At 30.9% G+C, this 72089-nt stretch overlaps 4 protein-coding genes and 2 pseudogenes across 4 annotated transcripts; 2 read left to right on the forward strand and 4 right to left on the reverse strand.

Annotated features, from left to right (window-relative positions):
• Nucleotides 1-8642: 8642 nt before the first annotated feature.
• Nucleotides 8643-9927, reverse strand: LOC132935208 (GATA zinc finger domain-containing protein 14-like). Its single transcript, XM_061001683.1, has one exon. The coding sequence runs from the start codon at nt 9912-9914 to the stop codon at nt 8643-8645; it is 1272 nt and encodes a 423-aa protein (XP_060857666.1). The 5' UTR covers nt 9915-9927.
• Nucleotides 9928-12581: 2654 nt separating this feature from the next.
• LOC132932815 (uncharacterized) lies at nt 12582-14007 on the reverse strand (annotated as a pseudogene).
• Nucleotides 14008-14125: 118 nt separating this feature from the next.
• On the forward strand, nt 14126-15097 carry LOC132937392 (uncharacterized). Its single transcript, XM_061004211.1, has 3 exons — nt 14126-14235; nt 14356-14708; nt 14856-15097. The coding sequence occupies exons 1-3, from the start codon at nt 14210-14212 to the stop codon at nt 14993-14995; spliced, it is 519 nt and encodes a 172-aa protein (XP_060860194.1). The 5' UTR covers nt 14126-14209; the 3' UTR covers nt 14996-15097.
• Nucleotides 15098-27638: 12541 nt separating this feature from the next.
• On the reverse strand, nt 27639-30243 carry LOC132932816 (uncharacterized; annotated as a pseudogene).
• A 9830-nt stretch (nt 30244-40073) lies between these two features.
• On the forward strand, nt 40074-48686 carry LOC132932817 (uncharacterized). Its single transcript, XM_060999173.1, has 5 exons — nt 40074-41430; nt 46565-46704; nt 47331-47923; nt 48008-48269; nt 48645-48686. The coding sequence occupies exons 1-5, from the start codon at nt 40452-40454 to the stop codon at nt 48684-48686; spliced, it is 2016 nt and encodes a 671-aa protein (XP_060855156.1). The 5' UTR covers nt 40074-40451.
• A 10703-nt stretch (nt 48687-59389) lies between these two features.
• LOC132932818 (uncharacterized) lies at nt 59390-59938 on the reverse strand. Its single transcript, XM_060999174.1, has one exon. It carries the CDS (start codon nt 59936-59938, stop codon nt 59390-59392), a length of 549 nt encoding a protein of 182 aa, XP_060855157.1.
• Nucleotides 59939-72089: the final 12151 nt, after the last annotated feature.

Consider the following 72089-nt stretch of genomic DNA (forward strand, 5'->3'; position numbering starts at 1 on the left):
GAATAAAATTTACATAATATTTAGATTTTATATACTGCGTTGGATTCAAAATTATATTGTTTCCGTATGCCCTACAATCTGTCGTTAGGGTAATCAACCCTTGATTTTTTATCTTTTGTATATACGGTTCCGTATTCCCTCGACATGCAATAGTCAATGTTTCGCCTCTAGTCGTGTATATCCACGTATTTGCGTACCTCAACTTATAAAAAATATCTTTCGTTAAAATTAATACTCCTGTTTCACATGTTTCTGGTAATATATCTGGGTTTTTAAATAATGATATTTCGCATGGGTTTCTAATATTTGAATGAACAACAGGTGAAAACTCCGGACATATCGTAAAAATTTCTGTCTCAGTGCAATGCAATAGTTGTGTTTCAGTGAAAGTTGTATATTGTTCACGATTTTTCGTAATTCCTACATATTGGAATTCTGGTTTAAGAATAATACTATGATTTTTATCCAATACTCCGTTTATCATTGTTTTTACAGGTTGTGGTATTGGTAATATTCTATATAACGTTAGTTCTAACTCCGTTACCAGTGGTATTTTAATTACAAAAACTATTTGATTCTCACTATAGAATACTGCCATTTTAGTGATTTTACTCAATTCGTATATTTCGTTTGGGTTAGTGCCCATAGGTAAATTCAAATTAATTGGTAATTTTAATTTAATTTGCGTTAAATGATTTGCTAACTCGCGTGGTGTCATTAAGCTAGGATGCAATACTCCCGTCCTTGCTGCTGAAATTACCGAATTTATCGTTGTTGTCTCATACGAATATTGCGCAATTAATGCTGTGAATATACTGTGTATTCTATTAGACAAAACTAACGTTTCAAGTGTATTTGTTTTATTCACTAGTTCTCCGATTTTTGTCGAAAGAGTTCCCTGTTTATCTACCAATTCCTCATATAATTTATTCATTTCCCCTGACGTTGAACTTATACCTTTCACTGCGGACTTAACTACCGTGGTCTGATCTTTAAGTACATGTAACATACGTTCGTTAGTTTTTTCTATTTTATTTATTTCCTCTATTGACTCCCTTGCACAATCATCATCGCATACTCCGAATAATGTTTTCATTGCTGACCCTACGAAATTAATCAACCCCCGTCTTTTCCTATTTATATTCGTGGTTGTTTCTCCTACATGTTCTGTATACCTATTGATTCGTACATTTTTTCCCGTTGGACCGAAATTTCTTGGAACATAATCTTAAAAATATTATCAAGTCTTGAGCATATTTCGTATGCCGACATATTAGCCTTACAAATATTAGACATTATATTTATTTCTGCGTACAGTTTATCGTGCCTACTATCGTAATTTTGTAATGGCAAATAAGTGATTAATTGCCATGTAGCACCTGTTAAACGCACCATCCCATAGTTCTCGTAATACATCATTGTTTGATTTCTAAATTCGTCCACTGTATACGGAAGCTGTCCTTGACTCATTGTTATTAAAATAAACCTAAAATTACATAATACACATTAGTTTCTAACTTATGTAAATTTGCCCTTTAACATATAAATCCCATGTCTTCCCCTCTTGGCTCTGGTTTCTCCAAATATGATATTCTGCTGTCACATTGCATAAAGAATTTCATCCATTTACCTCCATTTGGCCATGTGTACGACCTTTCTTTTTTCTCATTGAAGCAATTAAGTGCCGTACTTGCCATACGTTTGAAAATTACTAGTTGTTCTATTGACTCGCTCCCTGTTAGATCCGGAGGTTGCTCGTTCTCGTAGAATATCGTTGCAACACCCACCGGTCTCTCGCTGTCAATTCACAATAAATATCATTCCTACATATAATTACAACACACCTTTTACTCTTTTTTTTTTTTTTTTATTGTCATTTATAATCATACATTTTTTTTTCTTAATTTTTTATTAAAACCTTAATTAATATATTTTTTTTTTTTTTTTAAATGTCTCAATTTATCCATCACTGTCCGTAAAACTATCTAATTCTGACATATTACTATTTACATAAACATTTCCTCTACTTTCTAATTCTAATTCTGCAGCTGTCTGACACCCTTCCCATAATTCTAAATCTATGTTTTCATTATTCTCGTAAAATTCATCTTGAACTCGTTGTGCTAGGTTTATTAACATCCTTAATTGATCGCCTGTCTCTTCTCTTGTTATGATTGGTGGTACTAGTTGTTGGAATATTATAGTGGCCACGCCCACCGGTTTAGCGTCACTTTGAACCCGCAGCGGTCGATCTATCGCCCGGTGGTATTGGAAAGGCAAATCCGAGACAAACTGGTTGTTTGGTATGCAGAACTGTCCTATTACCCATCTACAAAAATTCGCCATTTTCGACTGCCTTTGGTTTGTAATCTCGAGACCATCCAGTCTACCGTACTGTCCATTTATCAAAGCATCGAATGAATGTCGTTCCCTGTAGATGAACGGTTCTACCCCCATATATCTAAACAACTCTCTCTCTTTTATGTATTGTCCTTCTTTTTTCAATACCACCACCAATAATCGACCCCCCGCTCGTTCAACTAACGCTAGTTCGTACACCGGTTCTGACCATTCCCTACCACTTAGTACTATGCCTTGTATTGTTCCGTCTGTGTCATTTGTTAGTATTGTTCGTATTTGTTCGTTCCTATAATTTTATTAATTTTATTAATTTCATATTCCGTAACTATTGATATCTTATTTAATTTCATTAACTATTCTTATTAATTAACTTAACTACTTCCATTTAATTATACGTTATTTTATTTTCAAAACTCTGTTGTTTCTATATTCGTGTTATCATTTATTTGGCGTTCTGTTAATATATAATTATTTTTATTTATATATTTATATCCTACTGTCATTAATGTTATTGTTATAATCAAAATTATCGTTATTATTATTATCATTGTATAATTTATGTCATTTCTTTTTCCCTGTTCTGTTTTAATAATATTGATTACTGTACTAGATTCTATTTTATTTTCGACTTTCCCGATTACTGTTACATTTTGTTTGTGTCCCTTCATCATTTTAGTGTACACATTTCTGAAAAAATTTTTTCGATAATATTCATCAATTGATGTTGTTGAATTTCCCCTATCGTTAACCATTTGTTTTAAAATTTTATAAACATCGATTTTTGGTGTCGTTGTTTTTTTTTAACGTTTCGTTTGTAGATACTATTAATTTTTTATTCGCTTCCTCATTTGATTTGTTAATTTCGTGTATATATGTTGTTTCGTATTTCTTATCTTTCCCGCCTATTAAATTAATCGCACAAAATTTTTGTAAATAATATGTTCTAGGTGCATTCAACACCTTATCCAATCTAACATAATTATCAGATAATTCGCATTTTATCTGAATAGTTTCGACATAATTGTTTTCGTAGTCCAAATTTGGAATATAAAATTCATCATCTACTTCTCCCGTGATATTAATTAAATCCAATTGTCCTCTGAATTTTAATTCTATTACCTTTCCTATTAGATTTTCACTATCCGCCTCTCGTCCATTGAACGTTATTGCGATCAAAACCCTATAATAGTATTTTTTTTATTTTATTATCAATTTATATTAATTATTTCCATTGTTAGCTGCGCCATGCTTTATTAGTATATTATTAATCTAATAGTAACTTTATCACCCTGTATACTCTATTCTACAGTTTTTTTTTTTTTTTTTTTTTTATTTTATCTATACTAGAATTAAATCGTTATTGCTATATATATTATTACGTATTTTTATTTATTTATTATTATTTTCTTTTTCTTTCTAAAGACTCGTGAGAGCTATTTCCTCCCTATTCTGAACGTCGCGTCGTGCTGTAGTAGTCAATGTTTGTACTAAATATCTGTACCTCTCTTTTCTTACTAATTTATAATATTTCAATATGTTCATTATTATTAACATCTTTATTATTACTATCATTCCTAATAACACACATACCATATATACATAATCTATTTCATTTTTTTCTTGATTACATGAAATTGTTTCATTATTTTTATTCGTATTATTGATTTCCTTATTAAAATTTAATGACTCCTTGTTTATTTCCGACTTCCGTTCACTTTCTGTCGTATAAAAATCAAAACTTGAATGTTCGTTTGTTTGTACTGGTTGCGTAGCACTATCTGCTACGTTATCTGAATATGTTTTTTCAACTTCCTCTAACCCCGTAATGTTTTCCATTGATGTGCTCATTGTTATTTTTTCGTGATTTTCGGTCATTTCTGTAGTACTAACGATGTGACTGTCTTCATCTATAGTCGCGTTTCTTGTAACTATTTTTCTTAATGTTTGGTCAGTCCTCTTCGTTGTTATCTCGTTGTTATTATTAATTATTGATTTATTATTATCTTCATTCTCTATTTCCATTTTTCGATTTATTACTATATAGTAATCTATTTTTCCTACTTTAATTTTTTCGTCTGTGCCATTCCCAGTTTTCACATGTATGGTACATGATTTCTCCAAAAGATACGTATATTCTCCCTTATAACCAACATTGTCAGCTTCTTGATATGGTGTATTACATATATACTGTAATGATTCTATATTACATCCTACATTCTGGAATTGTGGTACAACTATCCTATCATTTTGGTGATTTGATACTTCCACCATTCCTTTCTTAACTCCGATTCTGTTATTAAAATCAATTTTTATTTCTGATATTCCTTCGTACTCTGGTATATTGTCATTGAAACTATTTGATACTCCTTGAATTGTGGTACATAACCAACACAACCTATAATATATATATATTTATACTATTTATCATTTTACTACGCTACGACGTTCACATCCCACGTCGACTTTTATTATCCGTATTTTGCTATATTACTCGATTATTACTATATTTAATTATTTATACATTATATCTATATACTTTTTAATCCTTTTATTTTCTATCATTTTATTATTTATTTATTTATTATATTATATAACTAATTATTCGTAGTATATTCAATCATTTTGTTCGTTATTTTTATCATCGCTCTCGTAATACTTTTTTACGTCATTTTTATGTATTGTTACTTTTTTTCGATTTCGCGATATAACTACGTTCTCTGAATCTAATACTTCCAAGATTTCGTATGGTCCCTTCCAATATGGACTTAACTTATTCCTTTGAGTATGATCTTTGAGTAGTACTAAATTTCCTATCTCTAACGTTTCCGTTTTTACTTTTTTATCGTAATATTTTTTACTTTTTTCTTTATTTTTAACTAATCTCTCCCTGGCTATGTGATGTGCTTCTTGTAATTTTTGCTTTAAATCATATACGTAATCGTCATAATTATACCTAGGTTCTGGATTTGATTTCAACCTAACTGGAATATTAATTTCCCTACCATACAACAACGCATACGGTTGGTATTTCGTGGATGTATGCTCCGTTGAATTATATACGAACATTGCGTACGGTAGCAACTCATCCCAATTGTTTAAACTTTTGCTCACATAGTGTCTTAAATACTCTGCTAGTGATCTGTGACTACGTTCAAGTGCACCGTTAGAAAGTGGGTGGTAACTTGAAGTCTTAATCTTATTAATTTTTAACAACCTACATACCTCCGTAAAAGTTTTACTAAGAAATTCGGTACCTTGGTCCGTTAAAACTGTTTCTGGAATACCATGTATACAAACAAAATTTGTCACAAATGCTTTAGCTACTACGTTCGCTGTATGACACTGTAAAGGTGTACCTAAACTAAACTTTGTCAAATCACATTGCATTGTCAATATATAATTATTGCCTAACCCTGTTGTAATTAACGGTCCTACAATGTCCAAAAATATTTTTTCAAATGGTTTTGTACTCGTTGTGGTAATAACCATTGGATATTGAATATGCTTGTTAGTGTTTTTATTTGTTTGACAAGCTGTACAGTTTTTTATATACCCCTTCACCTCGTTTTTCAAATTTGGCCAGTTAAATTGTTTTTTTATCTTCTTTACTGTTCTATTAACGCCACCATGCCCCCCTAGTTTCGAATCGTGGAATTGTTTAAAAATAATTAATTTTTCTTCCTCACTGAATTCGAACTTGGTGCAAATTATTATTTCTATATTTGTATTACGAAAAATGTATCTTATCATTGACCTAATTTTAGCCCAATCTAGTCCGTCTTGTCGTCCTAATTGATTCATTGCTAATTTATTTAACGAATGTTTTTCACAAAAATGTTTAAGATTCAATAATGCTATGTGTATGTTTTCATACGTCGTTAATTGTTTCTGTTTTGTCTTTGTTATTAAAAATATTATATATCTATCCCCATTTTTAAATTTTACTACGTCACCCAAATCTTTATTAGATTTCAACTTTTTGTCACGCCCGAATCGTGTTTTTAATTCATAATTAATACCTGATCTGAAATTATAATATTTTTCTATTTCCGATACTATATTATATTCTGACGGAGAGTCTATTAACTCGCCGTGTACTTCCTTAACATTCTTATTACTAATTATTGTCGTTTCTAATTTTTCTAGAAAATTCGTATAACTTTCGTCTTTGATTTCGCTAATATTATACATTCGCGATAATGCATCAACATTAGTGTTTAATTTTCCCATTTTATAAATTATTTCATAATTATATTGTTCAAGCTCGATACGCCATCTTGCCAATCTAGATAACGGATCTTTCAAATTAAATAACCAAGATAACGGTCTATGGTCTGTTAGTATTGTAAATTTTCTACCATACAAGTACGGTCGGAATGTTTTTACGCCGAATATAATCGCTAAACATTCCAATTCTGTCGCTGAATAATTACATTCTGCTTTATTTAATGTTCTCGAACTATAAGCTATTGGTAAGTCTGATCCTACTGTACCTTGAGATAAAATTGCTCCTAATGCTTTACCACTAGCATCTGTCGTAAGTATAAATTGTTTTGTAAAATCAGGATATTGCAAAATTGGTTCCGAACATAGTATTTCTTTTAATTTGTCAAAAGCTTTCTGACAACCTTCATCCCAATTAAATTTTACGTCTTTCCTCAATAGTTTTACCATCGGATTAGCTATAGCACTATAATTTTCTATGAATTTACGATAATATCCACTAAGACCTAAAAAACTTTTTATTTGCTTAACATTCTTAGGCACTGGAAAATGCATAACAGCTTCAACTTTCTTTTTATCTGGTTTTATACCCTCATCTGTAATTACATGACCTAGAAATAAACATTCCCGCTGTAAAAAACTACATTTATCTGGTTCTATTTTTAGATTATGAATACGTAATCGTTCAAATACGTTAATTAATTTATCATTATGATCTTGCAAGTTTTTCGCATATACTATTATGTCATCCAAATAAACTAGACATTTAATTCCTATTAACCCTGACAACACATTCGTCATCATTTTTTGAAATGTTGCCGGAGCTGAGCTTAAACCCATAACTAACCGTTTAAATTGATAATGACCTTGTCCCGTGGAAAAAGCTGTAAGCTCCTTCGAATCTTTTGATAATGGGACTTGAAAATAACCTGACTTTAAATCTAATAGACTAAACAGTTGGCATTGCCCCAACTGGTCTAATATTTCCGTAATATTTGGTAATGGGTGAAATTCATTTAAAGTTACGTCATTAAGTGCTCTAAAATCTATAACTATTCTGAACTTTTGTTTTCCCGAGGCATCCTCCTTCTTCTTAACTAATATTAAAGGTGCATTAAAAGGACTCATTGATCTCTCTATAATTTCGTCTTTCATCATTTGACCTATTTGTCGTTCTATTTCGTCATGTTGTGAAAACGGTAAACGGTACGGTTTTTTATAAATTGGTTTTAAATCCTTAGGTACCTTTATGACGTGCTCTGCCGCCGTTGTACACGTAAGATTATCCCCTTCTATATGAAAAATATCTGCGTAATTTTCACAAATTCTTATTATCGACTTTCGTTCGTCAATATTCAAATGTTCCGTCCTAATCAACGTTTTTATTTTGCTCGCGCGGTCAATGTCAATTTTGTTGTCATATACCGCGTTATCGATGTGTGCTACTATGTCATCCTCGTATGATATTTTACGAACTTGACCTACACTGATACTTTGTGTTACTTCTGATATATTTAACACACTTATCGTTATTTTTCCGTTTCTAACCGTATTATAAATATTCGCGCAATATACATCTGGTGACAATTCTTGTTTATTAATCAATATATTTTTACTATTCATTGCCTTATTTGTGATATCTATCTCAACTACTGTTTCCGAACGTGGTTCTAAAATAAAACATACATTATTTTCGTTTTCTACTTTATTTTCATTAATTGTTATCGTATTGTTAGCAATATCTATAACCGCATGATTATCCATTAAAAACTTGTGTCCTAATATTCCTTCACCTTCTATTGGAAATGTTTTGTTAACTACATAAAATTCTGTTTCGAATGCTTTTTTATTTATAATTAAATATATTTTCGCTTTACCTATTGTTGAGACTATTTTTTCATTAATACCCTTTAAATAAATCTTGTCTTTTTCGTTAATTTCTGTATCCCCTTTTAGTGCATTAATTTTAATGATATTTAATTCAGCCCCCGTGTCTACTAATAATTTAATTTGTTCTTTATTAAAACTAGGTGATTTTAAAGTGATATGATTTTCTATTAATTTAGTTGTGATGTGAAAACATCGTTTTGTGGCGATTCCATTATCTCTTGGACAAGCCTGACGCCCACTGGAACTTGCCCTTTGGAATTTTTTGAATTATTTTTCTCGTTTTTCTGTTTTGTAAAACAATTCGAAATTTCATGTCCTATTTTATTACAATAACTACAATGCAAATTCTGAACACCCGTATTGTTTCTACTACTATTACCACCTCCAGAATTACGCGCACCATTATCACGACTGTTGTTATGTGTATTTGCTCGGTCGTTTCCGCCTGGTCGACCGTTCGTTTGCCAGCACTCTCTTGCGATATGGTTTGTTTTCCCACACGTGTAACATCCAGTGTTACTTCTATTCTGATTACCAAAATTATTCCGCTGATTATTATTTTCGTTATAATTTTGTCTATAATTGTTACTATATCCGCCGCGATTATTGGAATTACTGTATCCTGTACGATTACTGTATCCGTTACGATTATTACTATTAAAATTACTGTATCCTCCGCGATTAACATTTTTATTGAATTTATTATATCCGTCATTATAACCATTTCGATTATTAAAATTATTATTTCTACCGTTTTGATTCATATGACCATTATTACCGCGGTAAAATGTATTAATTTTACCATTATTATTCTGTTGTTTTGTATTCCCATTTACACCCTGATTTTCGTTTTTACTAAAACTTTGACTTTCCGCATTATTCTGTAAATTTTCTATACTCATCCTAGAATTATATTCGATTTCTTCGTCAAGAGCCATTTGTATACACTCCTCTAAAGACTTAGGACTTCTTGCTTTCAGTACTATATATAAGTGATTTGGTAAACCCGTCATAAATATAATCATAGCCTGTTTTTTCGTTTGGCTTTTCACTACAGTTTCCTCAGCTTTGTTCAACCCTACGGTACTAGCTGCACATAATTTGTAATATAATTCTTCGATTCTATTCGCGAATTTCGCTACACTTTCACCTTCTGCCATACGTGCCGTATTTAAACCTATTGATAAAGCCCTTTCCGAAATTTTATGCTCAAATGCCCCTTGTAAAATTGATTTTATTGCTTCCCAAGAATCTAACGTACGATACTTGGTTACCTCTAAAGCATTTCCCGCTAACTTAGAAGTTATAATTTTTAACAATAGTTGTTTATCTATCTCTGCAATATCGTTGAGTGCTATCTCACATGTATTTATAAATTCTGCTACGTCCTTTTTACCCGTGCAAATCGGAATCATAGAAACTGCTTTATCTAAATCCATCTTATGTTTTACGTTCGCTACTTTTTTCCTAGTTATTTGCTGTAATTGAACGTGTTTTACACCAGGATCAGATCTAGAACCTGATCTACCCGACAATTTTTGTTTTACACTTTTCCGAGGGGTAAGTACTTTACCTAACTCTTCTGTTTGACTTAAAGTCCTAAAATAATTTTTTCTAGTAACGTTGTCTATTCCTTCTATTATTTCTGTAGTGTCTATTAAAAATTCCTCTTTTATTATCCTATTTTTCCTTACTACTTCTTTTCCTAATTTTTTATTTTTAACTTGTTCTATCGATTCATCCGAAGAACTACTCTCAATATCTGAATTTCCTGATTCTTTATTCATATATATTCAATAATCACTAATATCATTTAAGAATATTTAATTTATTTAACTCGACATTTATTCTCATTATTTATTCTATATTTCATACCCGTACGCTTGTATTTACGTACACCGCGTCGTATTGTGTAGTGTATACACACACTCACACACACAAAACACTCGTATTTTTACGTAACTCTGTCGTTGCGTAATTTCTATCGCTCTCCCTACGATATATAACAAGCTTTGGATATTAAAATACCATTAACATTGGTTAGCTACTCCAATTTAATAAATATTTTATATCCACTACCTAATTTCTTATTAATTCTTACAATTAAAATCTAATTACTCTATTATTTTTTTACCAATTTAACTATCGAATATTACTATTATATTCTATTACTACACTTATTCTATGCTAGCCTTCCTATTACTTCCACTTGTAATATTTTTCCCAATTGATTTCTTTCAATCTAATTCTCTTTGTCTATAATTTTTCAACATTAATACTTCAATTCAATACACTTGTCTTTTAGACACAAAATTAACTTTATTTCAGTTATTCAAAAAAAACTTCTTTATACTTCAAAAACAAAAACTCTTTATATACTCTTTATATTTCAATATTTCAACTTCAGTATTCTTCTATATTATTCACAACACATCATTTAATTATTCCATAGGTACCTATATTTCTCAAAAATCTTCAATTATTCAACAATTGACTATCAATTAATTCACTTCAAAATTTTATTTCAATAATCCCTTTTTTTTTTTCTCTAATTATTCATCAACTTTTATCATTTATTCAATTGCTACGCGTGCATTCATATATATATTTTTCCCAATATTTTTTTCTATCAAATTCTATATTTCCTCTATTACTTTTTCAATTAACTATAGTATTCCCTTACTATTTCATTTGTTGATTCCTATTTAATTCAACCATTTATTTCAACACAGATCAGTCTACCGCTGTCTATTTTACCACAATTATATATATATATTTCTTTTTCAACACTTATATTTTTTCCCTTTAATAATACAACAACTTATTTCAACATAGATCAGTCTACCGCTGTCTATTTTACTACAATTATATATATTTCTTTTTCAACAACTTATATTTTTTTTTTTTTTTCCTTTAATATATAATAAGATTTCTTATTATACGCACCTTCACCAATATCTAAACTAAAAAATTTTTACCGCTGGCTTCTTAACAAAAAACCAACGTGAGACGTGTACCCAAGCTACAATTCTAATTATTTTTATAACTATTATTAACTCACATTACTCCTGCACCTACTGCTCTGTTCATATTTTTTCCTTATTTTGTCTGCTTGCCTGTCTTGAATTGTTCGTCGCTTCCCGGAGTCGTCAAGGGTGATCGGTCCTCGACTGTGACTTGAAAAGTTGCCTCCGTGTCGTTGATTTGAATCGAGCTCTGCGTCGCTGCTGCACTTCCTCCGCTGATTTCTGCTGCTTTGACTGCTCGACTCGCCTCAATTCCTTGGAAGTTCCGTACTCGACTGCGCCAGTGTTATGGACTAGGAGTTGAGTTAACTGCCTAGCTCATAAAGTTGCAGGTAGCAAGACTGATGGATGAGGAGTTCTTCAGGTAGAGTTGAATAATAAGACTGATGTAAGTTATTTAGGTTTTTTATTGAAAATTGTTCTAAGTACAATTTGAGAATTTATTATGTTGCCGTGCGTGAAGGTGCTCGCCTGTACTATGGTGCTACACGTCTAATCTACAGGCCGTTTCGGGTCTGGTTTTATAGGGCCTCCTGCTCTTCTACTTCCCCCCTAGTCTATCGATAACTCCGTGGATTTCACAGGATGCTGTTTACATTCCCACGCCTGGTTAATCGGAGAGTCGTGTCCGTTTTATTTCGTTATCATGTTTTGCCATATATGGTATACGCTATCCGACAATATTTAGATACTGTGCATTATATATATATATATATATATGTATAGTTCGTAAGCAAATTCTAAATATTATATTCATACATTTATGATTAAAGCGAGGTTGTAAGACTTATTAAAATGCAAAAGACCGTATTGCCCTCTTGTTATATTTCCATAGGCTTTCTAATTGGATATATGACTTTGATTTATTTTAGCCGAATTTCTACGTGCTGATATTTATCTAATCTTTATGTTGCCAAATGTGGCCGAAGGCGAAACGAGCACAATAATACATTATGCGTATTAGGGGGTTCGTTACATATCCATTTTTATGTCACATGGTTACCGTTTTACTAAAGGTCGAGTAACCATGCTTCAATCAAACTTTGAATATACTTATAGACTGTAAAATAATTCCTTTTGCTAACCAGGAAAATGACTAATTAGATTTTCATATTTGTATATCCTAACCACATAGTCGATAATACATTTTGTGTATATGACATCTGTGTGTGGATCGTGGGCATGAGTTACTTTATGTTTCTTTTTACATATCAAATTATGACCTTCGGTAAGGTTAAGTATCCTTCCCGATTTATCATAATACCCTACTTCTACTTCGAAAATTAGTTCCTTAGGTTCTACTCTTTCTAGTTGTAAATAGAATTGTTGATTTAAATGTTTGTCGTAACAACGCAAATTTAATAATGGAAATTCTGTTAATCCTAACCTTTTTAGTATGATTTTGTCCGAACTCCCGCCCCATGCTACTATTATATTAATCTTGTTGTCTCGCATTATATAGTTCTTTATGTTACATTTAGGCTATATACTGGTGCTTTCAAACTTTGATTGAGTTGATCTATACAGATGTCTCTCATCTCCGTTTTTGTCCTAAAGATTCGTGCTAAGGCTGTTCGGGCCACTAATATTTCCTTGTCTCTCATTGGTCTTATTTCCTGGTCTTTTGGTAAATATAACGGTCTTACTTCCAATTTTCTTATTTTAAAACGGTCCAGACTATTTGAGATAGCACCTGATATCAGTACCATACTAGTCTTGTGGATGTTGGTGAATTCGAAATCTATGATTACGAATTTGTGAGTATTTTTTCTATATATAACATGAACATTTTTATATTAATTACATTAATTAATTATTTACTAATTACATTATAACTTGTTATACTTGTTCAAATCAATAATTTCAATTATTTATTATTGATGGTAATTTAGTACCTGTATTTAATTTACTTGTACCTGCTATTTCTTTACTTAGCATAATTTTGTTTTCAATTATCTCGTTATCTTCATACGACTTACATTGCATTACCGGTCCTTGTAACTCGTATGAATGTGGGTTATCTCTGTTTATTGTTTCATACATTTGTTGTGTATAAAATTTACTTTTACTAATAGGTTCATTTATTTGTATTGCCCTACTAGTACGGGGTCTTTTCAACACATTAGTGTAACGATACATTATATATATTACTAATATTAAAATTAATATAAATAAAATCAATCCTAACAAAGCATAAGACATATAATATTTAGTATCTTCTGCATTTCCACTCTGCCTATCCGTTTCCTTATCTATCATTGATTGGATGTCACTCAGGGCCAGTAAAGTTGTACCGGTCTGTGTTTAAACATTGATTAGCTAATCGGCGATCAAATGTTAATCCTTGATTAAATCTCCGAGTGTTGTACGGTTGGCGATCTAGGTGTGATTAGTTAATCACTGATCAAAACATGGTGTTCTTGTTTTTATACCATATTTTCATTATTTTTCATTACAGTTGGTACTCATTCATGCGGTACACTGTCTTATCACCAATCATAATCATGTTATCATTGTAATATGAAATAATAAATAATAATATTATATTATTATATTATATTATTTAAAATGTATATTCATATTATAACGTACATTACGAATATAAAATGGACACTTCAAGTAAACTGAAACGTTCAGCTAACTTTTAGGCATCTGAAACTGATTTTTTAGTATCGCTTGTGAAGAAGCACAAATCAGTAATAGAATGTATGAAAACCGATACCGTAAATGCAAAGTAAGAGGATACAATTATTTATTAAAATACTACTTTGTTAATTTATCTTTCAATATTCTAATCTAATTATTGCATAATATTCAAACTGCTATTACCTTATTTTATTTTAATTTTGAAAAGAATGAAAAAAGAAGCATGGATCATTATTCAAGATGAGTATAATAGCCAGTCCATTGAAAATCTCCGTACGGCACTAATCTTGAAAAATAAATATAACAACGTCAAGCAAGTAGTAAAAAAGCATTGTGCCGATGAAAGGGTATTCCGTCGGGGCACTGGAGGTGGACCAACTAGATTGTTTCCTGAATCATCAACTGCTACGACAGTAGGAGAAATGTTACAAACTAAGATGACAGGTGAACCTACAGTTTTTGATTCAGACTATGTTAATGATACGTGGGAAACTAATCTGATGGAAAATGAAAACAATGACTGTTTTAATGATGAACAAATTATAACTGTCAATTTTGAAGGTATGTTAAATAACACTAGTGTTATTAAAACATTTACCTTTGGTTAATAACTCATAAGATTAACAATTAAACATAAATTTGAATAATATTATGTGTATACAATTATTGTGGTATTCATTATATTGTAATATTATTATTTATAAATAGACCCAGAGGAAAGTGAATCAGTATGCACACCGCATATATCAGCATATTTAAAATCTACACCACCTTTAATAGCCACTAGTACTTCTGCAGCTTCAGGGGGTATGCATTTTTTTAATAAATTATACATTAAAACATGTTAGGTAACACTAGAACTGTTAAAAAATTAACAATTGGTATATAATTCATAAGAATACCAAATATAGATCATAATAAATTTGTCTGCATTATTTTGAAATATTGTTCTTTTGTAATAGAACCATATAACAGTGAAGAAGTAAACAATAAATCCATATCTACGAAAAAAGATTGGAAAACCTACACACCAGCAGACTTAAAATCTAAGTCATCTTTAACAGCCAGTAGTGCTTCAGCAGCTGGTATGAACATTTTTATTATATAATGATATCGTCTAGCAAAAGGTTAGGTTTATTATTTTAGATTCTGAGTGGAGCAATTAATATATTGATTTTACAATGATGTGTTTTTATTTTATTTTAATTTGTGTCTATGTACACAACAAGTATTCAAAATAATAATTTGATTTTTAACTTCAGTGACTTTTTCTGGTGGGAATCCAAATTTAGGTGATTTGAGAATTCAAAATTGAAAAAAAAATTGAATGTGGAGGGGGGGGGGTGCAAATTTGGTTTTCTGCCAGGGGCGCTACTGGTTCTTGCTACGGCCCTGCCTGCGAGTACGACGGTGTTATATAGAAAATATTATTGTCGCCTCAGCACTTTATTGCTTCGCTGGCCTGACCTATGTCAATAATTTACAATTTAAAATATTCCCACCTATATTACATATATATTAAATAATATTATTTTGACGACTGTCTGCAATATACGACAGCATAAAATAGTCGTTATTAGAGTATAGTTTTTTTTTGGTGTTTTAGTACAAATAAAAAGTTCATCATCGTGGATTTCGAATTCTCGATGCTCGATAGGACAAGCATTGTACTTGTTTCTGGAGCAATGTCGAACAGTCTAGACCGGTTTAGGACAATCAAGATTGAAGGGAAACCCTTACTTCTTACGAAAACTCAACAGGTCAAGCCAATGAGCGAAACAGACGTAATTAGAGCTATCCGTGAAGTATGTAGAATCTTTAAGAAGAAAGAAGAACTATTATTTTCAATTTTAAAAACAATGAAGGACAGCATAAATTCGAAAAAATTACTTTAACGATAAAAAGTATAAAAAAGTATTTAGATAAGGGGAAGGAAGAACAAATAGTAGTATTTTGGAACGGTAGTACGGATAAAGAAGTCATGACAAGACTAGGTTTAGGAAAATATACTATGTTAGAACTAACAAGTTTCGATGTATATAACAATCGCGTTTTCTATCTTCAATTAAAAATAATGAGTACAAAACAAATTATAGTCCAAGAAGAGATAGGCTATGCCGACAAAAGCGGCCGTTTATTGAATCTAACTGAGACGCACAAATTAGTATGTAATCGGGATCACCCGATAACATACGCGCATGACCCGTGCACGGACGTGATATTGACTAAATGTTTATTTGATAGATAAATGCGCGCGTGTAGGCAAAAGCATAATGAGGTAACCGTTTATATAAGAGTAAATTACAAGTAATCATGTAGTTTATATTAAAAAAAAAAAAAAAAAAACAACACAAATCCTATAATTCATACATTTTTTCAGACTAATGTATGTACTAATGGGCGTATGTTCCGCTCACGGCGTTGAAAAATATACCAACGAAATGTTAACTACGCAAGCCGGCCTGTATTTTGAAAATCAAGGTCCGATGAAAATAATAACAACACAGTGGAACATAGTAGCTTCTTACGATATTTCACACTTTTACGAAAGGAAAAATGTAATAGACGAATATATGGGGGCAACGTATAAATTGTGTATTTATCTAAAATACCGGAATATCATCCAAACCAATTGTGAGACTATTTATTCATTAACTAAATCAGTTGCATTTATCGCAGAGGAAAAAAGAAATATAATATATGAAACAATAGGCCGCTCACGTATCACAAAAAGGGGTTTCTCGTTTAAAATGATAGCAAAGGCAGCCCAGATTCTGTTCAGGTTATGCGACAAATTCTGCGTTCTACACCAAAACGCTAATGTAAAAAAACTTATAGATACAAATACCTCTGAAGTAAACGACGTAGGAAAACAACTAAGGATTATCAAGCTCGAGGACGAGCATGAGAAGGGGCCAGCTGTTTTAATTGATTTAAGCGATGCTATTCATCAGCTAGCGAATATGACACAAACGAACTGAACATAAAGAGCTATTTAGCTTATCATTTTTTTCAGACGAACCTCGTCTTACAATTATATTTATCTGAGACCACTATGTTGTTCGACGTCATACAAGCAGCTAAGGTAGGGTTAGTTCATCCCAGTCGAATGAGTGCACCGGAACTACTAAAACAATTCATGGTCATTAAAATAGGGTTACCCAGTGGGACGGATCTACCCATGGAACTAAATGTAAATAACGTAGAAGAGATGATGCCTCTCTCAGACATTACAATATATTATTCAGACGAAAAAATTGTATTTATTATAACTGTACCTTTAGTATATCAACATGAATTAACTCTTTTTCAGCTTATACCAATACCAGTTTGTGACCAAAATAATTGTTTATATGTAAAACCTAATCATAAGTATTTAGCAATAAGTAGGTCAAAAGAATTGTATTCCACTTATGACGAAATCGATAGAAGTCAATGTAAACATGCCAATGATTTCCTCATGTGTCCTGAAATATATCCTTTACATCCTAGAAGCGTACGCCCTGTATGCGAGGTACTTCTACTACAAGATCCGAAGGAAGTTCCGGAAAGTTGCGAGATAATGCATGTCCAGTTACAAACAAATCTATTTCATAAGTTAAAATTCAAGAATGAATGGATTTGCGCTACTCCAGGTGAAACCATATTTATCACATGCGATCACGACAAGTGAAGCAAGAATCACTTCTTAGAGGGAATAGGAATTTTGTCAATTAACGAAACGTGTGGAGCATACGCAACTTGAGACATATTGATTCCACACAAGATAGAAACGGACAACGAATACGTCGATTTCATACCAAATTCCAAAATGAGGGAATCCATGGAAGCATACATTGGTTTAACCAATAACATTTTAAAAAACAAACACGTACGAACAAATCAAATGTTCGACTTAAATATAGTGGCAAAATCTACATCGGAGATAAAAGAAAAAATATCACGGGACGTCGGAACAGAAGAAATCAAAAACAGTAAAACCAAACATGACTATTTACTATATGTAATTAGTGCAATAACGATTGTCAGTCTTATCCTGTTCATGGCAAGTTGCATAGAACAATTACCTTGGTGCGCCCACACGCCCTACACCACAAACGCACGCAAGCAGTCTCGGACAAGAAACAGGAGTTGTCCGACTTCCGATTTACGAGCAACCCGAGATAACCGAGAACCAACAGGCAACCCTCAGTTCCAGACATTCGCCGAGAAACGAAATCCAGCATGAAACGTTAATACCCAGGAGCACGGCATATTCTGTGTACCCAGCCATGCCATCTTTATGATACGGAATATCATTCTTACAAGGAAGGGATGTAGTAAACCGCCGTTTCAGCAGGAAAACGGCGTTCCAAAGTCCAGGCGGCTAGATCAACATCACGCCACCTGCACGGAAAAAAATAATTTTGTTATAGTAAATAGTTGGAAATATTTTAGGTGGCCTAACATCATACATTGTTACACTGCCCATAACATATTGGTTAGGAGTGCTAAAAGTAAATTGTTGGCTTAATATGGTTAGCACAACAATAATGTATGGTAAGACAAAAAATCTAACCATAATAAAGTGTTCGAACAACCATATAAAATGGTTGTCATTGTTTGGTTCGTACAACTTTAACCTTTTGCCGAGTCAACCATAAGATAATGTTGGAACAACCAATTTTTCTATTCTTGACTATTATGACAATATAAGTTTAAATATAACCTGCGATAATAATTGAACAACACACGAAACCCAAAGCGGAATACCCGATTTCTCTGCCACTACCCCACTTCGTCACGATACAATATTATCATACATACGAATTATTGCGCCAAGTGAGTTGTGACAACATCGGCCGTGCTGTATGCCTGTATTACCGACTTAACTGTTCGAGTGTTTCGAGTATACGAGTACGTAGTAACTATACGATAATTATTATAGTCACAGCCGTTTAACGTTTTAAGTTTTCACTCGACATATTTTTATATGATATTGAAGTTTTGATGATTTGGTGTTGTGTTATTAATTTGTGATAGTTTTAAAATTGTATCTACTGACTAGTCACTATACTATTGTACTGTTACAAATGGATCAATTCGTTTTTGATATTTTAACGGATTTACATATACCGGAACAAATTATTCAAGAATTTAAAGGTGAGTTTTATACTTAATTTGGTAAGCATTTAAATTATCATATTTTTTAGGTAGGTAAAAAATCCGAAAACCTTTTATTAAACACGTGTTTGGGTAGGTAATAGGTAGATATTTAATCTATTGATTGCTTGATCTGATTCTCCATTTTTAGTTTTCATAGGCTACGCTATAGTATTCCATTGATAGAACTTCATGACGTATTTACCGTGTGTCCTAGGTAATGATCTAGAAGTTAAATTTGATTTTAAATATTTAATGAATTATAGATCAACTAATTGATGAAGAAAGTTTCAAAAGTTTGACAGAATCTATGGTCAAAGAACTAGTTCCTCAAATGGGATCACGCTCTAAAATTTTTAAAAAAATTGAAGAATTAAAATCTACTAGCAGAAATTTGTACAATGGACAAAATACTTTTAGTGATCAAGATCCAGATCAAGTATTACCTCACTTATAAAATTCCTTTAACTTTGAGAATATTATAATAATTATAATTATTTACCTACTTATAATCAACATTTTTTTTAAATAATAGGCCTTAACAAATTCTATGTTAAACATTGGTTCAACTGAAATATATGATTTTCCAATTGTACCGAATAGTTTCAATAACCATGTTAGTGTAATCAATGCAAATACAACTCCTAATAATATACTTCATAATATGGACTTTGGACATAATTCATCATTAATAGACAATATGGTGACTCCTAGTGTTACAACTCAAATCCAGTCAAATACTATGGATAATACTAATGTATGAATTTTACCTTTCTGTCATAAGAAAATTCTTAATTTAATATAGGTACATATTTTATTTGTTATCAGGCAATCGAAGCAAAAGACTTAAAAGATATTCTTATGAAATATCATGATGGAACAATTATTTTAGAAAATTATGAAAGTCATAATGAGCTTAATAGCTCCATGAGAAATAAATTAAGTCATTTACTAATTAACCATTATTTTAGCAACAATGCAGAAAAAAAAATATTGACAGATACATTAAAGAAGTTATATCAAGCTATAGCATTCCTCTTCCCTAATGAAATTAAAGAAACATATTATACCGCCTACAAAAAATTATCAAATAAACTTACTCCTGCTCGTGGGAAATTATGGGATAAATACTGTAATATGCGAAGGGAAATCAGAAATAGCACAAAGCAATCGGATGGTATAAGAAATGATTTGAATACAATAGGCCAAGAACAGTTAACCATAAACAATAAAGGTATCCATACTAGTATGATTGAGATTTAGGTACTTAATGAAATAATTATTTACAATTTTTTGAAGTTAAAAACCATATTTTATTTCCTTACTATTTGAACTTGCTGAATATTTGTTTTTATTTTCTTATATTGATTCTTAAAGCTATTTGAAGAAGATATATTGTGGTTAAAGAATAATATTGCTCCATGGGACCTAGTGAATACAAAATGGAAAAATACATTTCAAACAAGATTTAATTCTTTGGTTAACGGAGTAGAAAACAATTCTTACCTAACTGATTATCCTGCACTTCAAAGTTCACTTGGGTTCACTTTGGTTAGAATAAAATATAAATAATTGTATTCATAATTTTAATAATATTGTTCGTTTAGGGTACCTACCTAATGGCCTATTAACATTATAATATTGTACATTAATTAAGTAGGTACCTACATAATTATAGATTGAATTGGATTTTGAAGAAATATACCCAGGAAATAACCTTGCATTGTACAATAAGTTTGAAGTATTCAAAAATAAACTGCCAAGTTTTGTAACATCAAGGAAGTTGACCAACAAGTTGATGTAATCCAGAACTCTTTTGAATTTGGTAAGTTTATACTAAATTAATAAAAATTAAAACAAATCATAGCATTTTCAATGCTAATATTTAATTACATATTATACTTAAAAATTGTTTATAGGAAATGTTGTGACTATTGCTGCTCTTAAAATTTTTGTTCAGTTATTTAAACCAGTTACTGTGTCAAAACGAACAAACACTGGGAGTTCAAAAACAAGTTATTTCAGACCATCTAAACTTGAAATACAGCAGTCATTTATATACTACATCAGTGTAAGAAAAAAATATATAAAAATTATATGAAAAATAATATATGCATAAAATATTAAATGAATTTGTTTTTTACAGAATGTATAGCAGTTAAAAGAAGTTGATGATGCCAAATCAAATAGGGCCTATGAAATAGGACAAAAATTGCAACCATACATGACATTTGTTGAAACTGGTGATGGGCAAGTGATCTCTTTTTATGTTGTAATTAACAAATACTTTTACAAGGTCGAAAGTGCGCTAAAAGCAGTAGATATTTGCTTCAATTTTTTTTTTTCATTTCATTTGAATTATACCCCTGAATGTGAACAAATATGGGACTTCATTCAAAAATATATGTATAATATTGAAACTAAATATGACAAAAATGTTCAATCTGTCAATAGTATGATCAACGATTTAAATAACTGTTAGTTCATATCCAAGTTTTATTTTCACTATTCTATTTAATTATTTATATGTTATTTAAAAATTAAGATACAAACATTTTATTTTGTTAAAGTTTTGTTAAAAATTATTCAGTTTTTATTAAATATTTTTTAAACTACTATCATGCCTGATTGTTTTGTTTGTTCTAATAATTTTAATTGCCCCATAGATTTATTGAGGCATATAAAGTTATTTCATTGTTTTGATAAAATAGCTGAGTATAAGTGTTTAGAAGTGAACTGTCATAGAATTTATAGTTTATTTGATTCATTTAGTAAACACTGTAAAGGTCATAATTTTGTTCATCAACAACCATTGGATAATATAGCTGCACCATATAATGTACCATTGAATTTGAATCTTAATACTAATAATGATAATAGTTTAAGTTTTAGTGTGCTAGATGACCATTCTGAAATAGCTGATGATCAGGAAATAACTGTAGCTAAGTTTAAAAAAATAGTCACAGGGGATGCAATAACATTAATGTCAAAATGGTATGATGAATCAGTTGTACCAAGAAACAAAGTTCAAACGCTTATTAATGATGTAAATTCTTTTAATGAAAATTGCTTACAAACATTAAAAACTAAAGTCTTACATAGTCTAAAAAACCATGAAAATGATTGTAATTCACTAATCAAAATATCTGAAATGTTTGATGTAGTTAGTAATCCCTTTATAAACCTACAATCCGAGTATTATAAGCGTATGCAATTGTTAGAAAATATGGGCCTTTATATAATACCTATTGAAATTACTATTGGCAGTAAATATAAAGAAGTTATGAAGGATGGTAATATTTTGGTTGAAACTGTTAATGTAAATATTTGTTTTATTTCATTAAGATCTGTCTTTAAAGTTTTTTTTGAACAATCTAATGTTTTAAAAACTATTTTGAAATATTTTGATGATTTGATGTCTGAGAGTGAAGACATTATTTCTAGCTATATACAAAGTGAAGTTTGGAAGGAGAAATGCCGTAATAATCCTGGCAAAATAGTTATACCTTTCTTTTTATATTTTGATGAGTATGAGACTGCTAACCCACTTGGATCTCATGCTGGGAAAAAAAAATAGGAGCTGTTTATGTGTATTTTGGATCATGATTCCCTCTAGAATTTAGTTCATGCTTAAACTATATTTTTCTTGCCCAACTTTTTAACGCTAATGACAAGAAAACATTTAGGAACAAAATTATTTTTAACCAATTAATTGCCGAAATTAACTATTTACAAAGTAACGGTATAAATTTAACTATTGAAAATAAAAGTATAACTGTATTCTTCTGTTTAGCCTTAATTCTTGGTGACAATTTGGGTATACATTCAATTTTAGGATTTAGTGAGAGTTTCATGGCAAATTTTCCATGTCGGTTCTGTAAATGTTCTAAATTTGATTGTAACTATTCAGTAATTTGTAACAACAGTAAATTAAGAGATGAGGAAAATTATTTACAAGACTTGTTAACTGATAATGTATCTGCAACAGGCATTAGAGAGGCATGTGTATGGAATCAAATTAATGGGTTTCATGCAGTTTATAATTATTCTGTAGATTTAATGCACGACGTTTTGGAAGGTGTATGTTCGTACGATATTTCTAATATATTATATGAATTTATTCTAAATTTTAAATATTTTTCTTTAGAAACTTTAAACAATCGCATTCAGTGTTATAATTATGGTGCTCTTGAAATTCAAAATAAACCAGTTAATTTCCATTGATGTTTTGAAAAAAAAAAAAAATTTAAAATGTCTGCTATTGAAATGTTGTGTTTTAGCCGGCATTTAGGTGTAATGATAGGTGACTTAGTCCCTGTTGATTCTGAAACATCTGTAGGTGCATAATACTACCTATAGTCTTCAGAATATTATGTTGTGCATAAACTACACCTCTACCGATACATAATATTAATAATAATAAAAATAAAATAACCACCAACATAATAACTATGTCAGGACAACCATAATATATTGAAGCTGTAACTATTTTGTATTGTTAGATACACTATATGAGACCCTATAAAATAATAGAACTAACCTAATTATTATGTTAGGAGAACCATAATACATTGTAGCTGTAACTATTTTGTATGGTTAGATACACTATATGGGGCCCTATAAAATAATATAACTAACCTAATTATTATGTTAGGAGAACCATAGTACAATGTAGCTGTAACTATTTTGTATGGTTAGATACACTATATGAGACCCTACAAAATAATACACCTAACCTAATTATTATGCTAGGACAACCATAATATATAGTTGATAATTTAACCATAATATTTATGTTGTCGCAACACAATCATTCCAACATTCTTCATTTGGTATTCCCAACTATGCTAAAATGTTGTCTGTATAGCTACATTAATTAATGGTTACAGTAACCATTTCTATGGTTACTGCAACCAAATATTTTTTTCTGTGTGAATAGGCCACTAACGCCGACACCTCATTGGATGGTGCCGATCAACTACGCATCACGCCATTCCTATGACGTCAATAGCTTTTCCTTCTTTCCTGGCATGTCTCATATAAATAGGGGCCCTGTTTCACAAAGTCTTTAGAAGTAGTTATCCCAGCTTTCAGTACTTGTGGGTCGCGGACTAGTATCAGCCGCATCGCCGCCCACGCTAAAGTACTTAATCCCCAGTCATAGTGTAAAACATAATTACTCTCCGGCGGAATTAACATTCTACCGACAAATTTTTAAGTAGTAAATTAAATATATAAAATTGTGTAATAAACAAAGGTTTCATAAATTATAATTGTGTTAACGTATTATTATATCCAAACTCACTATCGTCTTCCGATCCAGAGTACCGACGTGTACGTGCCTTCGTCATAAAAGAAGTGTGCAGTAACCAATCAGGTGAGAGTGACGGGTTACTACACTGTGGAGGAAAGATTGAGTGTTACGATACGGTAAGATAAACCAGAAAAATTATTAAATCTCTTTTATTAAAGTTAAAAACCACAAAACTAAGTATATTGAAAAATAAATGAATAATATTATTACATTGTTTATAAGTCATATATTTCCGTATCATCTGAAAAATTAGAAAAATGGGAACGAACTGTATCATTAGAATTTTCTGGCGATGGAGTATTTTGAATGTCTTGGAACGTAGGCAGACCGTGTGTTGTGGCAAAACTGGACGTATAATTTGAATGCTGAGATATTTATGGTGGTGGCATGATGTTACTCTCTGTATGATATACAGGATAAGAAAACGGTCGCTGTAAGACATTGTAGCTACTTGTTGATTGAGAACTTGTCTCAAAACGCCTTGCTAGTGTTATTTGTTTAAAAATGTTAAGAATACCAATTTTAGCATCGAGTTTCTCTTCTGAGTTTAATTTCTGGAGTGATGGGACAAGAGATAAAGGAAAATTTGTATCTTCATCAACCGGCTGATTTAATGCTTTTATCAATGCTTCGTCCAACTCGTCTGCTTTCGATACATTAGTCCTCTTTTTCCTATGAGGAATAGGTGTTGAGTGGTAGGGCCAGGGTCGTTATTGTCGTCTTCGTCTTCATGAGAACCATTTGGTTCCAGGTTACCTTCCGTTCGCCGATTTTCCATACAAAGAAGTAAAAAAAATAATTTTTCAAAGTACACATATTTACGCCTCTTGGTTGCAGCTTGTCCTGATTTTGTGTTTTTTTTTGACGTTTAATTCTCTACGAAAACAAGTCCGTAAATTAGTTCATTTTTTTTTGCACTTCATGGCCTGAATAATAATAATGATAATAATAAGTACAATACATATTGACCAAAATATTACATTTAGAAATTTCATTGTGTGTATAAAATATAACAATATACTCTAAAAGTTTCATATACCTATCCATGAATAATATTTTTAAGTTATAACAAATTCACCAAAATCGTTATTATGGGTTTTAATATGTAATTTAATCTACATTTGAATATAAAATGTCTGTACAAAATAACTGTATTAATTTATTTTTTAGATTTTTTGATTACAGAATGAACTATTTATGAGAATCTTTGTTTTACATTTTCAATCCTCAGTTATAAAAACTGAATAATTTATAATTTTTTAATTCTAATGATTGATAATAGTGTTCGAGATTTTGATAAATGTTGACAAATGTTGAACTTTAAATGCCTATAAAAATAAAATGTTGCCTATGTATTTTTAATATTGTTCAACTGCTATTGTAACGATGTATTGGGAGCCTTGTATTAAATATCCAACGTTGTAAGAATATAAACTTCAAACGCTCATAAAAATGTAATATGAATTTCTTGTAGACATTTTTTTTTTATAAAGGTAGACATACTTATGAGGAATCTTGTGTTACATTTTGAAAACTTAGATTTAAAAGTAAAAAAAAAAATTATGAATTCCTAACACAAAATAATTTGCATATTGTCGTCATTATATTCGTCATACTAAAATGAGTCACGTGCAGGCCACTTATATTCAATAATAATTATTATTATTTACGTAGATACTATTAGTAGGTACCTACATAAAATTGGGCGACCGAAATACTATTTTCTTGCAATAGTAGTCATGTAGAGATTATTAAATCAAAATGTTCGTAAAAATTCAATAGTTTGTTAATACTAAAAATATATATATAATCATTTAAATTACCTAGTGTTATTAAAAAAAAAAAAGATTTTTTTTTTATAAAGCTGTCGTTAATCGATATGGATTTATGTATAAGAAGTTATATTAGCATTTAATATATTCAATATTTACATTTTGAAGAATTTATTATAATATTGTATGGATACTAAATTGTGTAGGATTTTAGAAGTTTTGGGGTTGGTGTACAAATATTGAAATTTGGATTACAAATGTGTACAAATGGAATAACAATTATTGTCAGTAGAATTTATTTTATGATTTTCGAATATGGTGGTGCTAATGTAACGCACCTAAAATTGTATTAAGTATAGAAAAGATATAACCATTCAGTGAAAATGTCCTGTATTTACGATCATTTGTTTTAGAGTTCTACTATCCCAAACGGTGATGAGTACTGATGATAGAAACAAAAATAAACAAATAAAAAATATAAAAAAAACACACATACTGACATACTCATTGTAAAACCAATACATTCATTACTTCGCTCAGAATCTAAAATTTTCTTTATTTTTCAAACCATTTGGGAAAATAGATGTTATAGATTATAACTCGTAATAACGGATTCGACAACTCGTAATAACGGATTGGATAACTCGAAATAACAGATTCGACAATAGTTCGATAGTTATCGTACGCATACAATAATTTAAGCCATTTATATTTTGTACGAATATTGTAGGTACGAACAGTGTCGCAAAAATTGCGGATAAAATATCTCATTAGTATTATACCGGGGATTGACTAAATAAGAATTATTATATTATTGTATAAAAATGTATATAATACACATGTATATATAAACTAAGATAATAGGTCTATGATATAATATTATATTAAAAATAAAATAAATATTGTATATTATGTTAAAAATTTAAAATGTCTTATACCCTAAAATTACAATTTGTATATGTTTATATATATAATATTACCTGGATGGTTAACTACAGTGTCGCCGTGGCACACCAAAGGCCCAAGGATCAGTTTTTTAAGGGGGCCCCATAATGAAATACAAAATTTACTTGACATTTTGGTGAAAATTTTTATAAGAATATAAATATAAAAAAAAACTTAATATAACAAAATTTTTTATATTTAATAGATGTATATAATAGTTAAGTATAATATATAAAAAAAAACTACAGTTTATATAGTGACCTTTGAAAACAGTTAATTTTTTAAAATAAGAATGACAATATAACAAACCTAAATATATTATTTACCCTCAATTCTTCCTTTTGCACTTGTTAGCCATTTAGCAATTGAAGTTATAATTTCATCGTCATTAGAAGCATTATACTTGGACTTTTTTACAGCTTCTATATTATAATATTAACACATTTAATGATAAGTGTATAATACTTATTAATAATGGTTATATTTAAAGTACTTTTTCAAAATTGCCTTTTACCATTTTTGATCAAATTAAGATTTTCAAGAAGCAACTAATATACAGTTGGCAGACATTTATTTAACTGTCACCACCATAATAATTTTAATTACTATTAAAAATCCATTTTTGATACATATTTATCATTATATGTATAGGTTAGGTATTGTTAAATTATTATGTCAACAAAATAAATCAAAAAATTATAAATTCTTCATAAAAGATGGCAAGTGAAATATACTAAATAATAATAATCATAATACCTAATTAAGTTAAGGAAAAATGTCAAGTAGTTTTCAAAACAGGGAATTACTGTTTGTTCTTTCCCATTTTAGGTTTGAATATCATTATAATAATTAGCAAATATAAATTATTTAAGCAATTAATAGAATAAAAAATATTTGTTTAATATCATAAATTATAATCTTACCAAAGATTGATTTGTTAATAGACAACAATGAAAAATTGTTTTTGTTCCTTAAACCATAATAGGTATACTGCATTAACAATCTATCATCAAAAACTTTTTTCATTATCTTATAAATCATATTTTTTAAAGATTTTCCGCCAATTCTAGCTAGTTCGCATACCTATTAAATGAAGAATATTTATAAAGATTACATTGTGTGTAGTTAAATACAGAGGGATGGATCACATACAACTTGTTTTTTTAAAATGTTTGTCAGTTTGTATTTTGTCTTCTAAATTATTAAGTCCTTCGTTATCTAAAATTGGCCAACTTGATATGAAATAATCAACTTCGTTATTATTAATGAATCCATCTTGTGCACTTCCTGAGATTTTTGATGATGATTTTATATCTAACAACATTTGCTCTATATTTTGCTGCTTATCACTTATTCTTGTTACCTCCATTTTTAGATAGGCCAAATAATTCAAAACTGTTTTTTCAAAACCTATTAAAAAAAAATTAAGTATGGATTAAGAACCTCACATTTATATTATGATAAATGTACCAACAATTAATTTAGTGGAGTTATTAAATTGTCTAGTAGTATTATTATTGTAATAAACTCTTACCCGCAGTATGTATCGATGGAGAGCTTACAGGCAATGGCTGCAAACTATGATATGGGGAAGTAGCAATTGAATTTTGATCATGATGTGTGCTATGTAGTTGGACATCATTAACATTTTTCAAATCTATATAGATTACAAAAACGATTGTACAGTATACATAAGTAGGAAAAAATAATCACAATACACTTTCTATAAGTCCAATTATTTATATACAGGTAGTTCAATTTATTTTATAATTAGTTGTTGAAATTTGAATTCAAAATAAAAATTTGTAGTATATTATATTTATAACTTATGTTGATTTCTTACATTAACGATTTGAAGACAATTATTTATTTTTGTAAATAATGAATTCTTTACCTACAGCATGTATCGGCGGAGAGTTGCTGCACGATGGCTGTGAAAGTAATGTCAAAGAACTATTTGTTTTTTCAGGTGGCTTTTGTTGAAAAAGCTTACAATTATTTTTCGAGCCTATAAATAATATAAAGAGGTAACATCAACATATTTATAAATTGTATGTACAACATTAAAATATACACAAAAATTAAATAAATAAAATAATAGGTACATACCACCAACTAAGGAATAATTAGTATTATGCTCTACATTATCGGATTCTTCAAAAATATAATTGCTATTTAAGTTTGAATTAGCAGTTGGTATAACATAATCTTTGTCAGCAATTGTGTCATCATTAGATGCTGTAAAATAAAACATATTAGTAGAATAGATAACATTTTTAATCAAATTAAACTTTTTCACAAACTTAAATATAATTACGCTGCATTACTAACATAATTCTGAATTTTCATCGTCTGATTGTTTTTTACTAATATCAAAAAGATTAGTTGTACGTTTTCTTTTTACTGATGTTTCTATTGACAAAACAGAAATAATAGGATCAAATATTTTTTTAAGTACTCTTAGTTAATTGTTTATTGAGTTTGATATAATAATACCGGTAGCAGATGGTTTGAAATGTATAGGTAATGTTTTGTTATGTTTGGTTTTGAATGATTCATTATCCACATCAGAAGCATCCGATGGATACAAACGTTTTTCTGCCATTTCTTGAGCTTTATCAAAAGATACTAAAAATTATAAAAATATATTATGTTATAAAAATTATCTGCACTTTAATGTTTGTGAATTTAATATTGTTGTCTATTATTATATTACAATAGTTTACCGATATTTTTTGATAGTATTCTGCAGCTGTATGAGGTGAAGTCAAATATATTTGGTTTTGCTCTGTTCAATCGTAGCTTATTAGCATTATTACTATTATTAGGCCAAACACAGAAAGTTCCTTCTTTGTTTAACCCAGTATGAAGGAACAGGCTCAATAGAATTGTCGTTATGAAAATGTACTACAGTCCACTGCATGGCCATAATAATATTATTTTGTTGGTTTGTTATTACAAAAAATATATGCTGTTGCAGATACCTAAAAGTAAACGCAATTCAAATGTAAAAATAATTACAAATAATCATACTTTTTTTTTTTTTTTATACTAATGCGTTTTAATTAAAATAATATAGTTAAAAATAAAAACTATACGCCCACTTTTCACATAACTATACACTATAAAAACAAAACAAAAATATATCTACCCAAAGACATATTATAATAAAACCAGCCTACTGTTAAGTTAATATAATGGGAAGTAAACAATTACAAATAGAATAGAACATAAATAATTATATACAATATGTGTTAACCTACTGTAATAGGATTCTAATTTGTAAAATGAATAATAGGATAAGCTACTTTAAAGTTTAAATCTTCAGTTGATAAAATAAGGTATTTTATCATTATATTTTCAATTTTCCAAATATACATTTGTTTTGAAAAATCACTTACTTTATATACTCCAATTTGTTCACTTTTTAAAGGTTTATCAAAAAAATTTTCTAAATTTTGGAATTTTCTACCAAGTACAATCTGTGTTTTTAGGATTTTGCTATAACAAATATTGACTACTTTAATGATATTTAAGACACCATTTATTTTTAAACCAACATAAGAATCTGCATCAGAATTTATTTTTATTTTCATTTTTTCTAAAATTAAAACTTTGTACTGTGGTGATGATGTCCCATCTATTAGTGGTCCATCTAAATGTATATTTTCATATGTTATAAAAATATTATTGGGTTTTGACAAATTTGTTGTAAAAGATAACGATGCATTACGTTCCTCACATCTTTTGACTACCTGCTGGAGAGGTTTGTCGTTTTTACGAACCATTTTTTTCAACGTACTCATGTAATTCTCAAATTTGAAACAACTAACATTATCAAGAGAACCGTAACTCTCGTAGTCTTCATGTAAATGAATCAATGCATGTATGTTGTGAGATATAAAATGTTCACCATATATAAAACCCAAATTTTTTCACAAAATCATGCATAAATAATTTTGCATACTGTGATAAATGGTTATAATCTGGACTCAAATATATAGTCATAGCAATATTTAAAGATAGAAAATGTTGGTAAATTGTATTAGGAACAATTGAATAAATTGCTATAGGTCCAACATATAAAAGAAATAATCTCAACTCTGTCGCCTTCCATCTAGCTAATTCATCTAATGACCTAGGTTTACGTACAAAATCACAAGGTATTTGTTTTTTTAATGTTATAAGTCTTTCAGAAATTTGTTTTATAACACGAGTATTAAATTTTTGATTATTTAAATCAACACGAGCAATTTTATCACCTTTCCACAACATAAGTAGTTTTTTCATAGCACCAAGACACACAGCATGCATGTAGTCAATACTAAATTGTTTAACAACATCTAAACCTGGGATATTTAGTATTTCACTAATTTTACCATCTGCAGAATGATACTGTCGTTGAATTTGATGAACAAAATCGTTGTGGTTACGTTTAGAACATTCCAAATCTGAGAAACATGCACGTTTATGTAGGTATTTACCTTTAAACTGTACATCTAGTACAAGAAAAGAAACCTGTGTGACTCTTCGTTAAAAGTAGAAAAAGCTTTAGCTGGTGTATCACAACAAAATGAGTCAATGGCAAGATTTTTATGTTCTGCAACTGTTAGTGTTTTATTGTCTAAATCAATCCCATTTTGAATTAAATAAGTTATTTCATCTACAAAATCCTTCATAAAATCATTACTGTTGTCTGGTTTACGGTTGCCCCAATATATGCCAATAGGAAATACTGATTGATCTTTATTTTGTCTAATATACCCCAAAATTGGCCAAAAACAACTTCCAGAGCTTTTGGATAGTGGCAAGCCATCTACTCCTATAACCAATCTAATAGTATCATCAGAAAAATCTTGATCTAAATGTTTTTTAATATTATAAGCAACACCAAAATGATAATATATACCAGGAAAAACTTGTTTCACTTCAACGGGGTTTTCATAGGAAACTTCTGAATGTGTTTTAAATAAAGTCCTACAAGTAACAGGAAATTCACTAAAACATTTATGAGTTTTTAAAATTTTAAGAAGGTTGTCAAAGCTATTATTTGGTACATTATGTTCAATTGCCCATTTAATTAAAGCATGCGTTATAGGTGGCTCTTCTCTACTACAAAAATCATTCTCATCACTGCTATCACTTTCATAATCACTTTTGTCTGACGGAAATGACTCAAAATAGTGTTGTTCACTATTCACATTAGTTTCGTCGGATATAGTACATACATTAAGGTTATTACTACAAATACTAGTCACAGTGTCTTGAGATGAAATGCAATCAATATTATTCAACTCGTATGGTACACTAACATTAGATATGGGGTGGTCTTGAACAATAGGTGAATAGGATGAAACGTTTTGCGACAAATTATGAATAAAATCAAGTTCGTTTCGTAATCTTCTACGCTTGGTAGACGTACTAGAATTATTTTCTCGAAACATGTTACCATAAAATATAATATTAATAATAATTTGTTTAGATATGCAATATATAAAACGAGCAACCTTCTAACTTATTTGAAAATAAATATGTGATGAGAATTGATACTTACCTTATTTAATTTTTAAAGACCGTGAAACGTGCTTAAATAAAATATTTCAAAGAATCGTGATTCGTAAGTCTTGTTAGTTGAACGCGGACATAATGCATCGAGATTTATGATTCGTGGTGCGAAACAGCGAAAGGCGCGTAACGGTAACAATGACACTCAAATAATATGAAATTATGAAACATAACCAAAAAATATTATCTCTGAGTTATCTCTGAAGAACAACTCCCAGACACTCTTATCACTAGTATCACAGAATAATGGTATAAACCTTAGATCATATACATATGATCTAAGGTATAAACTATATTTTATATTCTATTGTATAGAACATAGATATATTATCAGGTCTATGGTATAGAAGCACAAAATATGCGTTATGCATTTATGCGTTCTAGCGGGAACTAAAAAATAAAAACCGATAAGTGTTAATGATGATAATAAATAACAAATACTATAATACTATATAATGTACCTACGACGTCGTATATATAGTATTTGTAAATAACTACTTATTACAAGATTCATTATTATGAGAAATTACTATTATTTAGGTACTATTATTAGTTAGTACTAATAACATGAACTAAATAATGAGTAATAACTAATAAGCATTAATAATTATTATTATATTAATATACTTAATTTGGCATAACATAAATGTTTATTGTAATAATAAATTGAACAGCGATGTATAGTTAAAGAATATTATAATTTAAAAAAATAAAAGTTCGTGCTTGAAGTTAATGCTCAAACTCAATCAGCTGATCATTATTAGTTATTAATTATTATTATATACTTTAATGTTGGATACAACAATTTGAATGTCAGTCAGTACATAACAATTATATAGGTACAGTAAGAATAGTGTGAGAAGCAATATACTTACATGGTTTATTATTTCATATTCATATTATTATTTTTCTAAAAGTTTTAGTTGTACAATGTACAGTTAAACATGCAGCTAATTATAATTTAAATCTTATACACTTATAAATATATGTGTAAGTACCTTTTTATTTTATTCTCAGTACTGCAATAATAATATACATTTGTATAAAATTATAATATTAACACTATTATAATGTAATTGTTTTGTGTTTTAGTCTCTAAACTAAACTATCATAGATTTAACATAATTAAAATTAAAACTAGATGATTAGTGATTACAATGTTTAGTATAATTTATCATACATTATGATACCTATTAGAATAATAGTATATAATACAATGATAATACTATATTGTAGTATGCAATACTACAACACTACAATATTATAGTCTAATACTCTAATACACTAGGACAGTGTCTACCAATTTTATCAATTTTCAAGAATCAATTAGGTAATAATAAAAAATAAACTTGACATTTTTCAAATTAAATTTATGCATGAAAGATGATACCTACCTAGCTAGATTTATAATTAGTTAAAAGTGTATGTATACAACTATTGGTACCTACAATGAATTAAGTATAATAGTTTATATTATACATACCTAATTACTAAAAATTAGCACCATAATAAATAATAATCATAATTAATTATTTAACTATTTTATATAATATATGAATTAGATAATTTGGATACTACATTAAACATAATGTTGTAAGTTTTATATAGTAAATAATATAATATTATAATAGCTAGGTAGATATTTAAGAACATATATTGCAGCAGTATCCATCATTAAATATACAGTTGATATTGAACTTATTACAACCTATAAATATTACTAATTTATCGTATTATTGATAATCATTAATAGATATTCATCATACATATTATTAATATTTAAATACAAATATTGATAGTTGGATATTATGAGTATAACTATAAATAAATATCCTACACATGTTAGACTATTGATAACGCAAAAATATCTATTTTCATATATTTAAACTAAGATATTCTAAATATATCTCAATGATATCAATATTACAATATTTGCTATTAATTATTGCAAATATCTCATATGAATATACCATTTTAAACATCCAAAATTATATACGATTTGGATATGTATTAAATATCAATGTCTACAAATTGCTATATGGGTACTAACATTTTCAAATCATCTAAGCCCCAAATCTACTTGGATAATTTCCGTATACATATTATCATCAGTACACCTATAACTCAAAAACTACTAGTTCGAATTTTGATTTATATGCATCAAAGTTAACAAAAAAAATATCTGCTGAATAATAAAAGTAAAAAAAGAGTCCTATTTGAAAAACATAAGTTTGTATTGTAACAACATCATTGTTATCTTTCGCAATGTTTTACGGTTGAAAACCGTAGGCAGGAATAAAGTATTTAAAATGAAAACCACGGAATTTACTTTACTCGAAAACCTTTATTTTTTCTTAAGTAAATATACATTTTAATGAGCGCATTTGCTTTCGAGCACACTACGAACAACATAAACTTGATATGGACTGTATGATAACGGTATTGATAATATTATTACTGATTGAAGTTATACTCGAAATCAAACAATCATCCTTAGATGGTATAAAAAAGTATTCGAAAATCTTCAAGTATATTTAAAAGTTCTAAAAATCAGAATTTGTATAATTATGTACACACATATCGCATATAAACAATTTAAGTAAATAAATAGTGTGATCATGCTTAAAAAATCACTCTTAACGCAAAGCCTGACGAGGGGAATCATTCGTTTAATAATTAACTATGACATTTTTTAAATATTTGAAACTGTGAAATAATAAAGAATTTTTATTAATTACACAGAAACGAAATTACGAAAAACAAAATGATGTTTATATTACCTATAGAATTTTAACTTTGAAGACAAATCCATAAGCTTTAAACATAATATTATTCAAGTAAACTTTCATAGGTAAATGTCCAATCTTCACTATTGTTTTATATTTATATAGGTATATATATAGGTATAAGTAGACGTAAATAGTATACGTATTACGTACTACCAGGGCCGAATTTAGGGGGGGCACGGGCAGGCATATGCCCGGAGGCGGCATGTTTCAGGTGTGGCAAAATATTATTTTAATATTTTAATGTTATGAAAAAAAAATTGCATTTTATTTAATATTTTTGTAATTTGTAATTTAGAAAAATGTTAAGAACCACTGACTAAATAGCTGGATTATTGCTACGAACTAAGATAATATGTAGTAAATATTATATATATTATAGTATAATCTCGGTCCGTGATTATTGCCTATACTATTGATAAAAATATTCAGAAAAAATCTAATTTTAGAAATTAGTTAACTATTTTACCGAATAAATCAAAAAAATGATAATTGTATAGTGATATCGATATTCAATGGTTACTGCATTGTAAATACTAATATGTGATAGACGACAGTATTAATATATTTTTATGAATTGATACATCGATGATTGTAAATTGATATAATATATTACATTTATATTATATTATATTATATAACAAGGTAAGTTTTATTATTTTTACCTATACGGTTTAAACTATTAGTAGTTGTTACTAGTTTAGTATAAATAGTATAATTAATAATAATTAATACATTATATACCTACAGATTGTATAATTGCACAATACCTATACATAGGTAAATATTTTTTTTATTAATATTGGTTCTTAAATTGTTTATTGAACATTTGTGATATATATCTATAGTTTATAATATTCATATATTAATTAAAAAAGAAATCTTTAATTTATATTTATTTAGGTAAATTATACTCCTCTAATAATGGCACCTATACATAAAAGAATTAAACCTAGTTTTTTTTTTTTATTCTTTTTTGCTTTTTACGATTATTTTTTATTAATTAAACACAAGACTTTCCTAGCCTAAAGCCGGGCTCCCACGGCGCGTGGCGCGGCGCGAGGCGCGTAGCTTGGTATAGCGCGGTACTATGAACGCGCCGTGGGATTGGTGGGGCGTGGCGCGGCATGGAATAGCGCGGCGCGGCACGGCCGTTCCCGATCATTGTCGGTTTCTGTAACACGCGTCAAAGGAAATGTTGCGCGGCTCGTCATATGATCAACAGTAATCCCACGGCCCGTGTGTATTGAACGCGCCAAAATACAAATTTGTATTTACATTTTTTTTTATTTTATATTTTTACTTTATTTAAAATGGATTGGTCAAATGATCTTGTAATTGAATTTTTGGAGTTATATGAAAAGGAACCTTCCATATGGAACTCGAGTGATCCTCGACATAAAAATCGGAATAGCATTCAAGACTCATGGAAAACCATTTCAGACAACCTAAGTGTCAAATTTTCAGTCACGGACTTGAAGAAAAAAAAAGATTCCTTGATGTCGACTTTTCAAAAATTGGCCTCAAAAATGAGAGCAAGTAAAAAAACTGGATCGGGCACAGATGATATATACAAACCAGATTGGTTTGCATATGTTACGTACCCACGTATTAATTAATCATATATTAACTATGTACAGCGCGCCGCACGTTTCTAATAATATTTGACACTATAACTAATAAGGCAATTAGTATAGTATAACATGCGGAGGTCGTTGCAAAATCGTAGAGAAAACAATTAAACTATAGAAGGTGCCGTCACATACGTATCTTTCCTGGAAAGCCAACGCCCATACGCAGGATACGAGTCGACCAGTATGCCAAATACGAGACCTGAACTCTGTCTCATGAACCACCCACTCCAAAGGACACAATCATATATATAGAAGCCCAGGACAAGAGCTCTTCAGTAGTGATGGGTCGTTCGTGAACGAATCGTTCCAAATGAACGAGTCCGACAGAGGAACGATCAGGAACGATTCCACCCGATTATTTTTTCTCGTTCCATTTTGTACCTACATTCGACCCGTTCAATACATCTACCGAGTACCGAGATTCTGGTTTTAGAATAACTGATGATAAGAATGACAGATAAGAATACTTCGTTTTATCCTTAGATCGTATATGATCACGGACTAAGATAGTACTATCTTAGTCCGTGTATATGATCTAAGGTCTTATCGATTGACGATTACCAAATATTGATAACACTATTAATAAATTTATAAAATCGTTGCCCAATCTTAAAATATTGATAATTTTAATCAGTAGATTGCGCTAAATCTTGCAAAAGATTCAAAGATTGGTACCTAAAACTCATATAACTTTTTCAAAGAATAATAATAATATTGTAGTAAGCAAGTTACTACTTAACAATAAAACAAATCCCACAGGTACATAACTATACTATACTATAATTTAGATACTGTAATTCGGCATACATCGGATAATAGAAACGGAGGTAAGGGTTCTTTCTGTATATTACATTTTAATGTCTTGGGGAAGAGACGGTAGATATTAGGAACTCACTGAACCATAATTATGGTAAGGGTACGGAAGATGTTCAAATATAAAAATATATACTATATGATTATTTTGATTACAACGCTATACGCTGTACGTGACGATATCCAATATAAAAAATATTAGTGATTATCTCAAACCGAATACACAGAATTATACTGGAAGTCATGAAAGGCGTGGGCTGGAACGATGTTCACACAAACCACATCCGTGAGCCGAGATACAGTATCTATAGGCAAGGGGTACGGGGAACTTCATATATAAGGGAGCCCGAATCGGCCTGTTTTCAGACGTGTACTACCACCCATTAGTGCAAGCACCTTCACGCCACTCTGTACAACATTATTTTGGACTTAGGAAATTATCGAACAATATAATAAAATTCACAATAAACAACAACTGTCTTTTATTTATTCAACAACCACGACTTCAACATCAAATAAAGTGTCTGCAACCTGCATCTATAATATCTTGGCAGCCACTTATCTACTATTAGTACTACGATAGTAGGTACCAAGCTCCCGAGTATATTACACTGGCGCAGTCGAAAAAGGAGGTTCAAGGAGTTAAAGACGAGGCGAGCAGTCGAAGCGGCGGATTTAAATTTCCAAAGGCGAGTCTAGCAGTCAAGGCGGCTACATTCAACTTCGGAGATCCAGTACCAACGCAGCGGCTACACCACGTCAGCAGCTCCACGGAGGTAACAGTTGAGGTCTGATCAACCAAGGCGACTCCGGAATCAACGAACAATTCAAGACGGGCCAGCAGTCAATCAAGAAAATGAACACAGCAGTGGCAACAACGTTGTTGTGAGTATATTAATTAAGTGAAGATAGATAATTAAAATTAAAATTGTATAGCTTGAAGTGCACGTCTCACGTTGATACATATATATCAGCGTTTATTTTATACTTGGTGGTGGTGTAAAATATTAGAGAAAAATATTCGAATAAAAATAAATAAAGAAAAAAATAGGAAACAAGCTTGGGAAGAACTATATACGTATTTTATGATAGACAGCTGTAGACTGATCTAGGATTTTTATAGACGGCAAGGACCGATCTGAGATTTTTGTGGTAGGCAGCAGGGACTGACCTAAGTATTTTATGGTATTTTATGATAGGCAGCAGGGACTGACCTAAGAATTTTATGGTATTTTGTGATGGGCAGCAGGGACTGACCTAAGTATTTTATGGTATTTTATGGTAGGCAGCAGGGACTGACCTAAGAATTGTATGGTATTTTGTGATAGGCAGCAGGGACTGACCTAAGTGTTTTATGATATTTTGTGATAGACAGCGGAGACTGATCTAATAAATTAAAGTAGACGGCGATAGGCTGATCTAGGAAATTGATGCACGCGCGTAGCATTTTTGAATTATATATGAGAATAATTGATTAAAGTGAAATATTGAATATTGAATTGAAATATAATTGTTGAGAGAATTTAAGTGATATATATTGAAAAAAAAAAAGAGATTTTGAATTAAAAGGCAGTAGATGACCTTATTAAAGTAATTGACGTCAAATTTTGAAAAGTTTTGAAAAAAAAAAAAAGAGAGAGATTAATTATAGGGGCCCTAGGATAAGAAATAGTATAACGTTACTAAGAATAAGTTAATAGAATAATTATTAGAAATCAAAAAAAATTGTTAGTGTTTAAAAGATTAAATGGTAAAGCGCGTAAATTAGGAAATTAAATCATTTAGGAAAAATTAGTAATAATACTTTTATAGTCTATAGTCTATAAAAATAGGGGATAGGAAGTCGAATATTATTAGAGGGATTTACGGAGTAATTAACCGGGAAATTTTCGTTATAATATTCGAGCGTAGTACGAGCGCGTACGCATAAAAAAAAAAAAAAAACATCGCGGAACAGGGCGAGGGAAACGGGTGAGGGAATACCGTATCGAAATTTAACACGCGTAACATAGGCGGTCGAACGTTTTACGTGTTATTAGATAGGTACTCATCCATCCATATCCAACGTACGACGTGCGTTTACGTAATTTATTTTTATTATTTGTGCATGATATTTATTTTATAAGTAATAATTTTTACGTATTATTAATTTTGGTGACGGTAGTTACGAATTATTAGTTTATAAATCAATAATAGTATATACATGTAGAGTAAATACTTTTGGTAATTACTCACGCGGATAGGATATTAATAAATTTAGTAGATATAATTTATAAGTACCTAGTAGATATAATTTATTAAAAATTATATATATGTAATGTTTAGATAAATATATGTCAGAATCCGATAGTTCAGATATTGATACTAGTTCTGCGGACAGTTCAATAAAAGTCGAAAATTATAAATCTAGGAAAGAATTAAAAGAGGCAGTTTTAAAAGACGCTGTAAAGAAAGAATTTTTAGAACAAACTAGGAAAAACATAGTTAAAACTGTTAGGAAAAATTTAGTAAGAACACATAGTTTAACAGAACAGATAGGTACCGCGCCACGAAAACAAACCGTAGGTCGTTTAGGTACTAGGTCAGACTCAAGCGTAATTCACGTGCAGTTAGAGTCAGTGGTTAAGAAAAAAATGAGTAAAATGGATTTAGATAAAGCAATTGCTATGATACCTATTTGCACGGGCAAAAAGGACGTAGCCGAATTTATAAATATTTGTGAAATCGCAATTAAAGAAACAACGGAAGCAGATACACCGATATTATTAAAAATAATTACTTCTAAGTTAACGGGAAATGCGTTAGAAGTAACAAAATATCGAAATTTAGAAACATGGGGAGCAATAAAAACAATATTAGAAGGGGCATTCGAACAAAAAGTATCGGAGAGGGCCTTATCAATAGCTTTAAACACGGCACGTATGGCCGAGGGAGAAAGTGTGGCAAAATTCGCTAGTAGAATCGAAGAGTTATATTATAAACTCTGCGCGGCAAGTACGATAGGTCTAGCTCAGGCCGAGGCAGATATAGTGAAAAAACAAACAAAGAAACAGGCAATGATCATATTTATGACAGGGTTACCTCATCACTTATATACAGTATTGAAAAGTCGAAATCCCAGTACATTGGAACAATGTTTCAAAACGGCGATCGATGAGATGCTCGAATATGAGTCAAAAGTAGAAATGGATAAATTGCAGAGACAAATCGGTAATGGAAAACAGGCGGACGTCAATAACGAGGAAAAACGACAAAATGGTGGTAATACAAATAACGCAGTTAATCGCGGAGGAAACGGTAACTCAAATCAAAGCAATAGAAATAACAATTTCAACGGGTATAACAACCGATATGTTAATCACAACAACCGCAATAACTATGGGAATAATAATCAGAGCGGATATGGCTCACACATGGTTAATCGCGGCGGTCAACGAGGCGGAAACGGCTATGGACGGAATTTCAATGGCAATAATGTACAACAAAATAATATTAACCGAAGCACCGGATGCTACACTTGTGGTAGATCTAATCACATAGCACGAGATTGCTGGAGCAATCGACCTAATGCGCAACAAAATACGTACAACAATAATCGTGTAAACGGCACGCGCCATGCGAACAACAACAATAATGTTCGTAGGGACAATAACAATACTCAGGGCGTACTTTGCAGTTACTGCAATAAGATAGGTCATGAAATTTCAAACTGTTATACAAAACAGAAAAACGAAAGAAGCACGTCGGGAAACGCCAACGGACCATCACCAGTGGGAGTCAGATTGGTCCAAGAAATAGTTCAAGACCCACACACAGGATTTTCCACATCACAGCAAAATTAATAGACAACCACATTACTTTAGAATCACCCAGTTTTAATAAGAATCAAATTAAATTATTAATCGATACTGGGGCGGATCTAAATATAATCAAAATTAATGCATTAAAAGGAAACACTGAAATTAACGAAAACGAAAAAATTTATTTGAAAGGCATCAATGAAAAAATAGTTTCTACAATAGGAAAAACAGAAATAGAATTAATAATTAATAATGAAGCATTCGAAACACAATTTTATGTTGTAAACAATATTTTTCCGATTCTGGCAGACGGAATTATTGGTAATAAATTTCTAATAGATAATCATGCAGTAATAGACGTCGCTAATAACACGCTAACAATAAATAATAATAAAACCGGAAGCGATAGTGACATCTGTTTTACATTAAAACCGCGCTCAGAGACAATAGTACAAATCGATATACCCGATACAGAAATGAATAATAAAAATATTTTAATTAATAAACAAGAATTAATACCGGGCGTATATTGCGCGAATATTTACAATACAGTCAAAAACAACAAAACTACAATAAGCATATTAAATATATCTGAAATGACGCAGGAAATAAATGTAGGTCAAGTGCGTAATATTTCATACGACACGGATGTTTTGACAGATAGCGTACGGTGTATAAACACAATTGACACTGAACGCTCGCGTCGGGTCAGGGCGTTGATACGTACTGATCATCTTCAAGTTCACGAATATAATTCGATAATAAAAATATGTGAACATTACGCGGACATTTTCTATTTAGAAGGGGATAATCTTACGTGTACTACGGCAGCAGAACACGTAATAAAGGTTCCTAAGGATTTGAAACCGATTTATAAAAAACCATATCGTTTACCGTTTTCACAACAACCGGAGATAGAAAAACAAATAGGTCAAATGATGAAAGATGAAATCATAGAAAGATCAATGAGTCCGTTTAACGCACCATTAATATTAGTCAAAAAGAAGGAGGACGCCTCGGGGAAACAAAAATTCAGAATAGTTATCGATTTTAGGGCACTTAATGAAGTAACTTTAAATGAATTTCACCCATTACCAAATATAACGGAAATATTAGACCAATTAGGACAATGTCAACTGTTCAGTTTGATAGATTTGAAATCGGGGTATTTTCAGGTACCTTTGGCTAAAGAATCAAAAGAACTTACGGCATTTTCAACGGGACAAGGGCATTATCAATTTAAACGATTAGTTATGGGTCTAAGTTCAGCTCCGGCGACATTTCAAAAAATGATGACAAACGTGTTATCAGGGTTAATAGGAATGAAGTGTTTAGTATACCTGGATGACATAATAGTGTATGCTAAAAATTTACAAGACCACAATGAAAAATTAATAAACGTATTCGAGAGATTACGTATACACAATCTAAAAATAGAACCGGACAAATGTAGTTTTTTACAACGGGAATGTTTATTTTTAGGTCATGTAATTAGTGACGAAGGAATCAAACCGGACCAAGCGAAAGTTAAATCTGTAAAAGATTTTCCGGTTCCTAAAAACGTTAAACAAATAAAAAGTTTTTTAGGACTTAGTGGGTATTATAGAAAATTCATAGAAAACTATAGTGCTATTGCTAATCCAATAGTGAAATTATTAAGAAAAGACGTAAAGTTCAATTGGGACGAAGACTGTCAAAAAGCTTTCGATAAATTAAAAGAAATATTATGTTCAGAACCAATTCTACAATATCCGGATTTTACAAAACAATTTATACTAACGACAGACGCTAGCGGTAGGGCGCTAGGTGCAATATTATCTCAAGGTAAAATAGGATCGGATTTACCAATAGCTTACAGTTCTAGAACTTTAAACAGGGCGGAATGTAATTATTCGGCAACGGAACTAGAATGTTTGGCGATTATATTCGGCGTAAAAACATTTCGACCGTATTTATATGGTAGAAAATTTACAATTCTTACGGACCATAGGCCTTTGTCATGGCTATTTAATTTGAAAGACCCATTATCCCGATTGGCAAGGTGGAGACTACAATTGGAGGAGTACGAATATGAGATAGTATACAAAATGGGCAAGTTAAACACCAATGTCGACGCGTTATCGCGTATGTATAATGTTACAGAAATTAAGGACGAAAGTTATGATAATTTTATGCAAAAATTCGAAACAACAGTAATATCTAATAAAGACGTTAAAGAAGTACACGGCGAACTAATAAATAGTCCGTCGGAGTACCACATAGTATCTGAAATTGAAAAATATTATAATTTTCGATCAGGTATTAATTACGAATTAAAAATGAGATTTGGTAGAGACAAGCAATTAAAATCTCATAAAGATTTAGGCGACGTCGTAAAATTCAAAAGCGGAGATAGGTACATAATATTTTTAATAACAAAAACGAAAAAGAAACAATTAGCCACGTACCAAAATTTACACGTTGCTTTACTAAATCTTAAGTACTTTTGCGAAAAACATAAATTAACCAAATTAGCAATGAACCAATTAGGACGACAAGACGGACTAGATTGGGCAAAAGTTAGATCAATGATAAGATACATTTTTCGTAATACAAACATAGAGATAATAATTTGTACCAAATTAGAGTTTAGCGGGGAAGAAAAATTAGTAATTTTCAAACAATTACATAATTCAGTATTGGGTGGACACCTAGGGATCAACAAAACCGTGAAGAAAATAAAGAAACAATTTAACTGGCCGAATTTGAAGCAGGACGTAAAAGAATATATAAAGAATTGTACAGCATGTCAGATGAATAAAAATACTAACAAACATATTCAATATCCAATGGTAATTACTACCACTAGTACGAAACCATTTGAAAAAGTATTTTTAGACATTGTGGGACCGTTGGTTACAACCGGTTTAGGTAACAATTATATACTCACGATGCAATGCGACTTAACAAAGTTCAGCCTAGGGGTAGCAATACCTTGTCACACCGCTAACGTGGTGGCAAAAGCGTTCGTAATAAATTTTGTCTGTATACATGGAATACCGGATGAAATTTTAAGCGACCAGGGCACCGAATTTATGTCAAATTGTTTCAAAGACGTATGTAGATTGTTAAAAATAAATAAGATTAAGACTTCTGGCTATCACCCAGCTAGCAACGGCGCGTTGGAACGTTCTCATAAGACGATGGCAGAGTATTTAAGACACTATGTAAGTAAAAGTTTAGACAATTGGGATGAGCTTTTACCTTACGCAATGTTTGTATACAATTCTACGGAACATACGTCCACAAGGTACCAACCATACGCGTTATTATATGGCAAGAATATTAACATACCAGTTAAACTAAAAGCAAACCCGGAACCTAGGTACAATTATGACGATTACGTATACGATCTTAAACAAAAGTTCCAGGAAGCTCATCAAATTGCACGGAACAGATTAATAAAGAATAAAGAAGTAAATAAACGATATTATGATAGGAAAACAAATACGGAAGAATTAAAAATCAATGATATGGTTTTACTTAAAGATCATACTCAAAGAAATAAGTTGAGTCCACTTTGGAAGGGACCATACGAAGTACTGGACGTATTAGATTCAGAAAATGTAGTTATATCGCGAAATCGCAAGAAAGTGACAGTACACAAAAACGATGTGAAACTATATTACGAAGACAATAATGTGAATAACGAAGAAGTCGAATAAACACATAACAAAATTTTAATTATAAATAATTAAGTAATAATAGGATAAGATAAAATGTAGTCATACAACACAGTAAAATATATACATATATATAGTATAGATATAGCGTAGGATACGGAATATTTATAGTACACAAATTAGGTATACATTAAACGATAAGTCGGCGTGGGATGTGCTCACGATAGCATTTTAATATGAAGAATAAAATATATGGATATTATAGGTGGATTTCATTAATAACGATAGCAATTGGAACAGTAAAAAGCCAGGAAAATGCAAATTCCGGCAAGGGGTCAGAAATCAAGATCTATTATAAAAACGAAGATAATTATAGAAGAAATCTGGTAGGAATAGACTACTATCAATCTGACACAATAATCATGCCACAATTTCAATACAATGAATGTAATATGGAATCGTTACAAATTATATGTAGCACGCCATATCACGGAAGTGTACCTCAACCATATCCCTTTGAAAATGAGTACCTCATGGAAAAATCATGTGTAGTACAAATAAAAAATAAAAATGGAACATATTATGAACAATTCAAAATGGAATCAGACTATTTTTTAAATTTTATTAAGATAAGAGATATGGAAGAAGTAGACAAAAACAGTGCAATGCAAATAAACATAACAGCAATGACAACTGGGTCAATCGAGTTCAACGCCACGGAAGTAAACAATGATTATAAGAGCGTAACTAGCACAGTAGGTCACACTACACGGGCAGCAAGAGCCGGACGTACAATATCGAATGACGAATTAAATAATATTACGGACGAAACATCAATGCAACACTGAAGGACCACAGAAAGTGAAAATATAAATTACGAAACAACGAAGGACAGTTATTATATGGAAAATAATGAGAAAGCAGTTGTGTGCATTCCAGAGGAACGTGTAATTAATTACCTATACATATTATGCGGAATACTAGGAATAATAGGAATAATAATGCTGTTGATAATGACGACTGTAGTAAGGCACTATAGATTAGTCAGGAAGGAGAGATATCGATACCTAGTACGAACGTTAGAATGTACGGAAATGGATACAACACGAGCCCGCGACGATATAGTAAATTCGCAACTTTAAAAAAAAAAAAATATATATATATAATATAGAGATTAAATTAAATTAAGATTAATCAAATTCAAACAAAGTTAGGTAGTATATAATTAACTAATAGAAAATCTAATTATAGGGAAACATACAAATTATTCTGTACCAAACTGGAACTCGCCATTAGGAACGGGGAACATGACAAAAATACGATAGGTGATGGAAGTAATATGCCACCATGTTTTACGAAACATATACAGAAAGCAAACAGCCAATTGACTAAACCTTTCTCAGAGGACAAAATAAGAAGAATGGAACAAAGCATCGCAACATATCTTTACGACATGTCAAGAAGCAGAATCAGAAATAGATATTGTCGGGAATTAATCGAACACCTGGAGTGTATACCGGAACCAGAAATATTATTGGAACATGTATAATTAATGTATAAAAAAAAAATAGAATTATTATAGGATAAGTATACATGGTAACGGATTCCTAGTAAATTAGTACATGCAAGCATGACACAAGCTTCATTTTAAGAAAATTACGTAGATAGAAATTATTTTTAATATGGAAGTAGAAATAGTAAACACAATAGTAGTTAGATTAACATTAAATAGAAAAAAAAATAATAAAAGGAAACTTGTAGGGAAGAGGAGATAACAGCACTGGTGATCATTGATTCAGATGGGACTAAGCTACTAGTGCAACTCAGTAACAGTGCAAATGAAGAACCGGAATTCGAAATGATTTTGAGCGTTCAGGCGGGAGGTCGCCTGGTGGTAATAGTATTAAAAAAAAATGATATGTACGTGGGTGAAATGGAGATATACCGATATGCGGGGGAGGAGCCTATGAGACAAACTACACATAATCTTAGGACGTTAATTGACAATTACTACGGAAATAGGAATAACATCCCTCCTGGCAGGTTTCCGGAAGCGGAGATCGTAGAATTATGTCAAACGTTATGGGATTGGTTCCGGAACCCATACGCGTGTAACGTATCAACAATACCATTTTGTTACCACCTGAACATAAATCGAATGACCAACCGAGGCGGAGCTAAACCAATAGGCGTAGCGAGCATAATATATAACCGCACGGAACCACCTGTAACCACGGGCAATGAAGATGAACAACAATTAAATGACAATATAGCACTGGCAAGAAGGGTCATCAATGAATTTTGGGAATTGAATAAGGGAATAAACAGGGTAACATGGGCACAGTATTTGAATATTAACAATTATAGGTTGTATATACTAAAAAATAGCGACAATATTGAAAATAATGTTGGTAATAACAATATAAGCATTAATAGTAGTATTAGTAGGGAAATGGCTAACAATAGGACACGGGAGCCTGTCATTAGAAATATTAATATGACTGAAGCAGCTGGACTGTGGTGGTCGGATAGTGATAGTGATAATGATAATTTAGAAAATATAACACCGAATAATACAATTAGTAATATGGACGAGTTAGACGGATTTAGCGATAGCGACAGTAATATTGACAATTATAGGAACATAAATAGTAGTGATTATGAAAACAATGTTACAAATTTACTTAATGTTAGTAATATAGCTATAGAAAGTATTTTTAATGAAGTAGAAGATAGGTACATAGTTAGGAATAATAATGATAGTCAGTAATGAAAAAAAATTAATAAAAAAAAAAGATAGAAAAAAAAAATGGGATGGAGCTAATTAATTTTGACGGTTGGCGGTATAGGAACGGTGGGAGTTGCCACCATATTCTGAACGAACAAGCAACCACCGGAACTCACTGACAACAGGTTATAAATTAATTAGTTCAATTTCAGACGCAATAAATACGCGTATTTTGTCCGGGCCGATGAGATGAAACGAAAATAATATATATATTAGAGATTATTTCAACAAGATAAAACAAGTTTGGAACTAATGTGTATATATATATTGTTTTAGGTTATCTCTGATTACGGCAGGACATGGTCAAATTCCATATAAGGTGGAAGAATTTAGAAATCAAACACTGATGTATTATGAAAATTACGGTACAGTTCGGTTGACAGGAGCGACCTGGCAACTGATCACGTATTTACCATTAAAAAATGATGACCTTAGGCATGACAAATTACAATTGGAAATAAGTATAATAACTAATCTATGTAAAAACAGCGCAACAACACTTGAAATGTGTTCTAGGCTAGACAATATCTTTAAAGTAATGTTTCAAGAAATTTCCTTACAACGAGAAAAAATGTACGAATCGATAGGTAGGTACACCGAACAATCGGAAACAACCACGTACACAAGTAGGAAAAGGCGGGGTCTAATAAATTTCGTAGGATCGGCCATGACAACATTATTCGGGGTATGTGATGAAGAATGTGCAAAAGAATCGGTGGAGGAAATAGGTAAAATAGAACGAACTAACGAACGCATGTTACACATACTTAAAGACCAAACTACGGTAGTTAAATCTACTGTAAAGGGGATTAGTACCACATCGGATGAAATAAATAAATTATACAATGAGTTAGTTAATAAAAAAGATATAATAAACGAAGTAATTAACAAAACAAACACGTTAGAAGCATTAGTTTTATCAAATAAAATACATGGTATATTCACAGCACTATTATCGCAATATTCAATGGAAACGCAATCGATAGGTGCTATTATAACTGCGGCTAGGACAGGGGTAATACACCCAAGTTTAATGACACCGCGAGAAATGGCAGATCATTTAACGCAAATTAAGTTAACCTTACCTATTAATTTAAATTTGCCTATGGGCACAAATCCGAATGAAATTTACGAGTTAAGTAAAATTACAAAAATGGCAGTGTTCTATAAGGATAGTCAAATAGTATTCGTAATAAAACTTCCGCTGGTTACCGAATTGGAGCTCACGTTGTTCAGAATACTTCCAATACCACAGCCGGTCGAAACAATGATAAACGGAATAAAGAATAAAAATCATAGTATTGTTTTAAAACCGGAATTCCAATATGTAGCGATTACAAAGAATAGGGAACAATATACCACGTTCACAGAAACTCAGCTTTTACATTGTACGGAAACAGAAATATTCACAATATGTCCAGAGTTTTCACCAGTCGTTCACTCGAACAACAAAAATCCATGTGAGATAGCTTTATTCAAAAATCCGGATGTCTTGCCAGAAACATGCGAGACGGGAGTCCTAGTATTATCGAAAGACATATTTTATAAATTAAAACATGCAAACACCTGGATATACACAACAAAGGGTGAAACATTGACTATTGCGTGTAGGGAAAACTCGGAACCATATATTACAAAAATACGGAAGCAAGGATTAATTTGGTTAAGCTCAAAATGCAGAGCGTACGGAAACGATATCATTTTAAATCCGACACAAGAAATAAAATCAAAACACTATGTTAACTTTATACCCGAAGTAGGACAGGGAAAAATATCATTTAAGGTATCCGATAGAATAAAGAGTATGAACCTACCTAAGATAATGGTAAACCAAGATTCACATAAACTCGAAAAAATACACGAAATAGCACAATCGTTAGATAAGGTGCAACAACAAATCGACAATGAAATATTAACACAATCAGGACAGTTAGAAGTAAGCGATACGCGTAACTATTTATTTTATTTAACATTGGGCTTGATAGTATTCTCGGTCATGTTAATCATTTTTATATACATAACGTATAAATGTAGGCTTACTTCGTTGCGACGTCCGCAATATGAAATGGTACGATTAGGTAGAAGTAAACTCTGTACGGATGATGTCAAGGTTGAACAAAAGTTTAATAAGGTAGACGAGCAAAATACACTCGGAGGGGAGGATGTACCACCTCAAATAAAATAACCTAAGAAGTAATATTTTGATAGAATATATATGATTAGGTTAGGTTACGTTATTATATGATTAGAATATATATGTAGAAAGTATTAGAAACTTTATAGAAAATATTTACACAAGTAGTTAGAAATAGTAAATTAGAATAAAATACACTAATTATAAGTTAATAATGACATTAAATATATTATCGACTTTGAATTAGAAGGGAAGTCAAGTTCGTTGTCATGGATTTCGAATTTACCAATATGAGGAGAACAGACATTGTACTAATATCAGGAGCAATCTCAAACAGCCTAAACAAATGTAAAATTCGTAAGCTCGAGGGGAAACCGCTTCTCCTGCCACTCCACGAACAGATGAGAATTATGACTGTTCGTGAAACACAGTTGGCAGAGAAATCGATAAGGCGGATTTTTCACAACAAAAAGGAAGTGGAGACGACCTGTTTAGCGCAACTTAACAAAAGTCTGAATTCGAAATTAAATAATCTAACACCAGAATTCATAAAAAATTATATTTTGCGTGGAGATAAAATAAATGTAGTGGTATTGTTTGGGGGATCATACGATAAGAATATTTTAAGTAGATTAGGGTTAGGACATATAGAAGTACTAAACATCAGATGCTATGATTTGAATTTCGATGGGGACTTCTACATGATACTAGAAAAATTGAGGGGAAAAATAACTGAAAGAATTTTTGAATTTAATGTAGGTAGAATCCAGAAAAGGGGTAGGCTATTGAACTTAACGGAAGCGCATAGCGGCGTATGTACACAAAAACATAAAATAACATACGCTCACGACCCAAAGACTGATGTGAGATTTACAAAGTGCATATTTAACAGAATGGTAAATGAATATGGGTACCAAAATTTGGTGAAACAATTCCAACCTATATAGACAATACCACGCACCTAGCACCACGTTGTAAAAATATAATTTTTTTACGAATTTATAAATTTTATTATAGCAAATAACAAAGTAGCTTAATTAACACACTAAAGTAAATATATATAAAAAAAAAAAAAAAAAAGTAACGCTAGATATTAATAATTAACTAACAGAATACCACAAATAGTAATTTTAATTTCATTAATTTCAGAAAAACAAAAGAGAAAGAAATAACATTAGGAATCGGGCGGTAAATAATAGGGGCATATTTTGTCTATTTTATTGGAGACTGACAAATGGTGCACTATTATGCACCGAACGGTTTGACCACTTAAGAAAAATGTTGGAATTTGATCGTTTGGTGATTGGTTGGGAAAATCGTGTGAATAGCAGATTTTTTTAACGGGATCACCAAGGGACCAAATGGCCATAATAACTCACAATAAGAAATTACAAAATCTTATTAGTTTAGCCAGTGTCGCGGGAGGATGCTTTGATTTGCAGCACACTCTGGCAACACGGGTTCAATTAGCAAGATGAGATCATTACGACAATAGAATAGAATAGAATCGATTTAATACTAGTCTTGATCATGTAATAAAACTTGAATACAATAGTTTATTGTTGGTCTGGACCTGTAGTAAAAAGATACAATCTAATTACAGTATAGGGATAGTAATATTAACTAGGCATAAAATATAATGATATAGTGATTAATGGAAAATATATATATAGAAGCAAACGTAAACGTAGAAAAAAAAAAAGAGAAAAAAAAAAAAAAAAGAAAGTTAGGAACATATTAGCATATATTGGCGTAGTTAACATGGTGATGGAATAAGAAATATATTAATCTAACTTATTTAAAATATAATTAACATGGTAATGGAAAAATAAAATATAGTAAACACCACTATTTTATCATATATATATATATTGCACGAAAAAAAAAATATATATTGTAATAGATTTTAAGAATTCATGTTATATTAAAATATTATTACACATATTATATTAACACTAAGATAAGATTATTGATGTAAACAAAAACACAAAAAAAAAAAAAAAAGAATATATTGTTAATCACATAAGATACTAACCTAGATAATAAGCAAAATATATACTGTAATATTGTGAATCATAACCTGTATTCTGTCGATAATAATTAATATGGTGAAATGTACCATATAAATATAATGATGTAATTGATGTAAAACATAAAATGTAAACATGTAATAATTGAATGTAATGTAATAATTGATATATGTAAAATTTGTAATCATAGGAAAGTGCTTGAACTAATGGAGGAAGTTTGAGTTAATTTTTCTCATTTAGACGATAAAAATCAACTTTTAAAGGGGGAGATGTAGTAAGCAAGTTACTACTTAACAATAAAACAAATCCCACAGGTACATAACTATACTATACTATAATTTAGATACTGTAATTCGGCATACATCGGATAATAGAAACGGAGGTAAGGGTTCTTTCTGTATATTACATTTTAATGTCTTGGGGAAGAGACGGTAGATATTAGGAACTCACTGAACCATAATTATGGTAAGGGTACGGAAGATGTTCAAATATAAAAATATATACTATATGATTATTTTGATTACAACGCTATACGCTGTACGTGACGATATCCAATATAAAAAATATTAGTGATTATCTCAAACCGAATACACAGAATTATACTGGAAGTCATGAAAGGCGTGGGCTGGAACGATGTTCACACAAACCACATCCGTGAGCCGAGATACAGTATCTATAGGCAAGGGGTACGGGGAACTGCATATAAAAGGGAGCCCGAATCGGCCTGTTTTCAGACGTGTACTACCACCCATTAGTGCAAGCACCTTCACGCCACTCTGTACGAGCATATTTTGGACTTAGAAAAATTATCAACAATATAATAAAATTCACAATAAAACAACAACTGTCTTTTATTTATTATCAACCACGACTACAACATCAAACAAATTGTCTGCGACCCGCAACGATAATATCTCGGCAGCCACTTATCTGCTATTAGAACTACGATAGTAGGTACCAAGCTGTCGAGAACATTACAATATTCTATGATATGAGAGTGGTAATAATATTGTAAAATTACATGTGTAGAGACATGTAAAATCATGCACAAATTTGAAACTATACCCATACTATAAACTTTATCTACATAAAGTACACGGTTTATTATAAGAAATATAAGATATAATAATAAGATATAATATAATTATAAGAAATATTACTCGTTATGTGTGTAATTAGTTTATTCAATACACAATTGGCCAAAATATAGCCAATAGGCATTGATTTGGTAGTTTTATTTAATAACACATTTTACATTTAACATTACTAGCTATTATAATATCATTCCTTTTCGGTTTTCATACGTATCACGTTCACAGTATGCAATATTAATATTGTACTTTTAGTTGTTTTATTGTGTTTTTTTTGTTAATTATATATATTAACTAGTGAGTTAAAGACTGACTTGGATTTGCTTACTTGGACTTGAATCAAAAAAAAATTATTTCGGTAATTAGTAATTAGTAATTGATAGTTGATCTTTGTGCTTATAATTTTATATTATAATGGATAAGAAAAAAAGTGACGTTTGGAACCATTTTACTGTACTCGACAATGAAAAGGCTAAATGTAGTTATTGTTCTATTGAATATTCGTTTAAGGGGGGATCAACAGCTAATTTAAGTCGCCACTTAAAAAGAAAACATATTATTCAGTACGAGGCAAGAAAAAAACGTTGTGTTGATTTGATTAGTACAGAGCAGGACATCGATGAACCGGATTGTTGTACCATTTCAGTCGAATCTACCACATCTCGTCCTTCAACAAGTGCACATATTGAAATAAATAAAATCCGAAATTCTATTCCCCAAAATACTCAGACACGAATTGACTCGTTCGTATCGAAACCAATTTCTCTTACTAAATCAAAACAGATTGATAACCAATTAGCTATAGTAATAGCAAAAGAATTTCAACCGTATAGCCTTGTCGAAAATAATGAATTTAAAAAATTTGTTAAATTACTAAATCCCGGATACACATTGCCTTCAAGAAAAACCATTTCTAAAAGTATTATTCCTCAATTAGTGGAAAGTACAAAACAAAAAATAAAAAATAGTATTAAAAATGCCGAACATATCGCGTTCACCACAGACGGCTGGACTTCGGTTAACAATGATAGTTTTGTAGCAATAACCATTCATTACATAGACAAGGAAGAATGCATTTTAAAAACACATCTATTAGGTTGTTATAATTTTCTAGAATCTCATACAGCTGTTAACTTATCAGATTTTATGAACAATTGTTTTATTGAATGGGAAATACAAGAAAAAATTAAAGTAGCAGTTAGCGATAACGCATCAAATATTGTAGCTGCAATTAATTTAAATACAAAGTGGCGTCATTTACCTTATTTGGCACATAGTATTAATTTAATAGCACAAAGTGGCTTAGGAGAAATTGCCGAAGTTCACAAAAAGGTAAAAAGTGTAGTAGAATATTTTAAGCGGTCTTCCCAAGCGTATACTAAATTAAAAAATATGCAAGCTCAAATGGGTTACCCCACCTTAAAACTAATTCAAGATGTCACCACGTGCTCCAATTCTACATATGCAATGTTTCAAAGATGTATTGACATAAAAGAGCCTTTAGTTTCAACAATAGCGGTTATAGGCAATGTTAACAATTTATTACAATCAGATTTTGAAATTATGAAATATTACTGTGACATTTTTAAGCCGTTTAACGAAGTTACCATAGAACTTAGTAGTGAAAAAGAAATATCTATATCAAAAGTTCTTATTTTAGTTAACATGTTGATATCTCATATAAAAAAAAAAAAACAAGAAAAAGATTTGCCTCGAAATATTTATTGTATGATTGAAAAAATGGAATCTAAAGCAGACAGAAAATTTAAAGACATTAATTGTGACCGCACATTAACAGAAGCGTCAATTTTAGATCCGAGGTTCAAGAAAAAGGCATTTATTTCTACTACGTCATACCAAAATGCATACCAAAAATTAATTCTAAGCGTAATTACAATAATAACATCAAATCAAACACCATGTAATATAAATGATGAAATTACCATGTCCACTGAACCCGAAAACATCCAACCTGAAAAAACCTTTGAAATTCGGAAAGACTTTGATGCACAAGTAATTAAAATTGAATATTAAATATTTTACAAAACGTATACCCAATACCCATTGTATTATGTTATCAATTTATTTAAATTACAGGTATCCACTACAAATACTATTACTACGCCAAGGTCTCAAGCTATTATAGAAATAGACAGGTATATGAACGAACCATTATTACCTAGAAAATTGGATCTGTTGATTTGGTGGAAGGATCATAAGGTACTTTATCCAAATTTATTTTAGTTAATGCTGTTGAAATTATGCGTTCCTTCGTCTTCGGTCCCATGCGAAAGAACTTTTTCGAAGGCTGGTTATACAATAACAGATCGACGCAATCGATTGTCTGTCAAAAATACAGAACAATTATTATTTTTAAATAATAATCTTTAAATTTATTTTAATAAATTTTTATTGTTATAATTATTATTTCTTTTTATTGCTTATAGTAGGTTTAAATTGCAAGGACGCAAAATTGAAAATACTATAACTTGTAAGTTCATTTTTTTTACTGTATACGAGCTGTAATATTTATTATTTTATTATACTATCTAAAGTTACTCATTTTTATTTAATAATGTTTGTAATACAAATTATTATAAATAATTATTTAATTATATAACGTATGTCAAAAATATGCGCCATACACGTTAAAAACACGTTATAACGAAGTGTTTTTGGTGTGATGTTATACCTATACGTCTGTCCATCTGTCGTCTATACACTTTTAAATTATAATATTCTTATACTGCAATAGTGCAATACTACAATAATACGAGTAGGTACTCTATACTCAGTAATCAGTACGTCGTACAGAGAGTGGAGACAGACTGGCAGACTGTGATACAATAGTGATTAGTGGGTCTAGAAAACAGGTTGTGCTGATTGCGGTTATTCGGTTCGGTATTGATATTCGGTACTCGGTACTCGGTACTTACGCCATGATACTATAATAAAAAAGTACCGAAAGGAACGAAGGAACGAGTCATTTGGAATCGTTCCTTATGTGAACCTGGAACGAAAGTAACGATTCACTAAAAGGAACGAAAAATCCCATCACTACTCTTCAGACGGTTAGGGACATTCAGAGTCAGGTCGTAACACCACTCACAGTTTATATTCTATCTTTATATTATAACATTGTATTTTTGTACTACGTTAATAAACATTCATCATACCTAGTACATCACGTATTCTATCTCTGCGTTGATGTATATATCGACGTCGGTTGGGACGTAACAGTTTGCATATGACAAAATGGCATCATTCTTGCATGGAGTTTTTCAGCCCCGAATGACGATAAGTACAGAGGTAAATATAATTTATTTAGTTATTATTTTAATACGAACAGTTATCTACAGTAATACTTTCAACACTAAATTTTAAAATTTACCTTCCGTCTTAATCTTTCTTTTTGTTTGTCTTTTTTTAAAATAATTTATGCCTTTAAAGTATTCATTGGTTCATTACTGTTTCAATGTGTCAATCGAGGAATAACATTACTATTAAATAGCTCCAAGAATGTGCACTATATGTATATTTTTATATTTTTTTTCTTTTATTTAGCTTCAAAACGTTGTCTATGACAACTCGACAATTATGTTTTTTATGATTTAAATAATAATAATAATACAGAGATACAATATAAATACAATTATTTTTTTAAAGACTGTTGCTGAATTAGTGTTATGAATAGAGAAAATCTTGAAGGGAATACTAGATTTTAGGTAACCAAGTATTATGTATAATATTATACTTATATTCTATAAAATCAGGTATATATATCTTGATAAATATTGTAATACTCAGTATTTAAAAAATACTTTCAATATTAATAATAATTATAAAACACATTTTACACACTACTCGGACAGCATATAAGGCCTACCGGTACGGGTACATTCAGAACAATAACAATAGACAACATTTTATCTTTTTACCGTTCAACGAATTCCACGAATTTCCTCAAGAACATCTGTGGCTGCCGACAGACCGATCGGACCCTATTAAATTCATTTAAAATTGTACGTTGCTTACATTATACGAATCTGGGGAAATAAAAGATACAGTAAACATAACAAGGATAAAAAAGGTGGCAAGTGGATGTCGCTCTGCTGTATTATAGTAGGTTACAAGTGTGTCACTGTTATGGATGGTCTTAAATTTTTATTCAATGATATATCATTGTATACGAAAAACGATTCTGCGCGGAGACGGTCTGTCAGCCTAGGATAGATATTTTATATTATATTTATATTGCCATTTATTAATGATTTCAAACGCTCATCAAAAATTAGTTGGACTATTCGGTAATTTTTTTTATTTGAAAGATAGAAAAACTTATAGAAAATCTTGTGTTGAATTTTAAAATCTTAGATTTAAATAGAACATGTTTCATGAATTTACTAATCAAAAAAAATTGCAAAATTTTGTTTAATTTTTACGTATTTATTCAAAATTTCAACTTTAAATGCTGATAAAAAAAACTATTGGACATACGCTTCAATTTTTTTTAACTACCACTTACATAATAACTTATGAGGAACCTTGTATTAAATTTTTAAACCTTAGGTATAAATTCTCAAAATGTTATACATTTTTCAATACAAATTAGTTTGTATATTTTTCTTGATTTTTTATGGATTTTAACTTTAAACTCTTATACATTTTTTTAATTGTTTTCTTATCGAATTTTTTTACGGTAGTCGTAAGAAAAACTTATTTAGAATCTAGTGTTGAATTATCAAACCTTAAATAGAAATAGAAATCTTTTTATGAATTTTAAACCACAAAACAATATGCAAAAATTCGATATTCTGATGACCAAATTTTGACTTAAAATGTCTATAAAACATTATAATTATAATATATCTTTTTGATTTTTTGGTTACACTATAAACTACTTACATAAAACCTTGTTTTACATTTTCAATTCTTAGTTATAAAAACTGAACATTTTATAAATTTTTAACTACATACAAAACAATTTTCAAATGTTCGATGATGAATAATTTCGGTCAAAATTTGATGTTTAAATGCTTTAAAATTTTTTTAAATAACCAAACATTTCTTAGATCTATAATAAGCTCAAAAATTATAAAAATATTTTTAAATTTTTTGGTGTAAGTATAGGAATGTCTTAAATTTAAATTCAATTATATATCATTGTAAACGAAAAACGATTCTGAGCTGAGTTATAGTCAGTCTATATCACTAAGTTTATTTCATGTTATGTTTTTTGATATTTTTATTGGGTAAAGTAATTTATTTTACTATTGGTAATACAGAAATTGAATTAATTTTTACTGAAAACATTAATTCATTTAAAAATATCATTGTTGGTATAAAATATAATAATATACGTGCACATTTTATGTCCTTGCGAATAATGTTTTTGAACTACAAAATAATGAATATCGTATATAAAATTATACTATGTGTAATAAATACTATCTCAAAAATGTGGTAAATTATTTTAAGTATCCACGGTTTTCGAGTTGCACCAAAAATTAAAATCGATTTTGACATCACTGGATTTACGTAAAAATTCCAGCTTTTCCTTATTTTTGTATTTACGATTATTTTGAAAACACACTCAAAATTTAAAATTTAAATATTTATTCAACTACTCATCGTGTATATACGTACACACAAAAAAAGTCAATTTGTCAAATTCAATTTATCAAAACTCGAACGTTGACCCATAACGATTGCTCTCACAATAATGAACTAATATTCAAGATATTAACTAATATTTCAGACACAATTTTACCTTAGTGGTACAAACGAGGACATAACTTCTTGATCATTTCTCCAGGATCCCGGACAAAATTCGCTTTCTTTATCAGAATCAAACGCTCCTGGAGGCGAATAACTTGTTTTAGAAGTTTTACTCTTCCTTAAAAAATTGTGTAGTAATACACACGTCATTGTGATATCTGTAGCTTTCTGTTCATTCAGTAAAATTGGTTTTCGGAAAACACGAAAAACAGATGACATAATACCAAACGCATTTTCGACAATTCTTCGAGCTCTTGATAATCGATAGTTAAATATACGTTTGATACTGCCTTTTTCATAAACTCCTGTGTATGGTTTCATCATATTTTTCCCCAATGAGAATGCACCATCTCCTATGAATAAATAAGGCATTAACTCTGTTTTTGAGGGGAGTGGCTCATCTGATGGCAACAGTATTTCATTTGCCTCTAATTTATGCCATAAATATGTGTTTCTAAAAACCCCACCGTCACTTATACGACCTTGACAACCAATATCGACATAAGTGAACATATAGTTTGCGTCAACTAATGCCATAAGGACAATGCTAAATGTTCCTTTATAATTGAAGAATTCTGTACCACTATTTATTGGGCATTGAATAACAATATGCTTCCCATCAATTGCGCCCAAACAGTGAGGGAAATTCCACCTTTCGTTAAAATCATGAGCAATCTTCAACCATTCATCTGTGGTTTGGGGCAACTAAAAATAATAATAATAATTTTTATTGAAACAATCAAATATACAATACAGAATAACAAATGTTTTTAACTATCATTTATTAATATTAAAAATTGTTTTAATTTCAAAAATTATTTTTAAATTATAATTTTATGTTCGTTTATAGGAATCATTAGACCAATCGACTGCCGGTGTAATTGGAGTAAACGAAGAAGTTCATGATAATGCAGAAGAAGACTATGAAGAAAGTCCGACAACAACTACCGAGAAACATTTCAAGTCACCAGCCATCAGAAAAAAGCGAAAAGCGACAGATAACTTGGCAGAAATAGAATGTAGAATGGATGAAGCTTATAATATTTTAAAAAGCTTCGGTGGAACAAAGTCCTGATATCTGTTCACTTTATGCTGAGCTTCTTGCAAAGAAATTGAGGGATTTTGACGACAACACCCGTGAGATAGCAATGCACGACATAGATAACTATTTATTTAATCTAAATATAATAGAACTCAGCCAAATTACCTACCTCAAACACGACGTGAAATTGGACAGACATACGAAATTATTCACCCATTTAATGAATTTTCTAATAATCGATCACCAAGATCAGAATATACAGAATATACACCACCGTCACCACATTCCCAGTCATCTTCGTCAAGCTATTCACAGTCGCATAATATAACTAAACAAAACCCAGTACCCGGACCATCATCGTCATTTGAACATAATGGCAGAAATTATGATCAAATATTTGATATTAACAATAAGTAGTAGATTGTATTATATTATTGCCTACTTTTTTAGAACATCGCTTATTAATTATTATTTTTTTTTCTACCCTTGTTTTTTGATTATTTTATTAGAAGGAAATTATTTTATTTTATTTACAAGTATGTCAGTTATAATTTTGTTGTTTTGTTGTACTTTATTTTTTATCAATATATATTTCAAATAATAATAGTCAGGTACCTTAATTTCATCTTTTAATTCTTGTACTAATGCTCTGCAAACTTCTTGAACACATCTTGACACTGCTTGTGGAGAGAATTTAAACATGTACGATAAACTAACAATACTGTCTCCAGAAGCTAAAAATCTCAATGTAACAGCTAATTTTTCTTGGATAGGGATACATTTTCGCATATTGGTGTCCATTTTTGATATTGATGGTCCAATTTTATTTAGCAAATATTCAAAATCTTCATGCATGTCGCATTTCAAATTTTTTTGAAAAGTTCATAGTCAAATCATCCAGCATATTCGTTGCATTGTACCTGGAAATTTAAACGTGATAATTTATTAATTTAAAAAATACATACTCGTATATTATAATATTGAAACTGAAATTATTATAATCTTTGTATTTACTTATTTCGACTTTTGTAATATTCATTGACCCAATATCGTCTTCTTTTTCTTGTCAGCATATCTTTTTTATCATTATTTTTTAAAAGTTCACCACTTGCCATAATATAATATGCTGCAGCACAAACAGCAAGTTTTGAAGGGTTCGTTTCCATGTTTAAATAATTATTATTCAAAAATGCACTATAACTAACGTCTACACTTCATGCACTACAGAAGTAAAATGATCAAGAACAAAAATTCCACGCCGCACCATTCGATAATTTTCCGCGCCACGCTACGCTGCGCCGCGCCGCGCCGCGCCGCGCGACAATCTTCCGCGCCGTGGGATCGTGTAGGACGCGCCAAGATAGGCGCGCGTGGTACAAGACGAATCACGCGCCACGCGCCGTGGGAGCCCGGCTTAAGGCTATCTAAATCTAGGGATATTGAAAATTTACATAATTTTTAACATTATAACATCATTAACATCATTAAAATTTTTAAGTACTATGGATAATTACAATTGGTATAAAATATGGTATGACGTATAAAATTAATGATATTTGTTAGCATGAGCAAAATGTATACAAATAGATAAAATAGCAACGTGTTTATATAAACTAAGTAAATAAAGATAAGTAATTGTAGGTATGGTCTGATATACGATGAAAAGTAAAAGATAGATAAAAAGGGAAAAACCTGTACACTATGGACAGAAACGTTTATTGACAATCTCGGTAAGGAGATTAATTAGTGGAGTAATTAAAGAGTTAAAATTAGAAATAAATTCTGATAAAACATTTGTGATGGATTCCATGGAAGAGGTTACCGTTTTGGTCGCTGCAGCATAGGATTTCCTTGGAAGCTGCCGAGCATGATCTCCTGGGACATCGTTTGACGAAGACTTTGTAGGCGTTGGTACATTTGTATTTTTGCGTTTTTTTGTAACGGATTGATAAACACGGTATCCTTTGTAGTTGGCCGTGTGTACCTCAGAACAGAGCGCGCATTTGGCTGGACTAGCTCGGTCCTTTGTGCAGTTCACGGAGCGGTGGTCTCCACCGCATTTGACGCACCTAGATAATGTTGACAGTCGTTATCGGTATGGCCGTAGGCTTGACAATTATGGCACTGAGGCGGACCACGGTGGGACAGATGAGGTTTTTCGATTTTAACTTTGGTATCAAGTAGCGAAGTGATATTGAAAATATCTTTGTTATTATTCTGATGATATAAATCAACAAAAAATAATGGGAGACCGCGTCTATTTTTATCTTGGACATTGATAACTTGTTTTACAGAATGTCCTTCTTCCGACAAGGCGACTGAAATTTCCGTACACAATGTGGAATGGTGGAGATTTCTTATTGCGACTCTGAATGAGCGATTAACGCGAGCTTGAAAAGTATGAAAACTGGAATCAGTATTATTGAGATGATTCAGAATAGTGTTGTAGTTGAGTACGTCTCTGGGATATACGATCAGGTATGATATAGTAGACTTACAGGGAAATGCGTTTGGACCGGTCAACCTTGTTAGCTCATTTGTGAAGGCGGAGAAATTTGAGATGTTGGAGATGTAAAACGGAGGTGGCGTGATGTCTTGTGTATCGAGCGTAGGCTGCTCGATATTTTCTTTTGCAGGACCTGATTTTTCGTTGCAAACTGTCGCACTGTTGGTGGATGTATTAAATATGTTGTCACTACTATTTAGTATTTACCCGTTTACCTAATATATAACACCTATCTAGGTAGTAGATCAAAGTGTATACGTAATCGTATATAGTACGCACCGCGTAACATTAATAGTAATAATAGCGTATGAGCTGCATGTGTAGTAGTACAACGAATATCGAGAGTGACCATGAACGGCGTGCGTCAATATATATATGCCTACGTATATAAATAACTCGCATCAAATGTCCATATAGATCGTGTGTGATATGGAATAAAAACGCCACACATGTACAACAACATATATATATATATATATATGTTCAACTTCCGGCCGTGAGCGAAGCGCGTAACAATCCCACGAGATGACAATATTATATGGTTATCCAGAGTAAAGTAGTGACAGGGACTGAACCATCGAGGAGAGCTGATGGACGCTTGTTCATCAGACGAGCAACCGACGAGCTTAGGAACAGTCATCAGGAACTATATAGTCACATCTCGCTAGATTTTAGTTGTATAATTGGATTTAAAATTAATTTTTATATATCAATAACAGTTAAATAAATTAAATAAACGTAACTATATTATTTTATTTATTTTTATTTATTTTATTTTACAATACGGGACGAACCCTTTAATACATGAATATAAAAGTATAATAATAATAGTTTTATAGTTTATGGAAACGTGGCTCAATATCAGAGAGAGAATGAAGGGTCAGTGTTGGCAATGCGCATAAGACGGATGATTGGTGAGTTAAGATAGTAGTTTGAGGAAGAGAAAGGTATATGAAATGGAACAGATGATCGTGTACGGCGAGAGGGGACATTAAATGAGACATGAGATAGTAATTCAGGACTGTAAATTTTAGATGAAAGGAGATTGGATAGAAATGTCAGGTTAGCTGAATGACGACGATCGGTGAGGCTTTCTAAGGAAAAGAGGTGTTGGATTGGTGTGTAATCGTGGGGTGGACAGACTATCTTTAGTTTGTAAGCAGCTTGACGGAGGAATTTTCTTTGAACCCTTTCTATCATGCTACGTGCGGAAGCGGTGGACGGATCCCAGAGGACGGAACCATACTCAAGGATGGGACGGACTAGGGAGCAGAAAAGAGTTTTTAAAGGGGAGAGCAAGTGGAAATCAGAAGAGACACGGTTTATGAAACCAAGCAGTTTAAGAGCCTTACAACATATTATCTGAATATGCATATTAGGGCACAAGTTCCGTGTGAGAGTAAATCCTAAATCCTTTACATAATTATTACAGGTTTTTAAGGCGGTATTGTTTACGGTGTAAATATGCTCGATTACAGCATTAATACGACTAAAAGTCATAACTGAACATTTAGCTATATTAAGAGCTAGCCCCAAAGATTCACCCCACGCAACTAATCGTTGAAGGTCGTTTTGAAGAAGGTGACAGTCAGAGGTGGATTTTATACGGAAAAAGATTTTCATATCATCAGCAAAGATAAGGAGTTTGGCATGCTGGAGGACGGAGACCGCTGAGTTTACGAATAGGGCAAACAGGAGAGGAGAAAGAACAGCACCTTGTGGTACACCTGAGGAGGGGGTAAAGCGGTCCGAAGAGGTGGAATCAACAGTTACCCATTGGATCCTATTTGAAATGTATGAGCGAAACCAGGAAAGTAATGGTTCGCCGATTCCTATGGAGTCTAGAGTCGACATAAGATGATTGTGATCAACACGGTCGAAAGCCTTGGAGAAATCTGTGTAGATTACATCTACTTGGCAATTATCGCGAAAAGAATCATATATATATATGAATGTAGACTAAGGTTACAAGTAAGAGTTGATCTTCCAGGACGGAAGCCATGCTGCTCATCAATTAGGATATGGTTCAAGGGAGAACGAATCGAATTAAGAACAAGCGTTTCAAATATTTTGGGTAAATGTGGGAGGATAGTTATGGAACGATAGTTTGAAACATCAGTTGAATCACGAGACTTAAGTATGGGTCTAATAGAGACAAGTTTAAGTGCAGACGGAAAAATACCCGAGTCGATAGAACACCTAAACAATAACCATAATGGTTCTGCAAGAACAGATCGAAGTTTGTACAAGACATCACCCTGGATACCATCAGGACCAACAGATTTAACATTGCGAAGGGAACATAAGCATTTGTAGACGTCACTGATCGAAAAATAGGAATTTGACGGGAGCGGAAAGAGGCAGATAGGATGAGGTGTTTGGGACGGAGTCGGTGAAGGCTGGGTGAACACAGAGGAGAAGTAAGTAGCAAAAAGGTTAGCAGTGTCGGGAAGAGATGTACATTGCTTACCATGTAGTGAAACACATGAAGTTATAGATTGAGAAGAGCGGTTTTTTCTGATAAAACTCCAAAAATATTGGGGGTTATGTAATAGGGATGATTCGGTACGAGAGACAAAATTGCGGTAGCATTGTTTGGAGATGAATTTAAATTTAGCGCGGAGAAATGAAAAATGCTTGTAATCTGATAATAGCTGGGATGACTTAAACTTGGCATGAGCGCGAGACTTAGCAAACACAAGTTCTGTGAGCTCCTTAGTGTACCAAGAGGGGAAAGTTGAGGGACGAAAAGAGATTTTCGGAACGAAAGTTAAAATTGAATAATGGAGAGCATCAAGGAAGACAGATGTGGAATCATCAGGGGAGTATGACAGAAAGGTACTTTTCCAATTGAAATAGTTAAAGAAATTGGTGATCTGCATGTAATCAGCCTTACTAAAGTTATAAAATGATTTGAGGGAAGCAGGTAGAGGAGCATGAATGGGGAGATTTATAGAGTGTAAGAGAGGTGGATGGTACGTGTCAGCAGGCACGACAGGGTCAAGAGCATGTTTAACAGTTATGGAGTTTAGGTTAGAGAATATGAGATCGAGAAGAGATTGGTGAGAATTTAGTATGTAGTTATGTTGGAAGAATCCATGAATGGCGAGTCTTTCAGGAATGGCAGTATATTCAGAGATTGTTTGCGATAGGAAACATAGGCCATGTGCATCATTTGACCATGAAATGAATGGAAGATTATAATCACCAGTGAGGATAAAAGAATGGTTTGGGTAGTTTTGAACAATAAAATCAATTGTGTTTAGATGAGTGGTATAAAGCTCAATGGGTGACGAGGGTGGTATATATACACTGCTAATTATAATATTCAAGGAGTTAAGAGAGAAGCGGACAAATATTTGCTCAACATTATTATAAGGTACAATAAGGGGGGAGGAATTAATGTCTTTACGAACAGCTACTAACACACCACCACCGCGATTAAAGGAGCTGGTTTGTGGAGACCTGACGCATCTATATATATTGTAATTATCGATACCAAGCTCAGAAGAGTAAAAACTGTTAGTGAGCCAAGTTTCCGTAAGAACAATAAAGAAATAGTTAAAACATGAAGTATTACAATTAAAATTTACAAGTTTAGTTCGAAGGCCGCGACAATTCTGGTAGAATCCATTGATGTTGTATGTAATGGGGGTGTTGGCGATGTTTATTGTTGAGGATGATGTTGAACTCGGATGTCGTTTTTTTGAACGGGAAATTACGCACGGAGAACCGTTTTTGAACGTGATGGTTAGGTTGTTTTCGCCTGCAGCAACTCGACGGTCTAACTCAAGGTGACAGGTACGAAGTTGTTGACGTTCAAGTGAAGTTTTGTCACGTACAATGCTAGTAAGTGGTAGAAGAGACAAATTATGGATTTTAGCTTGACGATAGGACGTCAGAACAGCAGAAGCAGCTTCACAGGAGCCAAAAATAACTTTTAGAGGTCGAGTTGAAGATGGGGTTGGTTTACAAAGTCGAAACGATTTGAAATCAGAGTTTAAATCAGTAGAGAGTTTAGAAAATATATCACGTACCGAGACCTTGTCGTCGTTGATTTTAGTAGGGAGATCGCTCGACGTGGATTCAGGTAGACCATACATAATGACATTGAGTTTGCATCGATCACGCTCGGTAAATTCTTGTAAGACATCCGAAATTTGGGTGGATGGGACAGTTGATGGATTTGAAGTCTTTGACTCTAGAGTTAGAACCTTAGATTCAAGGAGGTCAACTTTGGTACGGAGTTCAGAAATTTCAAGTGAGAGCGAATCAAAACGCGATGTAAGAGCATTGATACTCGTTTTAAGGTCTGAACCTAGGGATTTGTGGTCAGCCAACAGTTTATCTTGAGATGATTGGATATGTTGAATAGCTTTTAAGATGTCATCGTTCGAAGTGGATATCTTAGAAGTAGTGGAAGCTGTTAGAACCCGAATGGGTAGTAGGTGGTGAAGGCCTGGACATAGTTTGAAGTAGGCAAGTAGAAGTAGAAAAGAACGAAGTATATGTTGAGGGACAAATGGCGTGTACTACGACACACTGTATAAGTGAAGTTTCTGCGCACACAGTGTATACGATGAGAGTGAACGGGTCGTATCTCAAATCGGCAGAAGTAATTACCGGGCGGCGCAATAATGAATCAGTGTGTCCGTCGAGCAGATAATAATAAATAAAACTTACGTATTTACGGCGGCCGTAAGTAGAGAGCGAACGGGTCGTATCTCAAATCGGCAAAAGTAATTACCGGGCGGCGCGATAAGGCAGTCCGTGTGTCCGTCGAGCAGATAATAATGAGTAAAAACTTACGTATTTACGGCGGCCGTGTATAAGTATGAGGAAATCACAGTAGTTGTCCTTTTGGGGAGAGTTTTGATCGAATTGACACAAAAATGACACCAATATAGGGACGCACTTAAAACAAAACAGATAAAACAAAGTACGCAAAAAACTGGCTACTATAAGCAGAAATATGAGCAAAAGAGTCGGGAGCGATTCTATTACGTTACACGATTGTAACCTGTATAAAAGTGTGTAAAAGTATATATTATACTTTAAACTCAAGTTCTACATTTCTACCTTCATCCTTCTATTCATTGACTGGGGCACGTTACAAATTGGCGCTGTGGACAGCTGGGTATCTCAATAAATACTTAGAAAAATAAAATAAATTTTTTTTTCGAATTTTCGAAAAATTTTGAAAATTTTTTTTTACGATCTAAGTCCATTCAAGGAGGCAATTCTTCATCGAATCACCGTTGGGAGATTGATCACCTACCAACAACTCCGAGAAAGGACCCTGTACAAAAGTAATACAACAGTCAATACTAGAAGCAATGGAAGTGCCAGCGAGACAATCAACCGTCATACCAGCTGCGTTGTTGTGAGTATATAGTTAAGTTTTGTCATTGTTCATCTCCTATGGTATAGTTATGACCATAGTATATTACAAGAGAAAAAAAAATTAGACGTGTTAAATAAAATTGTGGAATTTGAATTTTTTGATTTAAAAATAAGCTAAAAGCGAGCAGAAATTAAATAAAAACATATTTTAAAATTGTTCAACCTTTAACTAAAATAAAATAATAATTTAAAATCTTATTGAATTAAATTAAAATAATAGTTGTTCGAATATTTTAAATCAGATAGTAATTTAATAAAATACAATTTACAATCATTTGAATAAAATAATTAATAAATTTAATATTCAAATAAAACTTCGAACAATTGAATAAAATTAAAATAATACTTTTATTTTTATTTTTAAAATAATTTTTTAGTCATTTAAATATAATAAAATATATTTATTATAATATTATTAATATAATTAAATAATTTTAAAATAAACTAAAATAATTTTTCAGTCATTTAAATAAAATAAAATATTATTATTATAATATTATTAATATAATAAATAATTTAAAAATAAACTCAAATAATTGTGCAGTCATTTAAATAAAATAAAATATTATTATTATAATATTATTAATATAATTAAATAATTTTAAAATAAACTAAAATAATTTTTCAGTCATTCAAATAAAATAAAAAATTATTATTATAATATTATAAATACAATTATTTTTAAATTCAATCATTTTAAATAAATAAATTAATAATTATTTTAAATAAAATAAATAAATAAATAATCATTCAGAAACTAATAATACTTAAATAAATAATAATTTTTTTTAAAGAAAAAATACATCGCGTAAATAAATAAATTAATAATTATTTTGAAATTAAAAATAAGTTATGAAAATAAAACAAAAATTGAATTAATTATTTTAGATATTTAAATAAATTTTTTTACGATTAATTATTAAATAAATTAAATTATTTAGGTTGAACGAAATCCAGATTTTACGTAGCAATTAATTGAAATAAACCGTGTGTATTATTTATAATAATTTAGAAAATTATTATTTAATATTTTAATTATTGAAAGGCAGTTAAGTCCTTATTGTTGAATATATTCCACAATATATTACGAAAAAAAAAATTAGGAATTTATTTTGAAAGAATATTTTATTAAATCCGGGAAGTAAGTCCTTACGTTTTGTGAATTATTTTGGGACAGTTGTTGTCCATATTGGGGGAATTTATTAAGGCCGTGTAGTAAGTCCTTACGTTTTGTGAATTATTTTGGGACATTTGTTGTCCATATTGGGGGAATTTATTAAGGCCGTGTGGTAAGTCCTTACATTTTGTGAATTTATTTGAGAATTTTATTTGAAGGCCGAGAAGTAAGTCCTTATATTGTTGAATTTATTTAAGACATTGAAGTCTTCGTTGAAATTATTTTATAGGCCGTGAAGTAAGTCCTTATGTTTTTGTGAGTTATTACGACAATTATTGAAGTCGTGTTTTGTTGAATTTTATAAGAGTAGATTTCGATAGGGAAAAATATTTAACAGCTATCAGAGAAAAGAATTTGTTGAACACAAGTATAAGACCGATATTAGTCAACGAAACGGAATTACGAAAGATAGGTACCCGGACTCAAAAAGGAATAGTACATACTCAGTTAGAAGAGGTTAAACGAATAAGAAAAACCAAAAAGACTAGCAGAATTCCATTAGACAAAGCTACCCTAATGATCTCCACCTGTACTGGTGAAAGGGATGTATACCAGTTCATTAAGAGTGCGTAACACACCCATATTTTCCGTTCAAAAACATGTTTTGGTAGAATACCTCTCATTTGGGTTACAGTAGTCGTACAATTACAAAATTTTGCATACATAAAGATGACAATAATACTCGTGTTTGTACGTTGGTTTTTTTTCGATAGCTATAATACACTCATTTTTATTAACCGTGTAAGAATTTAGTTTTTAGTAATTAGTTATGTATCATATAAACTCACTGAGTTGACTTATCTAGTATATCCAACGTACAAACACAGACAATATTGTCATCTTTGTTTTGGTAAAGTTTGGTTTTGTTACGTTCATTGTAGTTTGAATGACAGCTGTTCCCCTGAGATATGTTTTTAGACATTTTGATTCTAGTTTACTACCGTCTAGTGCTGCTCTCGTGGCTACAGCGGCAGCGTTCTAAATCCGTACTCATTACCCCACACCGCGCGCATGACCAGCATACCACACCATAGGCCGTAATCAGTATTTATTGCTGCCGCGCACTGTTTATAAATAACGAATTCGTTGATATGAAAATAATAATATTGGCGATGACAATAAAAATTATATTATTTTCGATTTTATTATTTTATTATAATTATATTCGAATTCCTACTATAGTATTTACACAAATTGAAACCACATGCCAAACTCAGCTGGAAAACGTATGATCTAAACAATTTTTTTTTTAAAAAGTAGAAAATTCTTCGAGAAAATAAGTGGTTTAATTTTTGAAATGAAAATATTTTAATTTAAATCAGTAAAAGTGAATATAAAAATATTCATACTCTTGAAGGATCATCGTCGATACAATTTTAATTTTTGATGGGTTGTTGTTAGGGGATTGCCATGAAATTAAAAAATAATTACAATATTTGGTGCTCATCTTATGATATTATTAAATTATACTACTAAATGCATATTATATTTTTTGAGAAAAATCGAAATTTATATTTGGCACGGTTTATAAATAGCCAAATCGTCGATATGAAAATAATAATATTGGCGATGAATATAATATTGTATTATTTTGGTACCAACTACCAAGTAATCAGTTTGTAAATACGATGTTTATGTTTCATTTATCACTTGCGTTCACTTGTACAACACTGTTGAATACTGTTCATTACTGCATTCCACAATAATATTTAAAATAATAGTGAACTATTTCTTGTGACTGTGAAGTTTTAACTACTATTTACAATGTCTCCGTGTAAAAAAAATTCGTAGTGTTTTAAATCGAAAACGAGAACGTTTGCTAGACAAGAAGGCTCGGCTAAGTATGATTCGAAAAAAACGATTGACGTAAGTATTTATTTTAATAAACTATCCATGACACAACTAAAAATGCAAATAATTATTTTTAAGAGTACAACAAAAACTAGAAATTCCGGAAATCAATTCAATTGCGTAAGTTGAATTCATGTGTATTTATTTAAAATATTTTTACCATAATAATTATAATTATTATAATAATAAGCATTTATTTTTGAATAAATTATTTTATTCAAGTTCGGTAGACGAAGATGAAAACGAATCACAGCATGGTCAGCATGCAGTAATTATAAATGAAATTAATAATTTGGAAGAGTTATCAGATTGGACTCCTGAATGGGAAATTTTAAAAATAATTACAAGTACACCTGTACTAGCTGTTTCTGATAGAAACAAGTAAGATTTTACTCTTTATATGTATTTAATTGAGCATTTGAGAATTGAGTATTTATGAATTTTATATTCTGAGAGAAGCGATAAATTGATTTTACAATGATGTGTTTTTTTTAATTTTTTTTTTGTGTCTGTGTACACGACAAGTAGTCAAAATAATGCGTCGATTTGAAACTTCAGTATCTTGTTTGATGGGAAAGTGAATATTATAAGAGGTCAAAATTTAAAATCCCAGTAATTTTCAAAAGCGCCGTGAAAAACAAAAAAACAATTAAGGAAAGACGGGAATTTTTACGCAAAATCGATTTTGGTTTTTGGTATAACTCTAGGA

Source organism: Metopolophium dirhodum, chromosome 1 (assembly GCF_019925205.1).
Source record: "Metopolophium dirhodum isolate CAU chromosome 1, ASM1992520v1, whole genome shotgun sequence".
NCBI lineage: Eukaryota > Metazoa > Arthropoda > Insecta > Hemiptera > Aphididae > Metopolophium > Metopolophium dirhodum.

What these genes read in the sequence shown, in the direction of transcription:
- LOC132932817 (XM_060999173.1), top strand. Translation starts at nt 40,452, where the DNA reads ATGTCAGAATCCGATAGTTCAGATATTGATACTAGTTCTGCGGACAGT. An exon ending in AACAGGGTAACATGGGCACA is followed by an intron (nt 47,924 to 48,007) that starts GTATTTGAATAT and finishes TAACAATATAAG; the next exon opens with CATTAATAGTAGTATTAGTA. An exon ending in ATGTTACAAATTTACTTAAT is followed by an intron (nt 48,270 to 48,644) that starts GTTAGTAATATA and finishes ATATTGTTTTAG; the next exon opens with GTTATCTCTGATTACGGCAG.
- LOC132932818 (XM_060999174.1), bottom strand. Translation starts at nt 59,938, where the DNA reads ATGGCATTAGTTGACGCAAACTATATGTTCACTTATGTCGATATTGGT.
- LOC132935208 (XM_061001683.1), bottom strand. Translation starts at nt 9,914, where the DNA reads ATGGATTTAGATAAAGCAGTTTCTATGATTCCGATTTGCACGGGTAAA.
- LOC132937392 (XM_061004211.1), top strand. Translation starts at nt 14,210, where the DNA reads ATGAAAACCGATACCGTAAATGCAAA. An exon ending in ACCGATACCGTAAATGCAAA is followed by an intron (nt 14,236 to 14,355) that starts GTAAGAGGATAC and finishes AATTTTGAAAAG; the next exon opens with AATGAAAAAAGAAGCATGGA. An exon ending in TATAACTGTCAATTTTGAAG is followed by an intron (nt 14,709 to 14,855) that starts GTATGTTAAATA and finishes ATTTATAAATAG; the next exon opens with ACCCAGAGGAAAGTGAATCA.